Genomic DNA, 67648 nt, shown 5'->3' on the forward strand with positions numbered 1-67648 from the left:
TAATGGTGCAAAAAACATCAAATTTACCCATACATCAGACCACAAATAAGGCCAGACAACAACATTTAGGAACAGTCTGCGCTGCAGAGAACGCTGACAGAATCCAGACATTAAAATTAACAATATTTTTAAAATATATTTAACTTTTATTGAAATCAACTAAATGTATTAACTTATTAGAAAATGCATTAAATTTTCTCAAGTTAAACATAAGACATGAATAAAATGCATCATAAGACAAAATGCAAAAGCACAGGAATGCTCGTCTGTGTGTCGTGCGTAAGCATGTCTACATTTGTAGCCATTAGCGACAATGCTAAACGATAACCATCTTCTGAATCAGACGGAAAGGCTTTCCCAAAACCTTCTCAATTAAATGTGAACTACAAACTAGCCTATGAATCCAGTGGCCATTTGTTTAGCAAACTCTGCAATCACATGAGGGTTAGTTACAGAAACACTGCTAATGAAACAGTCTCTTGCTGGTATACACTTCCATTAAAAGAGTAACTACTCAAACAAAAACATTTTATATTTTTCCCCAGGCCTCAAAAGTAGTCTGTGGTTCAAGCAAGTGTTGTTTTTTCTATTAAACAAGTGATTGACAGTGAAAACCTGAAGCAACAAAACAGAGAGAACAGAATTTGGGGGGGAAATAAATGATAAATAAATTAAATTAACCACTCACTTAACCACTCAAAAAAAAAAAAGCTAATAGTCTGGTAAAGTTATGAACACTGCCATGTCACTTGAAATGTGTCTGCAACAGAGAATGTCTCTATAGATTCACATACAGGAGGATGTAACAGTACCCACATAGCTACTTTAGTGAGTAGGGTTACATGCACACAATAATGAGTATTGTGGATAGTCAGATTAAAAAGGTGACTCAGCAACCTTTCAATCTAATATTCATTATCTCCAGAATCAAACCAGTGTCTGTGTGTGAAAACGGCACATTTGTAAGTTGTAGGAAGAAAACAAAAAGTGCGTTAAAAATTAAGTCACTTTCAAACACAGATTTGCAGTGATATGGGGGGGAAAAATACCCTCTCTCATTGCAGGTTTTGAAAATCATTGTTTTTCTTACTTTTAACACCTGAAATATAATTAACATAATTTTTAAAAATCCATCTGTTGCACATTTTGGGGAATATTCAGAAGTGGAAACTTTCCATGGGAATATATGCAATTAATATTAAGATACCATTTAAATGTAGAGGTTTTTATATCATATGGAGACAGAACCCTTTTACCTTACCATAAGTAGACATAACTGCAAATTATTAAACCATTCCAATAGAAGAAAAAAAAACGATTTAGTTACGAACTGAACTTTAATGAAATGAGTTGACACTTCACATAGGAATGCTGATAAGGGAATAATGATCCCCAATGATCCATCGCATCTCCCAAAAACATTTTCAACATACATCTGTAAAATGATAGTCCAGAAACGAAAGCTTTGGTTGTGTTCCTCTCAGACTTCCATGTGTTCTTCCTGAACCTCCTCAATGTCCACCTCTTGAACATCAGACTCTGAGGCCTCATCTTTCAAACTAGTTGAGGAGGCTAGTTGTCAGGCTCAAAAAGCATCAAAATTGCCCGGATGGCCACCAATTTCTCAACCCTAGTATTGGTCAGACTGTTGCTTGCTTTGGTGTGTGTTCCCAAACAAGGACCAGTTGCGCTCTGAGGCGGCTGACATTGGTGGGATTTGAAGGATGATGGAGGCAAAAGAGGAAAGAGCCTCAGATCAACAAAGTCCTTGCCACCAGGTGGCTGATGAGATATGTTGGCACGAATCCCATATTGCATCTCCATCCCAAAGCCCTTGCTTGGAAGTGTACTTCCCCAGACGCTTTTTGATGTATTTCAGAACTGCAGTTTCCTCTGCTTGGAGCAACAGTGAACTGGGCAGGGCAGTACAGATTTCTTCTCTTATAACTGCAAGCAGAGTCTGAACATCAGACAGGATGGCATTGTCTCCCTCAATCCATGCAATGGCTACTGCTATAGGTTTCAAGAGTTTCAGGCTGCTTAACACTCTCTCCCAAAATACATTATCCAGGAGGATCCTCTTGATGGGGCTGTCCATATGGGCAGACTGTAATATGGCCATTTCTTGGAGAGACTCCTTCCCCTCAAAGAGACTGTCAAACATGATGACAACACAACCCAACGGGTGTTGCTGGGCAGCTTCAATGTTGTGCTCTTATTCTTCTCACTTTTCTTGGGGAGGTAGATTGCTGCTATAACTTGATGACCCTTCACATACTTAACCATTTCCCTGGCTCTCTTGTAGAGTGTATCCATTGCTTTCAGTGCCATGATGTCCTTGAGGATCAGATTCATGAGCAGCACAGCCAATGGGTGTAATGTGAGGGTAGGACTACTCCACTTTAGACCAAGCAGTCTTCATTTTCACAGCATTGTCCGTCACCAGTACAAATACCTTATGTGGTCCAAGGTCATTGATGACTGCCTTCAGCTCATCTGCAATGTAGCGACTGGTGTGTCTGTTGTCCCTTGTCTGTGCTCTTGTAGAATACTGGTTGAGGGGTGGAGATGATGTAGTTACTTATTCCTTGCCCATGAATATTCGACCACCCATCAGAGATGATTGCAATACAGTCTGCTTTCTCTATGATTTGCTTGACCTTGACTTGAACTCTTGGTAGATAAAGCATGTCTGGTTGGAGGGGTGTATGCTGGGCGAAAAACATTCAGAAATCTCTTCCAACACACATTGCCTGTGAGCATCAGAGGTGAACCAGTTGTATACATGGCTCAAGCAAGACATTCATCAGCATCTCTCTGACTACATTCCTCCATTGAGTCAAAAAAAACTTCTGATTCCAGGAGGACCCTGAGCTGTTGCTATCAATAAGGTGTCAGATTCATAATTTTCACCTCGAATAGAAGTAGAGGGACTTTTGTCAGAGCTTGTTTGTTGTAAGTGCTGAGGGAACTTTATGCACTTGGCCAGATGATTCTGCATCTATGTTGCATTCTTCACATATGATTTGGCACAGTATTAGCAAATGTACACAGATTTTCTCCTTCTACATTAGCTGCAGTGAAATGTCTCCACACATCAGATAGTGCCTGGGGCTTTTTCCTGTAAAGATTTGATTAAATCAAAATATATATAATTTAAAATGAAACATGTATGGAAACAGGTGAATTAACACTTAGTTAGCAGGCTCAACCAAGCTAAAAACCCACATGGTAGCAAAAACTGACTAGCAGAAATTGTTAACAAGTTGTAAATTATTTAAACACACTTTGTTGTAGGCTACTATTTACTAGTTAACAACAAATTATGTGTCAAAATGTATTCACCCCACCCAGTATTGTAATCAAAACTTACCAGAAAGCATGTAGTCCTTGGCTCAGACAGTGTAGTAGTGTGGGCTCAATAGAATCTCATTAGTGTGTAAGATCTTGAGAATCAGCTGCACATGTGATGGAAGAATGCACTGTGCATACAGAGGGTTGCAATTCCATTGAATTGGGGATAGTTTAACCAAAATAAGCCACATTACCTAGATTTCCTTATGTGTATCGTATCGCACAAAAAAAGTTCACTGTTACAAGCTAACTTTTTGACGAATTTAAGCAAAATTCCAGGGCTTAAATTCCCATGGAAAATTTCAGAAGAAATTCCAGGTAATTTAGTGGAAAGTTTCAGACAGTTTGCAAACCTAGATAGAGATGTGTTTTTTTGCATGAGCTGCGTCTCAATCCACCACATCCGCCAATATCGCCCTTCCGCATCTGCGGTGAAAGGCGGCAGAGCTACAGTGGTGTTTGTCAGACCATACACTTCCCGAAAATTGGTCTTCTCCCGAAAACATCTGTAGCATCCAAACGGTTTGACCTATTATGACCACTATTGAAACCAGAGACTCTCACAAAGGTGTTCTCCGCTTTGATCTAGGATGCCCACAAGCCTCGTATGAAGGTCCCTGGAACCAGTTTTTAAAAAATGAATGGAAGTATATGGAGATATTTCAGACACTAAACTAAGGGTTGAAATAAAAAAAAATACATTTTAGTTCCCTTATCTTTTTTTGGGACCCATACAGCTACTTTAGTGAGTAATTAGGGTTTGTGGATACTCATTAAAAAGGGCAACTCAGAAACTTTTCAACCTCATATTCATTATCTCCATCCATCATCAAACAAACCAGTGTCTACATAAGAAACAAATGTCACATTTCTAAGTTGCAGAAGAAAAAAAATAAGTTAACTGATATCAAAAGTTTAAACATTTTAAAAGCATTGATGTTCAAACAGATTCACAGTGATTTGGGAAGAAGGAAATACCATCCGTATGGCTAGAAACAAATGGCAGGTTTTGAAAATCATTGTTTTTCTTACATTTAAATCCTAACCTGCATTTTTTTAAAGAACTTTCTGATCTTTTTTTAACCACAGATGATAGAAACGTGCCCTTTTCACATATGTAGACAATTGGTTTGGTGCAGAGTTTCCCTTGAATATAATAGTTTAAAAAAAACATCTACATGCTTTCAAGAAATACTATTTCCCTAATAATCTTGTTTACATGGACACATTTAAAAGCAGGCTACCTGATGGGACGTAAAAGAAAATCGACAATCAAAATAAACATTCTACCACATTTTTGCAAAGCCTATTTGATTCGATTTAGGACAGACCTGTCAGAAACTTATGATATATTTTTTGACTGTCTTTTTTGCCATGTACAAATGAGTAATTCAATGTGTTTCTATGGGAAATAGCAGCAAAGGGTAAAGTACATTACCTAAATGTTAAGATTTTTTTTATTAAGTCGGTGATTGTATTAGCAAAAAGTGATTAAAAATATGAATTTCAGCAGGACCGCAGTTGTACAAGAAAAACAGAATCGTTTTCAGAATTGACATTTTCACAAGGATCGACTGATAGTAACTCAATAAGTAGGTCTACAATTAATAAGTTTACCCAATAAAAAATGATATTAAACCGATTATGCAATAGTCATGTAAACACCATACTCTGCTTATCTTATAGGTACACTAGGCAGAAAAATCAATGCCATTTCCTAGTTGCTAAAATTCAAATAGTTTACCTAATTTCAGTTTGTGAGAAAACAAATGTAAAGAATCATTGTACCATTTAAATCGCTGTTAAATATCTTTTCAATAACCAAAAATATTGTATTTTTCTGCTTTTTGAAGCTGGTGTACAAAACAGAAACTAAAAGATGCAAAAACAAAACTTAAGAATGGGAAGGTAGAACAAAGTACCTTTTCTTAGACTTGCTTGCAATGAGAATGACAGATCGATAAGTCACATTTCTACATGAATTTGCGCAGGTCCCCAAAAAGTTACATATTGCTGCTTTAATCTGCGTAAGGTCAAAATCAAGAGAGCATTCGCAGATTAAAACACCTGGATTTCTAAGCAATCTTTCAAAATGATTACGACACGTAATGACCTTAAAATCAACATACTGGTGCATTTTTTTATTTTACCTTTATTTAACTAGGCAAGTCAGTTAAGAACAAATTCTTATTTTCAATGACAGCCTAGGAATAGTGGGTTAACTGCCTGTTCAGGGGCAGAACGACAGATTTGTACCTTGTCAGCTTGGGGATTTGAACTTGCAACCTTCCGGTTACTAGTCCAACGCTCTAACCACTAGGCCACCCTGCCGCCCCATTTGATCTGCGCATGTGCTAGCACCAGCCGAGCAAGTCTCCCTCTTCAGCGTGAGAACTGTGTTCGGAACTGAATGCATGCATCTTAGAAGTAGCTTGCACATACAAACTTTATATGTACGAACTCCGAATCGAATACGCTTAGCAAAAATAACATGTTCGCTGTGGTGGAACGTTTATTTTGATTGCCAGGTTTCTGCTAGTGCCGAGCAAGTTACTTTTCGGTTTTCAAACAACTAATAACAGTTGCTTTGGGAAGCATCTACTTGAAAACACATGATCTAAGTGATTGATAGTTGATATTCAAAAGTATGCCTCATTTACTTTGAAGAACTACAAAATAGTGATTTTGTCAGATAGCATAGGCAGCAGTTCTATAGAGATGAGATGACTTGGAATGAAATAGTAGGGAATAAAACAAATATAATATACACAACTGAAAATGTTGAATTAAGTAAAGTAATGTGAATAAATAGTTAATAAGTAATAAGCAGTAATGGGCGGTCACTACCATCATGGGACTGTTATTACCCGTTTTATTCTGTCTTTTTACAGCATTCAACCCACATAATGCATTTGATGTTTTGAAAAAAATGATCGAACCGAAACCAAAAAGCACTAATCACTCAGCACTATGTTCTGCATTTATCAGATTACCATCAGGTAACCTGATTTCAGATGTGTTCATGTAAAAATTATAATTAGGTTCTTCTTGCAAAGTAAACGTTTTAATCTAACTATTATAATAAGACTATACAAAAGCATCGCTTTTGTGTGCATGTAACCAACCGCACTGAATGTTGTTGCTAGAAAATCCCGCGACCAGATATCAAAACTCAATTCAGCCTCGATAAGAGAAAGGAGTTGAGCGTTCCTCAACTAGCTGCATCACAGTCCCTGCTGTATTGGATGAATCGAGTTTGTGAGTAACGTTAGTTAACTAGCATTATGCAAACTTGCTAAAAAGCTATGTTCATACCTGATGTGGCATGTCACGTTTCTTTACTTTGCTGGGTAGGGTCTCCGGGACTGTTAAACTTGAAGCCAGGTCGAGAATTTTCCAAATGTTTGGTAGCTGGTGAACGTATTCTTCGTTCAATGGAAACTTTTCTGGTGTTAAACTGAAAGAAATGGCAATGGATCACACAAACTTTACGTACCCGTAACGGGCTAGCTATGACTAAAGACGATAAATCAAAACATTTATTATGCAGAACAAAATAGCTAACGTTAGGAGTATAACTCGCTAACAAGTAATATTGTAGCAAGATAGCTAGGTAGCCATATTAAGTAGCTCGTAAAGTATATAACAATAATATTCACCAACATTTCCAAATTAAACGCAGTAAAATTACATTAACTAACTACATTGTCAGCATGTTAAAATATTAACAAACTAGCTGGCTAAAATGCCGCGAGCTAGCCGCGCAGTTGCGAAGCGCCAGCAAAGCGTGCAGCGCTGCGCGAGCGAGCGAACCATTTTTTTCAGTCTCAAACGCATCAAAACACATATTACTAAAAGTCAGTGGATCATTATCAAATGTATTTAAAACGTTTGCATGTTATGAGGACCTAATTGTAAGCTTATTAGGAAAACAACTTACATTAATCCATACGGAGGCAAATCTTTAATCTACCCATAAATAGCTACGACCACCACTTCTGCGTTGTCCCGCCCCATAGCTCAGCAGAAAGGCATATCTGTAAGTATATCACCGCAAGCAACCAATCATAACAAACATGTAAGAATAATCTCTCTTTTTATTGGACAGGAGCATGACAGTCTCATATCTTTGGTCGAATAGAACTCCTCGGAATTTATTGAAGACGATGCCCCCCTGCCATGTAGGGGTGTGTCCTGACGTCATAGAAAACCAGCTAAGCGCTAAACAATTCGGCTGTTGTGAAGTTTGGAATTATGTATGTGTATTTGGGGATTTCTCATAATTACTGAAAGGAGAATTGGAGAATGTTGTTGTTTTTCTGCAGTGATCTATGATTATATCGCAAGAAAGAGACATTAACAATGTGGATACAAAAATGTAAAGTGTTTCTGGTTATGAATTATACATTGTCAAAGGCTGCATCAAAGCCTCTCTTCCTCTCTGCATTGAAAACGAATGCCAACTCCCGAAGAGGAGGGGGATCAAGAGGTTAGGGAAACTGATTTTGTATGCAGCCCAGTGTTGTTGTTGATATAGAGCTTAACTTGGGGCACATGCCTTTCTGGAGGTAGTCTGAAGGAATGACTGTCAGGCCTCTTTGTCTGTCAGTGATCATGTGTGAGGCTGCGAGCTGAGCTTGGGTAGGTTGGTTTCACTTACAAATAATAGAGAATTTCAGACCTTTAAACCAGAGCCACATCTTTGACCAGTAGGCTATTAGATTTGTTATAGCACCAAGTGGTTCCTCAAAGCCATATTGTGAACAGTAGGATACATGCTCACTCATCACTCATTGGAAAGTGGTGTTGTTGTAGAGTCACATGGGCCCCACTCGGATGGTTTCCTGCGACCTGGGTGTGTCTCTCAAATCGAACCTACCAGAACTGTCCTCACAAAGCACTCTGCAGATGGCGAGATGTGTGTAGTGTGGAGGAGGGGGCTCAGTGTGTAACAGTGACCGCATGAAGCTTTGTCTGCATACCTTGTGTGGGCGTATACATGTGTGTGAATGTGTAGGCAATTGTTAGTAGTTTAGTCTTTCAACATGCTCATACACACAGCATATGATGGAGTGTGTGAATCTGGCGTGAGCACCATTGTGCTATGTGTAGATGTAAATTAACATCTGGCAAGGTATGTGGGTCGCATGTGCAACAGAACAGGCATGTAATATTTTCGCTGTGCCTTTGTGCCTGCGTCTGCACGTGCAGGAATCTAGGCCATCCCTGTGGCTTTGTGTCTGAGGGGCGGATCAGTGTATGTGGGGGAAGTGAGGCATGGGGGTGTGTGGTGGTTCCTGGGTCAGGGGTGTGTCCACTGTGTAAACACAGTGCAACTGAGGAACAGGAGACACTCTCTCCTTCTCAAATTCCACCCCATGCTCACACCCCCTCCATACACTAGGCATCCTCTCTCCCGAATGCAGACTCCACTGGAACATAAACAAGCCACAAATTCTCTGGATTCACCTCCATTGGTGGAAATTCCCGTTTGCCCAGTGCTCTTGATGGTGAGTGAAATGTGTATTAAAGGATGATGCACAAAGGACGTTTGCAATTTTCAGTCCATCATGTTTACTGTTCTGCTTTTACTGTGTTCACCACAAGGGCACATATCCCAGACTGTCCTATTTAAAAAGCCCCAGAGCCACAGTGAGTCCAGCTGGAAAAGCAAATAAAAGCTCACTGACCAGGCCCATGACTCTATGAATGCTGTCTTGAACTTGAACTCATGGTGAATGTAGTAAGTTTAAAAGGAATTGAAATAGAGGCTCTATCCGCTATAAAAGTAATCATTTACCATTTAATTATCAATGATATGACATATTCATAAATCCTAACACTTATTGTGACCTCTTGCTGCATTATGCCTTATTTACAAAAGCTGACTTCATTTTATACAGGCCTGTAGGCGGCTTGGGTGAGTTCCCAGCCCACTTAACCCAAGGGAAATGTTTGATAGACAATTTCCACTTATTTGAGGAACATTAACAAGCAGCAGCTTTGTCTGAAAAGGATTCTCACCTATCTAACCCTTCCTCTGAGATAAAGTATAGAGAAAAACAATACAACACAAATCATCCTGGTAAGAAACACATAATCAACTATGTGAAAAAATACTGGTAACTGCCAAAATAAAGGAAAGACCAACATAAAGGGTCGGTTTTGCGGACACAGATTAAGCCTAACCATAGACTAAATTGCACTTTTAAACTGGGCTAACTGAAATGGCCTTAATCTAGATCTAAGTGAAGCCTTAAATGAAACCTGGCCAGAGGCAGGTTAAACTTCAGATGAATGGATGTTGGTCCCCAGGTTGACCTTGGCAATGGAGGAAAATTGATTGCCTGGACTTTTAATGATGATCACAGAGCACCATCAAGGCCAGGCAGAAAGGCAGTTATAGACAGGAGCAACCCTCTGAATGATTTTGATGAAATCAATTTGTGTGACAATTTCCGTATGTACAAAGAAAATGCTTGTTGACATAATTTATTTGCTTGAGCCAAGGCTTTCATCTGACTCTCTTAGGGGAAGGTTCATCTTCATGTAATAGGACCTTAGCAACAACGCTACAACCAAGCTCATATCGGCACCTGTGGTGTAGTGGAGCGCACGTTTGGTGTATGAAAGAGTTGTTTCCAGTGTCTCAGAAACACATTGCTCTTTCTACCAAGAAGATGCTGCATTGTCATAATTTCAACAGCAGTGCTTCACAATTACCCCAAACAGCATGGCTGCCCATATCCTCGCATTGAAGATGAGGATGGTTCCCATGGTTGAGGCAGAGAATGACAGAAATGGACTCGCCTGCAGAGATGCTTTTGCTATGCAGCACTTCTCCCAACAAAGACAGCTCAGGTGATTGAAACCAGTAATATCCAAAACATTTTTTATTCACAAATGGAAATACCGGGACCCCGAACTGGTGCTTATTTGATAAGAAGATTGGTACTACTGCTGCTTCATGTTTCTCTCCTCCTCATTCATAGACACCTCAACATGAAGGATGTGCATCTTCATGTCATGCTCTTCTTTTAAATACATTCGTTTGCGCTCATGAAATTCCATGGTCAGTTTTTCATACATGCTCAGCTTCTGTCTTTGTCTTCCAGCCCGAGTTAGTGACACAATCTTCCCTCCTGGCTGCTGCAGATGTAGTGATTTGCCCTTCATCCTGTCTTGTCCCCTACAATCTAAGGTGATCATCAGCCTCTAGAAAATGATGACATTGCTGCATTAGAGAACATTATTTCTTCTAGAGTTCCTTGCATGTTTTATTATGGGAGTGCAAGACATGACTTACAACATTACATATTCCCTGCAGTCCGGGGATGGCACATGTTGAATACATTTTTCCTACCAAATGAGGATTGGAATGGTCCCCAATCTGACCTGTCTGTGGTCTCCCTATGAGCAACAGCATTTGTCTTCTTTTAGTTGATTTTTATGTTTTTCCACAGGACCTTAGAAAGACAAGATAATATAGAAATTATTCGTCATGATATTGTATGATATTGTTTTGTTACATTTAAAAAATAATATAATTTTTTTTGTATTACTTTTTAGTGATATCTAATTGGTAGTTAGTCTTGTCCCATTGCTGCAACTCCCGTATGGACTCGGGAGAGGCAAAGGTCGAGAGCCATGCATCCTCCAAAACACAACCCCTCCAAGCCGCACTGCTTGCTTAACCCAGAAGCGCCAATGTTTCAGAAGAAACACAGTACAGCTGGCGACACAAAGTCACCCAGCCCGTCACTAGGAGTCGCTAGAGCACGATGGGACAAGAACATCCCGGGCAGTTAAACCCGCCCCTAACCCAGACAACACTGGGCCAATTGTGCGACACTTAATGGGTCTCCCAGTTGGCTGCGACACAGCCTGGGATCGAACCCGGGTCTGTAGTGACACCTATGGCACTGCACCACTCAGGAGTTTGTTACTGTCACAAATACATTTCGGCCCCACTGTGTTATTACGCAAGAAAACTAACATTTCAAAGTGATTTGTAAAAGTGAGGCAACAATAAATATAGCATTTTGTCTGAAGTTATTGTAGCATCCTTTTGTGATTTTTTAAAACTTTATTAGAGTTCAATTCATTACAAATGGTGGTCCAGGCATTCTTTTTCTTATTTTCTGTTGATGAATCATTCTGTTTGTTCTCGATAATTGGGTGATTTGACACAATTCACTTTGAGGGTTTTTTCAAAGTTTTATTTTACCTCCGACCATTGTTTGGTTTAGATGACTTGCTCCAATTCCAGTCAATAATCAAATCCGTATTTACAGTGATGGCCTACCAAGGATAAAAAGGCCTCCTGGGGAGGGGGGCTGGGATTAAAATAAAATAAACATGTAGGACAAAACACACATCACGACAAGACACCACAACACTACATAAAAGAGAGACCTAAGACAACAATACAACATGGCAGCAACACATGATAACACAGCATAGTAGCAACACAGCAAGACAACAACAAAGCAGCAACGCAACATGGTAGCAGCACAAACATGGTACAAACATTGTTAGGCACAGACAACAGCACAAAGGGCAGAAAAGTTAGAGACCACAAATACATCACGCAAAGCAGCCACAAGTGTCAGTAAGATTATGTATTAATGTCCCATCCCTGGTTTTAGAAGCATCCTTAGGTTAGCACACGGTCCACATTTTTTATCTAATTAGGCTTCACAAAAATTAACTGGGTAGACCTTATTTACCTTAGCCTGGGACTCCCTAGTCTAGAACTAATTAGTCTGAAGTTAAGCAAAGTCTCAGAAAGCCATTTTTTACATCTGGATTAATTTAAGTAGAATTAGCCTGGTTCTGATTTTAAATTAATCTCTGTCCAAGAAACCGCCCCCAAGTGTCTTAATGTGGCGTTGGGCCACCACGAGCCAGGACAGACTTCTGCATACATTTGAAAAGTATATGGAACTCTATTGGAGGGATGCGACACCATTCTTCCATTCTTCTTCCAAATTCACCAAATTCAATCATTTGGTGTTTTGTGGATGGTGTTGGAAAATGCTCAGGCGCCTCTCCAGAATCTCCCATAAGTGTTCAATTGGTTTAAGATCTGGTGACTGAGACTGCCAAGGCATATGGTTCATATCGTTGTCATGCTCATCAAACCATTCAGTGACCCCTTGTGCACTGTGGATGGGGGCATTGTCATCATATGGGGTTTGAGCCATTTTTATTCATGACCCTAAGCATGATGAGATATTAATTGCTAAGGAATTTCTCAGGGAACCACACCTATGTGGAAGCACCTGCTTTCAATGTACTTTGTATCCCTCAGTCACTCAAGTGATGCTGATCCATCACGACTGGTCTGCCGACGTAACCGCACGAGAGGGCTACAATAGACTTCTTCCGTCGCGACGTCCCTCTAAGACCCTTCTGCTAACCTGCTAGCCCCGGCACGCTAGCTGTCTGAATCGCCGTGTCTCCAGCCCGCCTAGCTACTCACGGGAACCCTATGATCATTTGGCTACGCATGCCTCTCCCTAATGTCAATATGCCTTGTCCATTGCTGTTTTGGTTAGTGATTATTGCCTTATTTCACTGTAGAGCCTCTAGCCCTGCTAAATACACCTTAGCTAACCCTTTAGTTCCACCTCCCACACATGCGGTGACCTCACCTGGTTTAAATTATGTTTCTAGAGACATCGTCATTCACTGCATAGGTTTACCTCCACTGTATTCACATTCTACCATCCCTTTGTCTGAAAATTATGCCTTGAATCTATTCTACCATGCCCAGAAACCTGCTCATTTTACTCTGTTCCAAGTGTACTAGACAACCAGTTCTTATAGCCTTTAGCCATACCCTTATCCTACGCCTCCTCTGTTCCTCTGGTGATGTAGAGGTTACTCCAGGCCCTGCGGTGCCTAGCTCCACTCCCATTCCCCAGGCGCTCTCATTTGCTGACTTCTATAACCGTAAAAGCCTTGATTTTATGCATGTTAACATTAGAAGCCTCCTCCATAAGTTTGTTTTATTCACTGCTTTAGCACACTCTGCCAACCCAGATGTCCTAGACGTGTCTGAATCCTGGCTAAGGAAGACCACCAAAAACCCTGAAATGTCCATCCCTAACTATAACATTTTCCGACAAAATAGAACTGCCAAAGGGGGTGGAGTTGCAATCTATTGCAGAGATCGCCTGCAGAGTTCTGTTGTACTATCCAGGTCAGTGCCCAAACAATTTGAGCTTCTACTTTTAAAAATCCACTTTTCCAGAAACAAGTCTCTCACCGTTGCTGCTTGCTATAGACCACCTTCTGCCCACAGCTGTGCCCCCTACACCATATGTGAATTGATTGCCCACCCATCTATTTTCAGAGCTTGTGCTGTTAGGTGAACTAACTGGGACATGCTTAACACCCCGGCCATCCTACAATCTAGGCTTGATGCCCTCAATCTCACACAAATTATCAATGAACCTACCAGGTACAACCACAAATCCGTAAACACGGGCACCCTCATAGATATCATCCTGACCAACCTGCCCTCAAAATACACCTCTGCTGTCTTCAACCAGGAACTCAGCGATCACTGCCTCATTGCCTGCGTCCGTAATGGGTCTGCGGTCATACGATCACCCGTCATCACTGTAAAACGCTCCCTAAAACACTTCAGCGAGCAGACCTTTCTAATCGACCTGGCCCGGTATCCTGGTATCCTGGAAGGATATTGACCTCCTTACGACAGTAGAGGATGCCTGGTTATTCTTTAAAAGTGCTTTCCTTACCATCTTAAATAAGCATGCCCCATAAAAAAAAACAGGAACAGATATAGCTCTTGGTCTACTCCAGACCTGACTGCCCTTGACCAGCACAAAAACATCCTGTGGCGTACTGCATTAGTATCAAATAGCCCCCGCGATATGCAACTTTTCAGGGAAGTCAGGAACCAATATACACAGGCAGTTAGGAAAGCAAAGGCTAGCTTTTTCAAACAGAAATTTGCATCCTGAAGCACAAACTCCAAAACGTTCTGGGACACTGTAAAGTCCATGGAGAATAAGATCACCTCCTCCCAGCTGCCCACTGCACTGAGGCTAGGAAACACTGTCACCCCCGATAAATCCACGATAATTGAGAATTTCAAAAAGCATTTTTCTACGGCTGGCCATGCTTTCCACCTGGCTACCCCTACCCTGGTCAACAGCCCTGCACCCCCCACAGCAACTTGCCCAAGCCTCCCCCATTTCTCCTTCACCCAAATCCAGACAGCTGATGTTCTGAAAGAGCTGCAAAATCTGGACCCCTACAAATCAGCTGGGCTAAAATTATCCGCTGAAATTGTTGCAACCCCTATTACTAGCCTATTCAACCTCTCTGCCGCGGTCATCCCCCTCTTCAAAGGGGGAGACACTCTAGACCCAAACCGCTACACTTACATACCTATATTTATCCTACCCTGCCTTTCTAAGGTCTTCGAAAGCCAAGTTTACAAACAGATCACCAACCATTTCAAATCCCACTGTACCTTCTTCGCCATGCAATCTGGTTTCCGAACTGGTCATGGGTGCACCTCAGCCACGCTCAAGGTCCTAAACGATATCATAACCGCCATCGATAAGAGACAATACTGTGCAGCTGTATTCATCGACCTGGCCAAGGCTTTCAACTCTGTCAATCACCACATTCTTATCGGCAGACTCAACAGCCTTGGTTTCTCAAATGATTGCCTCGCCTGGTTCACCAACTACTTCTCAGACAGAGTTCAGTGTGTCAAATCGGAGGGCCTGTTGTCCGGACCGCTGGCAGTCTCTATGGGGGTGCCACAGGGATCAATTCTCGGGCCGACTCTCTTCTCTGTATACATCAATGATGTCGCTCTTACTGCTGGTGATTCTCTGATCCACCTCTACGCAGACGACACCATTCTGTATACTTCCGGCCCTTCATTGGGCACTGTGTTAACTAACCTCCAGACGAGCTTCACTGCCATACAACTCTCCTTCCGTGGCCTCCAGCTGCTCTTAAATGCAAGTAAAACTAAATGCATGCTCTTCAACCAATTGCTGCCCACACCTGCCCGCCCGTCCAGCATCACTACTCTGGACGGTTCTGACTTAGAATATGTGGGCAACTACAAATACTTAGGTATCTGGTTAGACTCTAAACTCTCCTTCCAGACTCAAATTAACCACCTTCAATCCAAAATTAAATCTAGAATCCGCTTCCTATTTGGCAACAAAGCATCCTTCACTCATGCTGCCAAACTTACCCTCGTAAAACTGACTATCCTACTGATCCTTGACTTCGCCGATGTCATTTACAAAATAGCCTCCAACACTCTACTCAGCAAATTGGATGCAGTCTATCACAGTGCCATCCGTTTTGTCACCAAAGCCCCATATACTACTCACCACTGTGACCTGTATGCTCTCGTTGGCTGGCCCTCGCTTCATATTCATCTCCAAACCCACTGGCTAAAGGTCATCTATAAGTCTCTGCTAGGTAAAGCCCCGCCTTATCTCAGCTCACTGGTCACCATAGCAGCACCCACCCGTATCACGCACTCCAGCAGGTATATTTCACTGGTCACCCCCAAAGCCAATTCCTACTTTGGCCGCCTTGGAACGAACTGCAAAAATCACTGAAGCTGGAGACTCATATCTCCCTCACTAGCTTTAAGCACCAGCTGTCAGAGCAGCTCACAGATCACTGCACCTGTACATAGCCCATCTGTAAATAGCCCATCCAACTACCTCATCCCCATACTGTTATTTATTTATTTATTTTGCTCCTTTGCTCCCCAGTATCTGTACTTGCACATCCATCTTCTGCACATCTATCACTCCAGTGTTTATTTGCTCAATTATAATTATTTCGCCACTATGGCCTATTTATTACCTCCCTTATCCTACCTCATTTGCACACACTGTATATAGACTTAATCTATTGTATTATTGACTGTATGTTTGTTTATTCAACTCTGTGTTGTTGTTTGTGTAATTTCTTCCTCATGATGCCATCTATTTAGTGAAGTGCACCAGTCCCTCCTCCAGCAAAGCACCCCCACAACATGATGCTGCCAGCCCGTGCTCCATGGTTGGGATGGAGTTTTTCGGCTTGCAAGCCTCCCCCTTTTTCCTCCAAACATAACAATGGTCATTATGGCCAAACAGTTCTATTTTTGTTTCATCATACCAGAGGACATTTCTCCAAAAAGTATGATCTTTGTCCCCATGTGCAGTTGCACACCGTAGTCTGGCTTTATTATGGCGGTTTTGGAGCAGTGGCTTCTTCCTTGCTGAGCGGCCTTTCAGGTTATGTCGATATAGGACTCGTTTTTACTGTGGACATAGATGCTTTTGTACCTGTTTCCTCCAGCATCTTCACAAGGTCCTTTGCTGTTGTTCTGGGATTGATTTGTCCTTTTCGCACCAAAGTACGTTCATCTCTAGGAGACAGAACGCGTCTCCTTCCTGAGCGGTATGACAACTGCGTGGTCCCATGGTGTTTATACTTGCGTACTATTGTTTGTACAGATGAACGTGGTACCCTCAGGCTTTTGGAAAGCAAAGAGGCACTGAGTTTGAAGGTAGGCCTTGAAGTACATCTGCAGGTACACCTCCAATTGACACAAATTATGTCAATTAGCCTATCAGAAGCTTCTAAAGCCATGACATCATTTTCTGGAATTCACCAAGCTGTTTAAAGGCACAGTCAACTTAGTGTATGTAAACTTCTGACCCACTGGAAATGTGATACAGTAAATTATAAAGTGAAATAATCTGTCTGTAAACAATTGTTGGAAAAATGACTTGTGTCATGCACAAAGTAGATGTCCTAACCAACTTGCCAAAAGTATAGTTTGTTAACAAGAAGTTTGTGGAGTGGTTGAAAAACGAGTTTTAATGATTCCAACCTAAGTGTACGTAAACTTCCGACTTCAACTGTATATCCAGCCAGTCTCTCCATAAAGCCCATTTCATGAGTGTTGATTCATATGTTCTTCCAACTGTTAACCCACTACACATTGGGCCATATCAACAGAGAAACTGTAATATTCTGTCATTGTTTTGTAGAACAATGGAATGTAATATTGACGCAAAATACTACATGCAGGTTCCTTATTAACTGCAGTAAAATGATTGGTTGTGTGAAAGACATACAGAGAAGTGAGAGAGACGAAAAGAGGAGCAGCGGGAGGAAAGGAAAAGAGGAGAGAGAGAGGAGGTGGGACGACTCATAATGCACCAGAGAAAGAGGAAAACAACAACAATGTGTGTATTACTACAGAATCCATGCACAGCAGAAAGTGAAAAGGAAGGAGGCAGGTTGTACGGCTGTTTAACACCAGTAAACTGCAGTGTCATTGCTCATCAGCCCCAGATCAATGTCAAGTGTTGCACAACAACCGGCCCTGGGGAAAAAAACGTCCCCGACCCCCTTGCCCTGGCTGTTCCTCCACCTCTGCCCCACTTGGCTCTGTGTGGAGATAAGGGAGGGGTTGGACACACAGCACAGCACCATGCATGTGAGAACTTCCCCAGATCAGAGGTTAAGGAGCACATAGAACATGTGACCGTCCCTGGAAAAACGTATAGCGAAGAGAACAAAAGAGAGAGAGGAAATGAAAGAGACATGTCAATCATAGACCCGAGTGTGTAGGTGTTTTCTGTTTTGAATTGATTAGCGCTTCCCACTGGACACAGACATCCGTTCAACGTCTAGTTTAGATATACATTTAATTGAGATGTCAACTAACGTGAATTCAACAAAACATTTAACAATGTCATTGGATGAAGGTTAAAACAGTGGGTGAAAAATAGACAAACATTCCCAAAAAGGTCTTTACAGTGATGATTTTTTTTGCAAATCCAATCAATTTTCCATATTGATTTAACATCCATCAAATTGAATTTGTTTGTTGAAATGACGTGGAAACAACATTGATTCAACCAGTTTGTGCCCAGCGGGTTGTCACTTGGTTGTGGAGGTTGATATATACTCTGTTTGCACATGTTCCTATTGATATATGTTTGAAAATGTTAATTTACTTTGTTTGCACGTGTTCATATTAACATGCATTGGCAGCACATGCAGCACATGTTGATATACTGTAATTTTGTACTAGCTTTTTTCCATAGGAAAAAAAATACATTGATGAGTGAAAGATGAAATGAAGATATATATTTAAATATATCAGGATATAGTTAAATGTTAATAAATAAAGACTTACATTTATTTTATGCAGGATATTTGTTGCACATTGATTCTAGACGGTGTGCGTAACGACCAACTTTTAATATTTCCCAATCATTTGACCTTTGCCACACAGACTAATGGGTGTGTGGAAAGAAATGGGCATACATTATCTCATGGGGGTGCCCTGATTTGTTATGGGATTGCCCTGCCTGCTAGGGCACCCTTGTAACTCAAACCGCAGTTATGTCTTATTATCTTCTAAAAACAACAGGTGCATACTCTGTACATGTTCAAATGTTTAGTAAACCAAATACCTTTATCCCTTATAGTACAGAGTGAGATTTGTGACACAGAAACAATAAAGTGGGATATCATCACCCTGTCAGATGCACTTTCAGAAACATTGCAACAGCTGAGAAGAATGGTCTCTAGTTACCATGGCACCATAGCCTCTCATAACTGTGATCATGGAACATCTGAATATGTCCTGAATAGATGGTTTGATATAGCTCAGTTAAACAGAACAACGTTTAAAGTAGTTATCAAGGCTACAGGTGGAATAACACAAAGTTAGTATCCAAGCTAGATGCAGACCATTATGTTTGTTATTGTAGATGGTCGGCTCTTTGAACGGCCCTGATTTATGCAGATGAGATTATATGGCATAGTCAGCCATGTTCTACTTAGGGTTGACTTATGATGAGGCATCACAGTGTCGTGACGTTGTATTAGTTAATATGACGACTGTTGCTCATCAAATTATTAAAAGTTTCTAATTGTGTGATTAACTGAATCAAGCAATTATTAACTCATTAACCTGGGGCACCATGGGAAAACTAGTTTTTATTGAGTATCTATTTCCCAAATTAACTCAAAGAATATCAGAATATCGATTTTACAACAGCCGCTAATTAACCAGTTACCTCTACAATATCGTTCTGAACGTCGTATAGTCCGTGAATCTGCACGGACCCGGGTCTCACCAATGAGTTCATACCACACCAATCTTAGTTGAATATTTATTTACTAAAAAGCTAAAATGATGATAGATACACATTATAGGCTATTGATTAGAACTTAGTATAACGGGCCAACACACTATGGCGCAAGTTACCCAAAATGGGGATTTCAAAGAGAGAGAGGAAAAAGAAAGTACACAAGAGAAATATACATTTGGGTGAATTTGTCAGCTATGCTATTCTAACTTTAGCCTTGCTTCACACTGCCGCTCTTATGGGTCAGAATATAATGATGTAATTACGTGGGGAAGACCTCCGAGGATTCTCTGCGTAGACCGTTCAGGCTGCTCGATAACGCACTTCTCCAGCGCACCTCTGATCATCCTCCCGATGTCAGTGTCCTTTTGGCTTAGGAGTCTGTTCCCTCACTCTTTCTCTGGAAGGGGTCTTCTGAGGACAGACAGCTCTGTAGCTCAGAGCTCACAGCGTTGGAATGAAACAGTGTAGATACCACGATTCGATGGGAGATGGAGGCTAGGTGGTTCGACTTGAATTCATCCGCTTAGACACAGCTACTCATCCGTAGCTTGGGTAGAAAAAGGTTTGTCTTCAAACTTGCGCTGCATTTTGGGTTAGTTGACTTTTTAGACCTTGGCTGCAGCTTGGGTCACGTAGTCTTGTCTGTAAATTCTTTACTCACAGGTTTTATACCCTTGGGTCAGAAGTGGGCATAACCGCCTTTAGGGCAATACTCTGGGCGTACCAAGTTATGAGGGCAAAGTCTAGATTTGACTCAAATCCAATTTTAGACAACTAACTTCACATTTAATCTTTCCCAAATCATTCTCTTTGATTTGGATATTTTCCATACAACGTACAATGTATAAACATCAAACATATACTAGGAAAACTCTTCACGTTACAATGTTTCCGTAATAATGTAATCTATTTAACATTTAATAACAAAACAAAAATGACATACATTTTCATATTCCATCTATCGTCATCACCACCATTGTGGCTGACGGAAACCATTGTTTCAAATCCCTTTATTTCATGTTTAATGTTCTGAGGCTGGTTCTCCATAGTAACAGGACAAAGGAATTTGTCTGTGGCCTAAGATTTACCATGGGTGTGAGGGGTAATAAAAAAAACATCTTCAGACCCCTAGATCTCTCCTCCTCTGTTGGGGTTGAGAGATTATCTGTAGGGTTGTGGTCTCCTGTAACCTGACCTGATCAGGACAGTCATGATAACAGCATGTCATCCTGCTGGACCTTCAGACGTCACCTACTCCTCCCAACACTGTAGTCAGCTTCACATTTCTCCTGAGACTTCCTTCCTGCAGAGAAAGAGAGAATAGACAGAGGTGGGAAGGAAGAGTTGAGCTGCTACAGGAGGACTTTGGGTTGTACGTCTGAGCCTGTGTTTGGATCCAATTTAAAAAAGCAAACATAAACTGGCAACTCATGTCCAACTACCCCCTTAGCCAGGGTTATACTTAGAAAATTACACCCTTCCCTGCCAAACCCTGCCGACACTGCCCTTGAAAAATACAAGGGAAGACGAGACAGAGAGGTAAAATAAGAGGGCTCCCATCACATCTTGACCGAACACAAGTAAATAAAACAGCACTCTGCTGTCTTATTTACCCTGGTTGTTTACAGCGCAGTAGAGAGATGGCCTCTTTGCCAAACCAGTGATGCAATGTGGACTCGTCCAATCTTTAAATGGCGGTTCGTAAAATAAGTAAACAGGCCTTGTGAAACTCTCCAGGCAACGCTATTAGCTTCTTGCCCGAGATGAGTAAATGTTTGACTAACTGTGTGTCCATCGTTGCTATTTATGTCACAGGGGCCCTTTGGAGGTGGCCTCCTTATGACTGCGACCTACCAGAGTTCTGGCATAATTTGCAGTGCCCAAGTAGTAGGTCTTATGTAACAGACGTCACAGATTAGCTGTCCCTTTCCCTCCCCCTGGAGGCCACTGGCCTTTCTTTTTCCCTGTGTCTATGTCTATCTTTCTCATCTTCTGACAACCTCCCCTTTACACTTATTGCTACTGTAGCAATGTTTTGTGATAGTTATTACTACATTTACACACGCTGTATATAGATTTTTTCCATTGTGTTGTTAACTGTACGTTTGGTTCTCCCATGTGAACTCTGTGTTGTTGTTTTTGTCGAACTGCTCTGCTTTATCTTGGCCAGGTCACAGTTTTAAATGAGAACGCTTTCTCAACTAGCCTACCTGGTTAAATAAATAGTTGAGTTCCTTGGTAGACATATCTGTCAAACATGATCGGTTGTCTCGTTGTCTCGTTCTTTCTTGTACTACACCTTTGATTCTCAATAGTGACGGGTCTGTCTCTTGTTACAATTCACTATTTACAGACTAGATGAAACAAGAGCCAAATTCACAATGGCCACTTACTCAAAGGATGAGATTACAATGTCAACAAAAACAAACAATAAATCCAGCTGAATCAGATACCATATTATCTCCACCTCTGATAGTAAGAAGCAAGAATGTGCTCACAGGCCTATGAAGTCCTCCAGATACAGTATACATCGGCTATCACGCCCTGACCTTAGAGAGCTTTTTATGTCTCTATTTTGGTTTGGTCAGGGTGTGATTTGGCTGGGTATTCTATGTTCATTTATCTATGTTTTGTATTTCTTTGTTTTGGCCGGGTCTGGTTCTCAATCAGGGACAGCTGTCTATTGTTGTCTCTGATTGGGAACCATACTTAAGTAGCCTTTTCCCACCTGTGTTTTGTGGGTAGTTGTTTTCTGTTTAGTGTTCTGCACCTGACAGGACTGTTTCGGTTTCGTTTCTCACTTTGTTATTTTGTTCTAGTGTTCAGTGTTAATAAAACTCATGAACACTTACCACGCTGCACTTTGGTCTGATCCTTCCTCATCAGAAGACCATTACAGAACTACCCACCACAAGTGGACCAAGCAGTGTGGTATGGAGGAGCAGAGGGTTCAGGATTCGTGGACTTGGGAGGAGATACTGGATGGAAAGGGACCCTGGAGACAGGCTGGGGAATATCTCTGTCCGAAAGAGGAACAGGAGGCAGCTAAAGATGAGAGGCGGCGATATGAGGCAAGTCAGCGAAACAGGCATTAGAGGCAGCCCCAAAAATGTTTTGGAGCGGGGGGCACACGGGGAGATTGGCGGAGTCAGGCTATAGACCTGAGCTAACTCCCCGTGCTTACCGGAAGCAGCGTGGAACTGGTCAGGCACCGTGTTATGCGGTAAAGCGCACGGTGTCTCCAGTGCACGCTCATAGCCCGGTGCGTCCGGTGCTTCGTTTCGGCCCAGGGTATCCTGCGCCGGCTCTGCGCACTGTGTCTCCAGTGCGCTGGGACTGCTCAGTGCGTCCTATGCCTGCGCTCTGCCCGTACCGGGCTAAAGTGGGCATTCAGCCAAGTGGAGAGGTGCAATTGTCAAGCACTAGATCTCCAGTGCTCTCCCACAGCCCGGTTCGGCCTGTGCCTGCACTATGGAGGTGCTGGGCTAAAGTGGGCATTCAGTCTGGAAGAATGGTGCAAAGGCTGCGTACCAGATCTCCAGTGCTCCCCCATAGACCGGTTCATCCTGTGCCTCCTCTAAGGACCAGGCCTCCTGTAGGTCTCCTGCTGTCTCTGCGTCTCCTCTCTCCTATGACGGTCTCCGGTCCGGAGCCTCCAGAGTCGCCCTCAAGTCCGGGGCCCGCAATGAGGGTGCCCAGTCCGGGGCCCGCATTGAGGGTGCCCAGTCCGGGGCCCGCAGCGAGGGTGCCCTATCCGGGGCCGGCAATGAGGGTCCCCAGTCCGTGGTCGGCAGCGAGGGTCCCCGCACTAGAGGCGTTCTATGTTCATTTTTCTATGTTTTGTATTTCTTTGTTTTAGCTGGGTATGGTTCTCAATCAGGGACAGCTGTCTATTGTTGTCTCTGATTGGGAACCATACTTAGGTAGCCTTTTCCCACCTGTGTTTTGTGGGTAGTTGTTTTCTGTTTAGTGTTCTGCACCTGACAGGACTGTTTCGGTTTTTTCGTTTCTCACTTTGTTATTTTGTTCTAGTGTTCAGTGTTAATAAAAATCATGAACACTTATCACGCTGCGCTTTGGTACGATCCTTCCTCATCAGATGACCGTTAGATCGGCATGACCGATTCACCCATGATGAAAATAGATATGCATCCTCACACCCCGCTGGCCACATAGGCATGGTACATTTGACAAGAGCACTATTGAGACTCTGCAGCACAAATACTCCTCATTCATTCCTGAAGCCCGGCTTGCAATAAATCTCTAAAGCTGTTGTGTTTGCTCTCGACCTGACTTGACACAGCTAACATTCTAAGTCCACAAACTGTTCCCTGTACCAAAATCACACAAAAAGGATTGTTTTGTTTGCTCTATTGAGGTGTGTCCAGAGAGATAGATAGAGAGGGAGGGAGGAGTGAGGGGGAATGAGAAAAAGTCCATCCACAATTTGAATATGAACCCTTTATGTAGCTCCATCCCAATTTGAGATTCTCTGGAGAGAGAATGGCTTTTTCTAAGGACATTTTTACTCGCTGGCAGTTCACTGACGTGTGATTAATCTATAGTAAGTGTATGTCTAAGTACATTCAATACATATAGAAGTCTTCATTACAAATAATGGTATACATTGGGAATAGACCTGAAGGTTTCTGACAGAAAGCCATTCATCCTGCAAATGTAAACATTGTGTTTCTGTAGCTGCGTTTAGACAGGAAATATTTGGTCTTTTGATCAACCAGATCAGCTCTAAAAAAGAGCTGATGTGAAAAGACCTGATGTGATTGGTCAAAATACAAATTAGTGGAGAAAATATCAGAATTGGTCTTCCTGTCTAAACGCAGCCTATGTTGTCTGCTTATGGTCCATTGTGGAATTGGTTTGCCCTTGACTGAATGTCTTATTGTGAGTCTGAGGGCTTTGTAAGAGCCATGGGATTCCAAGATGTCGGCTGTGGAGGCAGGTCAAGACAGCTCTGTTCTGGTTAATCAAATGGATGAGAGGAGACCGTACCAATACAAACTTAACATGTCCAGCATCCCGGGGACGGGTTGGAAATGCAGATTAGCAAAGGGTCTAGTAGGAGGTGCCAATTAGGCAAAAAATTTTGATTAACACTCATCGGGGTCTTAGCTCAAATCAGATTAAGGATTGTCTCAGATACATTCTGTCCCCCTCACATTCTGAAATTGCATTTTTGTCCCCCCCAGTTTTATCATTGAAATGTGAGGATCTCCCAAGTAGCGCAGTGGTCTAAGGCACTGCATCGCAGTGCTAGAGGCGTCACTACAAATCTGGGTTTGATCCTGGGCTGTGTCCCAGTCGGCCGCGACCGGGAGACACATGAGGCGGTGCACAATTGGCCCAGCGTCGTCTGGGTTAGGGGAGGGTCTGGCATGCCTGGATGTTCTTGTCCCATCGTGCTGTTGCAACACCTGTGGCGGGCCAGGCGCATGCAAGCTGACACGGTCGCCAGTTGGATATTGTTTCCTCTGACAAATTTGTGCGGCTAGCTTCTGGGTTAAGCAAGCAGTGTGTCAAGAAGTAGTGCGGCTTGACACGGTTGTTTTTCGGAGGACACGTACAGGAGTTGCAGCGATGCGACAAGACTGTAACTACCAATTGGACACCATGAAATTGTGAAGGAAAAGGGGTAAAACATTTTTATAAAATAAAATAAAAAATATGTTCGAATGTGATACAAAAGGAGATAACGGTGTGCTTTAGGACCATGCAGATGCCACCGAGTGGTCGGGTAGGTTGTTTGGAGTGTTTATCCTACAGGATTTTTTTATTTTTATAAGAAATAGTTATGTCCCCCCCACTTCTTAAAACAAATTTGCGCCCCTGCCTCTGATGCACAGGAGATAGTAAAGAACTACACATTGAAGACTGTAGATGTCCCCTGTAAAGATTAAAATTGACAGGGACATGCAGTAATTGATTTCTGGCCACATGTTGCTACTGCCACGGCTGCGTTTACATAGGCAGCCCATTTCTGATATTTTTCCACTTATTTGACTTTTGACCATTCACATTTGACTTTTGACCATTCACATCAGATCTTTTCACATCAGATGTTTTTCAGCGCTGATCTCATTGGTCAAAATAATCATTTGTGGGGAAAAAAGATAAGAATTGGGCTGCCTGCGTAAATGTAGCCCTTGTGGTTGACCTTAATGGTGAATTATGAAGAGGTCAAATGCATTTGGGTGGTATGGACACGCACACCAAACGCACACTAGTGTAGGAGGATTGTCATGACGGTGTACATGGTAAGCCTTCGGCGATCAAGGTAATGTATGCTCATCTTCTAGTCTCGGTCTAATTTTTCCATAAGACTAAATGATCCTCTTCTAATTTATGTGGATGGAGTGACATAAGATTATGCTATTATAACCCTCTAAACTGACAAAACTGTTAGTGTTTTCTAGTATGACACAAGACAGAGATGAAGATCATCATATCAAAACAAGAACATGCCGGATGGACGCTGAGTAAATCTGTAGGCTCTAGCTCTCTCTGGTGGTAGTAACCTAGACTCAGACTTATATTTATAGTCATAGCGAAACCAGCTGCTATGATTGAGATATTTCTAAACAAGACACTTACTATAACACCAACCGGATTATCTAGGGCAGGGTTTCCCAAACTCGGTCCTCGCAATCCCAAGGGGAGCACGTTTTAGTTTTTGCTCTAGCACCACACAACTGATTCAATGAATCAACTTATCATCAAGCTTTGATCATTTGATTCAGCTGGGTAGTGTTAGGACAAAAAGCAAAATGTGCACCCCTTGAGGTCCTGAGGACAGAGTTTGGGAAACGCTGATCCAGGGCATCATAGATTTTGAAAGGGTTCTGTGTACCTATTTTCTTAATGCTGACTGATGAGCATCCAGACAATATTTTCAGTTGGGGTCCCATAAAAGCTGAAGCATGGGCCCTATGATAAGCTGCCCTAGCCTGGTTGACCAGACAGATAGTGATCCAATTGCAGCAAGAGCCTATCTGTCTGGTCAACCCAGCTAATCTAAAGCTACCCAAATGGGACTCATCAAATGTTGTCCTTGAGTACTGGTCAATCCCATGGTAACCTAGCATAGCATGCATAAAAAGACACCTGAGCGGAGTCCCCATATCAGTTTTTTAATTTTTTTTAGTTTGAAAGTACTGAAACATCCGCTTTTATCCAACCCTGCAGAGAGTGATCCCATGGTGATGGTGGTGTAAGGGCAGGTTTGCAGGTTGTGATACCTATTATGGTCATGACAAAAACATTGAGTGAGGTGCCTTGTTTTCCATTGTCTCTCCGACGGCCAGAGAGTGTGTGCACTCATAAACATGTTGGGGCTCAACAACCTGTGAAATGGCGTGTTCTCTGAATTTGTTTGACTAGTCTTCCATTGCTAACATTCACTTCAAAGCTGATATAATATTTATATTATCAATGGCAACACTTGCCAGATATAGCAGCAATGGCACTTAGGTGTGTTGTAAAGGGACAGCACTTACCATCACTGGAAGGCCTATTCTGAAAAGTTCTTGGTGTCTATGTTTTGCAATGGCCTAAAGGTGTGGCCTGCTACATTGCCATAGAGAGGGACTAGGATGATGAATAATGGATTCAATCACTTTCACGCCTCACTTCAAACATGGAGCTTTGGGTTTCCAGCATTTATGTCAATGCACTGGTTATGCCTGGCCTGCAGAAACCATTATTCATTTATTATAGACATGTCTGCACTGGCGTCATGATATTCATATTTTCTATAGAAACAGGCTAACAATATTTTAGTTCAGACTCATTTTAATTTGTATAGCAACTCTATTGTGCATCTATTCACATTTGCAGTGCAAATTTAGCATGGAAGAGCTAAACTAGCTATCTAGGTTGTTCGCATGCGCATTCATAATCTTTGATATGGTTTACTACTATTTAGCCAGCAGATCCGACCCCCTTGCTTACAGCTGCACTAGGGTCAAACAGCATTCCTGTGTAGATTAAGAGACCTCAGAGCCGGCGAGAGATATGTCTTGGAAAACGTACCTCAATCCAGGGATGAGAAAGGCATGGAACTCCAAATTGTCCCATTATCCCAACTGTTACACCAAGAAGATTAAACGACTGTCCGACCCGAGTGCAGCTGTAACCAAGCGGGTTCTGATGGCTAAACGCTGTTGAGCTACTACACATCATTGCTTTGAACTTAATACTACTCAGGTGAATCAAAATGTCAAACAGTAGAGTAGGTTTGTTCTGAATACAGGAAATAGAATGTTGCTGTGACCATCTTTTATAAACTTAAATTCAGCTGCCATGTTGTCATCCATTCCTAGTGTGTAATGGATAGAACTTTGGACTCTGAATCCAGTGATCCGAGTTCAAATCTCAGTAGGACCTTATAATGTCACCCAGAGTTCTGATATTACCGGTGGTGGGTCGAAGCATCTTATCTGCTCTAGATCAGTCCCTAGTCAACAGATCAAACCCGCTTGCTTACAGCTGCATTAGGGTTGGACAAGCTTCCTGTGTAGATTAAGACACCATAGAGCTAGAGTGGGTTATGTCTCGGGAAAAGTACCTCAATCCAGGGATGAGAAATGCATTGTACTTTTGAATTGTCCCATTATTCCAATTGTTACACCAAGAAGATTCAATGACAGCACATTTGTTCAATCTTCTCAGTGCAACAGTTTGGATAATGAGACAATTCAGAGTACAATGCATTTCTCATCCCTGGATTGAGGTATGTTTTCCGAGACATATCTTGCGCTGGCTCCACACGTCTTAAAGGCGCTGCATGGTCTATCCATTGTCTGCATTAGACGTGCAGCATTTACAATGATACGACTTCTGCAGAAGTCAGGACATTCATACTTATTGCGTTTCGAGGAGCAGCACAGAGATGTTAGCAGAACTGTTGTGAAGGAAGTTGCCAAGGAAGTGAGTTTGTGTTTATACAGGACCTCCCGCCCCAATCTACTGTCAACCAACCTATACTGAGCCCTCCTCATTGTTACAACTTTTCGGAGGCCCACAGCAATGCGGTACGGGGCTCAATTTGGCCTCTGCGTGCCTCCGGAGGCTCAGGAATTGTGTCACACCCTCCATACGGAGTCTACGACCACATTTCTGGATTAAGCATAAATTGTCTCATAATCTACACAGGAAGCCTGTCCGACACTAGTAAAGCTTTAAGCAGTGGGTCAGATCTGCTGGCTAGTCGGTCCCTGGTGAAGGAGGAGCTGGTTTCTACATATTGTGTATATTTATTTATACTGAACACATTTCCGTGTCCAGCGACTGTGAAGCCAACCCCAAGAGGACAGAACCTCTTGATGAGGTTGCTAGGTGTTTGATTAATGACACATTTCCCCAAAATGGTGTGCACTGTTCTTCAAAAGCTTTTTGGGTAGTGAAACTTAGTAAAATAAATATACAGTACCAGTCAAACGTTTGGACACACCTACACATTCTTTATTTTTACTATTTTCTACATTGTAAAATAATACTGAAGACATCAAAACTATGAAATAACACATATGGAATCATGTAGCAACTAAAAAAGTGTTAAACAAATCAAAATATATTTTATATTTCAGATTCTTCAAAGTAGCCACCGTTTACCTTGATGACAGCTTTGCACACTCTTGGCATTCTCTCAACCAGCTTCATGAGCTAGTCACCTGGAATGCATTTCAATTAATTAATTTGTGGAATTTATTTCCATAATGCATTTGAGCTAATCTGTTGTGTTGTGACAAGGTAGTGGTATACAGAAGATAGCCCTATTTGTTTAAAGACCAAGTCCATATTAGGGCAAGACCAGCTCAAATAAGCAAAGAGAAACAACAGTCCATCATTACTTTAAGACATGAAGGTGGGTCAATACAGAACAATTAAAGAACTTTGAAAGTTTCTTTCAAGTGCTATGATGAAACTGGCTCTCATGAGGACCGCCACAGGAAAGGAAGACCCAGAGATACCTCTGCTGCAGAGGACAAGTTAATAAGAGTTAACTGCACCTCAGATTGCAGCACAAATAAATGCTTCACAGAGTTCAAGTAACAGACACACCTCAACATCAACTGTTCAGAGGAGATTGCGTGGATCAGGCCTTCATGGTCGAATTGCTGCAAAGAAACCACTACTAAAGAACACCAATAATAAGAAGAGAATTTCTTGGGCCAAGAAACACAAGTAATGGACATTAAACCGGTGGAAATCTGTCCTTTTGGTCTTATGAGTCCAAATTTGAGATTTTTTCTTCCAACCTCTGTCTTTGTGAGACACATAGTAGGTGAATGGATGATCTCCGCATGTGTGGTTCCCACCGTGAATCATGGAGGAGGGATGGGAGGTGTAATGGTGTGGGGGTGTTTTGCTGGTGACATTGTTTAGAATTCATTTATGTAGAATTCAAGGCACACTGAAGCAGCATGGCTACCACAGCATTCTGCAGCTATACACCATCCCATCTGGTTTGTGCTTAGTCCCACTATCATTTGTTTTTCAACAGGACAATGACCCAACACACCTCCAGGCTGTGTAAAAGCTATTTTATTTTTTATTTTACCCCCTTTTCCGTACGGGCTCAGGAGAGACGAAGGTCGAAAGCCATGCGTCCTCCGAAACACAAGCATGCACTGCTTCTTAACACAGTGTGCATCCAAACCGGAAGCCAGCCACACCAATGTGTCGGAGGAAACACCGTGCACCTGGCCAACTTAGTTAGCGCGCACTGCCTCCGGCCCACCACAGGAGTCGCTGGTGCGCGATGAAACAAGGATATCCCTTCCGGCCAAACCCTCCCTAACCCGGACAACGCTAGGCCAATTGTGCGTCACCCCACGGACCTCCCGGTCGCTGCCGGCTGCGACAGAGCCTGGGCGCGAACCCAGAGTCTCCGGTGGCACAGCTAGCGCTGCGATGCACTGCCCTAGACCACTGCGCCACCCGGGAGGCCGTGTAAAAGTTATTTGACCAAGAAGGAGAGTGATGGAGTGCTGCATCAGATAAACTGGCCTCTACAGTCACCTGACCTCAAACCAATTGAGATGGTTTGGGATGAGCTGGACTGCAGAATGAAGGAAAAGCAGCCAACAAGTGCTCAGCATATGTGGCAACTCCTTCAAGACTGTTGGAAAATCATTCCAGGTGAAGCTGGTTGAGAGAATGCCAGTGTGTGCAAAGCTGTCAAGGGTGGCTACTTAGAATCTCAAAAATATTTAGATTTCTTTAACACTTTTTTTGGTTACTACATGATTCCAAATGTGTTATTTCATAGTTTTGATGTCTTCACTACTAATGTAGAAAATAGTAAAAAGAAAAAAGAAACGCTTGATGAGTAGGTGTGTCCAAACTTGACTGGTACTCTATATATTCACCTAATTTTAGCTTAGTAAAACACATCTCAAGAGGTTAAATGGAAAAATAAATTATAGTAAGTGCCTACTAAGTGCCAAATAAAGTAACAGGGTTGACCATTTCATTTTAAATCAGCCATAAATCCTGTTGTGACAGGGGGATGGAAGTTTGCTTTGTGTAACAGGAAGGGACAATTGAATGCAAGCTTCACCCAAACATGTTATTGTTAAAACATTTTTAACCTGTCTATCTATGCATAACAGGGATGGCGTGTTCTGCTCGACCCGTTCAGTTTTCCACCAGAAAACACTAGAAAATGTCCAAATAGAGTAGAAACAGCTAACCTGCTTTTACACTCTGATTCCACTGTTACAGTATATGTTCAATTTTTCTTTTGAAATTAATAGTTTAACCATGTTAAAATGAGAGTTTAGTTCACTGTTCATTTGAAGGCAGTCAGTTGTACAACTGATTAGGTTGTCCCCCTTTCCTTTCACTTAATAGGGTTGACCTTACCATGAGGGACAGACATTTCATGTGATTAGATGAATCACATGAAATAAATAATCTTCAAAAATAACTAGGGCTTTACAATGATGGTGAAACGTTGGGATTAAGTGGGTTAAAATCTTCCTCAAAGTCAGAGGGAGCACAGAGGGACATGTCAAAATGCTGAATTTTGGCACTTCAGCAAGTCTTTATTTATATTTTAAAAATCAGATGCATTGAATTTTCTACATTAAAGTGCACTTCATAAAATAATAACAGGCTTTTGGTGTTTTATTAGGATTTCCATTAGCTGTTGCAAAAGCAGCAGCTACTCTTCCTGGGGTCCACATAAAACATGAAACAAGACATAATATAGAACATTAATAGACAAGAACAGCTCAAGGACGGAAATAAATTCAAAAGGCACATGTAGCCTACATATCAATACATACACACAAACTATCTGGGTCAAATAGGGGAGAGCTGTTGTGCCTTGAGGTGTTGCTTTTTCAGGTTTGCTGTTCACTTGAGCAATATGAGATGGAACGGAGTTCCATGCAATAAGGGCTCTATTTAATCATCTTTACATCAATCGCATCTTCCAGTTAGAATACCCAGCTTGGGTCTTGTCTGCTTTAACATTGGACCCAACACAGAACTTTCAACATGGGAAATGTTTTGTTTTTTTGCATCTGCAGCAACCAAGTATTCCAGCCACTCTCTTCCTATGACCAGTTGTTATTACTTTACATTTTTTAGACAGAAAACCTGTGGCTAGGGTATTTCAGTATTTCTGTTGCCTATCTCCGCTGTATTAGCACAATGGACCGTGCCCTACACAATAAAGCAAGGTGGTTTTGGTAGTGCATATAGGCTACAAGATAGATACACTGTTTGTAATAGATGAATTATCCTATGTGAATGCAGTCGTACACATAGCTGTCTTACCAAAAGAATGCAAACTAAATGCCGAAAGTAGTAGCCTAGTTATTCATGCATGCAAACAAAAATACTGAATATCAGTTTGGCTTAGAAAACGGACACAACCATGAATAAGAACAAATTAATGCAAACAGAACAAAACAGCGATACCAAGTAGGCCCTAGTAAACAACACAATCTATATTTAGGCTAGTTACATTAAAACCCTAGTGACTCCCCATCCCGCATGCGGGAGCATAATCATCGCCTGACACTAATTAGCATAAGGCAACGGACATAAATATCCCTAGAAAATATTCCTATTCATGAAAATCACAAATGAAAAATATTGAGACACAGCTTAGCCTTTTGTTAATCACCCTGTCATCTCAGATTTTCAAAATATGCTTTACAGCCAAAGCTAGACAAGCATTTGTGTAAGTTTATCAATAGCCTAGCATAGCATTTTGTCCAGCTAGCAGCAGGTAACTTGGTCAAGGAAATCAGAAAAGCAATCAAATTAAATCGTTTACCTTTGATGAGCTTCGGATGTTTTCACTCACGAGACTCCCAGTTAGATAGCAAATGTTCCTTTTTTCCAAAAATATTATTTTTGTATGCGAAATAGCTCCGTTTGTTCTTCATGTTTGGCTGAGAAATTGCCTGGAAATTGCAGTCACGAAAACGGCAAAGAATATTCCAAATTAGCTCCATAATATCGACAGAAACATGGCAAACGTTATTTATAATCAATCCTCAAGTTGTTTTTCAAATATCTTTTCGATAATATATCCATCGGGACAATTCGTTTTTCAGTAGGACCGATTGGAGTAATGGCTACCTCTGTATTTTACGCGAGAATCTCTCTGGCAGCATCAGGTGACCACTTGCGCAATGTAGCCGCTTACGGGTATTCTTCAACATAAATGCGTAAAACTATGTCACAATGCTGTAGACACCTTCGGGAATACGGAGAAAGAGTAATCTGGTTGATAGCCCATTCACTGCTCAATAGGGACTCATTGGAATGTAGAGCTTTCAAAACATGGGGCACTTCCAGGTTGGATTTTTCTCAGGCTTTCGCCTGCAACATCAGTTCTGTTATACTCACAGACAATATTTTTACAGTTTTGGAAACTTTAGAGTGTTTTCTATCCTAAGCTGTCAATTATATGCATATTCTCATATCTTGTCCTGACAAAATATCCCGTTTACTACGGGAACGTTTTTTTCCCAAAAATGAAAATACTGCCCCCTAGTCACAACAGGATATAATTAACAGTAAAAGAATGAGGATGCCGAGCTCCAGGTAGCTCCGCTTGCAGAGCCTACCCACCCTTCCACAAGCGCCGCCACGATAATAGCTCCACAGCCCCCTCCACCTCCGACTGTTCCTGATTCTCTTGGAACAGAGAATCCAGCCCAGGTTAGCTTAGAATCCTACTCTAGCTGCAGATTTTCTGTCCAAAAACATTAATTTAATAACAATTGGTCATAGGAAGAGAGTAGCTGCAATGCTCGATTGCTGCAGATGCAACATTTTGTTTCCAATGTCGACGGTTCTGTGTTTTGTCCAATGCTTATGCAGACAAGGCCTTCACCCAAGCTGTATGTATTCATATATAGTATTAATTTATGTGTCAATATTGTCCCTGAGTTTCTAGCAGATACCATATGGTTCAAGAGAAAATAGCCTAATTAATTTGAAACTGTCTAATTGTCACACCCTGACCTTAGAGAGCCTTTTTATGTCTCTATTTGGTTTGGTCAGGGTGTGATTTGGGTGGGCATTCTATGTGTTGTATTTCTTTGTGTTTGGCCGAGTGTGGTTCCCAATCAGAGGCAGCTGTCTATCGTTGTCTCTGATTGGGAATCATACTTAGGTAGCCTTTTAACACCTATGTTGTGGGATCTTGTCCTTGTATTGTTGCTGTTGAGTCCTATAAGGCTGTACGTTTTGTTGGTTCTCTCTTTCTTGTTTTTCTGGTTATCATTAAAGAATATGATTAACCTACCCCACGCTGCATTTTGGTCTAATTCCACCAACGACGATCATTACACTAATCAACAATAACATTAACATTCAATTAACTCTGCAACTTTTCCAACTATTTACTTTCTTCACTACTGCCACCAGTTTGAATCGAAAACATTGACAACAAATACATTTGTTGACATAATAAAATAAATAAAACAATTATATATTTTTTCTTTTATTTCACTTTATTTAACCAGGTAGGCTAGTTGAGAACAAGTTCTCATTTACAACTGCGACCTGACCAAGATAAAGCAAAGCAGTGCGACACAAACAACAACACAGAGTTACACATGGAATAAACAAACACAGTCAATAATACAATAGAAAAAGTCTATGTACAGTGTGTGCAAATAAGGGAGGTAAGGCAATAAATAGGTCATAGTGGCAAAATTATTACAATTTAGCAATAAAACACTGGAGTGATATATGTGCAGAAGATGAATGTGCAAGTAGAGATACTGGGGTGCAAAGGAGCAAAATAAATAAATAACAGTATGGGGATGAGGTAGTTGGATGGGCTATATACAGATGGGCTATGTACAGGTGCAGTGATCTGTGAGCTGCTCTGACAGCTGGTGCTTAAATTTAGTGAAGGAGAATTGAGTCTCCAGCTTCAGTGATTTTTGCAGTTCATTCCAGTCATTGGCAGCAGAGAACTGGAGGAAAGGCAGCCAAAGGAGGAATTGGCTTTGGGGGTGACCAGTGAAATATACCTGCTGGAGCGCGTTCTACGAGTGGGTGCTCCTATGGTGACCAGTGAGTTGAGATAAGGCGGGGCTTTACCTAGCAGAGACTTATAGATGACCTGGAGCCAGTGGGTTTGGCGACGAATATGAAGCAAGGGCCAGCCAACGAGTGCATACAGGTCGCAGGGGTGGGTAGTATATGGGGCTTTGGTGTAAAAAAAAATATATATATACACATACACTGCCCTTCAAAAGTTGGGGTCACTGAGAAATTTCCTTGTTTTTGAAAGAAAAGCAACAAAAAATTTGGTCCATTAAAATAACATCAAATTGATCAGAAATACAGTGTAGTCATTCATGATGTAAATGACTATTGTAGCTGGAAACGGCTGATTTAAAAAAAGGGATATCTACATAGGCATACAGAGGCCCATTATCAGCAACCATCACTCCTGTGTTCCAATGGCACATTGTGTTAGCTAATCCAAGTTTATCATTTTAAGAGGCTAATCATTAGAAAACTATTTTGCAATTGTTAGCACAGCTGAAAACTGTAGTGATGATTAAATAAGCAATAAAACTGGCCTTCTTTAGACTAGTTGAGTATCTAGAGCATCAGCATTTGTGGGTTCGATTACAGGCTCAAAATGGCCAGAAACAAATAACTTTCTTCTGAAACTTGTTAGTCTATTCTTGTTCTGAGAAATGATTATTCCTTGTGAGAAATTGCCAAGAAACTGAAGGTCTCGTACAACGCTGTGTACTACTCCCTTCACAGAACAGCGCAAACTGGCTCTAACCAGAATAGAAAGAGGAGGGGTGGGCACAACTAAGCAAGAGGTCAAGTACATTAGTGTCTAGTTTGAGAAAGAGACGCCTCACAAGTCCTCAACTGGCAGCTTCATTAAATAGTACCCGCAAAACACCAGCCTCAACTTCAACAGTGAAGAGGCTGGCCTTCTACGCAGAGGGGCAAAGAAAAAGCCATATCTCAGACTGGCCAATAAAAAGAAAAGATTAAGATGGGCAATAGAATACAGACACTGAACAGAGGAACTCTGCTTAGAAGGCCAGCATCCCGGAGTCGCCTCTTCACTGTTGACGTTGAGACTGGTGTTTTGCGGGTACTATTTAATGCTTTTACATATGATAAGGCCACACAGTAGGCCAAACATGAAGAGAAACCTGTGATCATTTGAAGTACCCGAAAAGGACACTAGATGTCTTGTGATAGATTACATAAAATCCTTGAAAGAGACCACAATTCTGGTAGTTTACTGGTAAACTTCAAAGGTTTGCAACCTTAGCCACCGTAATTACAATGTTTTTCAATTGGTCGTTCACTACAGTACCATTTATGTTGAATTCAATGTTGCACACCGTTCTGTCGTTCTGAGCGCAACACAGGTGAGAGGAGAGCATACACTTCTTACAGAAAAATGCTTGTGCTTGAAAGTTGCACTTTCATTGACTTCTATCTGCAATAAATAGTAACATCACCCAACTAAAGACCTGTTGGGAAAGCGAATTAGGCATATATATGTGGACGCCTCATGAACCTGTGCCAATGGCGTAGCATAGTGATTCGCCATTAGGCCTACATTTAATTTAGGCCAACATTATTTATTAGGTTCATGTGATCACGTATACACTTAAGGCTTCTCACAATAATAAAAAAATTCAATCTAGTTAAACTAGGCCACCGAGCAGTAACACCATCAGCCCATAAAAGGTAACTTTCATTTCCAGCAAGACAGGATTGAAACAGGCCCTGTCCACCGGCACGATGAAAAGAGTCTGGAAAAAATACCACCACCCTTTTTTGATTTTAATGGTTTGCAATAAATTCCCTCTTCCGATTTGTAAGAGTGAGTAGAGTGAGTGAGTGAGTAGAGTTAGTAGTGAGTAGAGTTAGTAGTGAGTAGAGTGAGTGAGTGAAAGTGAGTAGAGTGAGTGAAGAGTGAGTAGAGTGAGTGAGTAGAGTGAGAGTGAGTAGTGAGTGAGTAGAATGAGTGAGTAGAGTGAGTGAGTAGAGTAGAGTGAGAGTAGAGTGAGTAGAGTGAGTGAGTAAGTAGTGAGTGAGTAAGTAGTGAGTAGAGTGAGTAGAGAGAGAGTGAGTAAGTAGTGAGTAGAGTGCGTAGTGAGTAGTGATAGTAGTGAGTGAGTAGAGTGAGTGAGTGAGTAGTTAGTAGTGAGTAGAGTTAGTAGTGAGTGAAGTGAGTGAGAGTAGAGTGAGTAGAGTAGAGTGAGTGAGTAGAGTAGAGTGAGTGAGTGAGTGAGTGAGTGAGTGAGTGAGTGAGTGAGTGAGTGAGAGTGAGTGAGCAGAGTGAGTAGAGTGAGTGAGTTTAACAAAAGCTTTTCACTCCTGGTGGTCTTTCTTTTAATACCTCTGCCTTTGAAGAGATCACATTCTGAGTGAGTCACATCTACATTACAAAAAAGTTATACTTAAATAGAAAATAACAAGCAATAACCACAATTATAAAAGTTTATTTTAATACCATTGTTACACAATTAAATAGGTTTATAAAGTAGTGTATTCAGTTAGGCATTTATTCTGAAGTCAAAGTGGAATGTTTTTCATAAACTGCAGCATTTCAAATTCTCCCCACTACACACATATGCATGCATGTATAAATAGTTAAACTGCAGCTCAGTGCTATAATACATGTATCCTTAGATTTTTCATATGGTGAAAAGCAACTCAATAAACAAGACTTGTAAAACCGTAAGAAAATAACACTGGATAAAAAAAAGTGACTTTTGGGTGTTGTCAGACATAGGGCACATCACTGAATCATAGGTTCTCCCATTAGAGGGTCAAAGCACACAGACACACTATTCCTCATTGTGTTGTATGCCTTATTCACTGTCAGTCATCTTCCTTGCCTCTGAGAACTCAACATTCAGCAGTCAGAACTATGCCAAGTAATTTCATGGTTCTAAAAAGGCAAGCTTATGCAACACAATTAAATAATAAGTTCCACATCATTAAAGTGACATCAAAAAGACAGATCCTAATTTTAACAATATAAAAGGAGTGTCAGAGTTTAATAAACTCATCAAATATAAGAGTGCTTATATACTGTACAAATGGTACAATAGGCCTACAGAAAACTATTATATCAGACACTAATTCGCATTGAAGGCCAAGATCAAACATTACCAGAGATAGCCATCTTCATTGGGTCCTTGTATCACTGGATTTGTTCCATAAGGCCAACATGAGCAACAGTGAGAAGCTACAGTGAAATGTATATACATTTGGGGCGAATACTTGTCTGCAAGGTTTCAACTGGACCCTGTAAATGGATCATTCATTATCAAATGTGTGTGTCTTTGCTGTGTTGTGTGTTTGTGCTTGCATGTGTATCTTGTACACATTTGTGCGTATATTCTTACAGTGTGTGTGTGTGTGTGTGTGATCCTCTTTTTCTGCTCTGACCAATTGTCTGTGGCCACGCTGTGAGCTAAGTGAGCCTGTTTGTGACCAGCATAATGTGATGACACCTATGGGAAGGGACAATGCAATGCTCTCAGATGTCAGTGGTCTCTAGGATCCTGGGCGTGTCCATCTCCCTATTGGTGCAGCGCTTGCCGTTGCTCTGTCCATTGGCTCGGTAGTGCACACTGCCACCTGGCTTAATGATGGTGTCCTCCTCAGAAGCAGTGAGCTCCAGGCTGACTGTAGCGCGACTCGTCTCGGTCACAGAGGAGTTGGTGTTGTAGTGGGAGTAGGAATCTGTCCATTTCCACACCAGCTTGGTCTGGGCCCATTTCCTTCTAAGACATGCCTGCACCTGTGGAACCAAAGACAGAGTGGTTTAAGAGCAACATACATGCAAGCTTGAACCTTATCAGTAAATACCGGCAAGCAAATATATATAGAATTCCTGAATGACAATGATTCTACTTCTAAATGAAAAGATAGACTGAGGGTAATCATCAGCTATTTAAGAAATACTGGCACTTACCTCTGCATTGCAAAAGCAGAATATAATTGCGACCAGGAGTCCCTATACAGGAATAATTATTCAGTGAATATTCCTCCAGATTAAACATTCTGTAATGGCCTTATATCGCTTGTGGATATTGGGTGTTGAAAGGTTATCAGATTTGCTTTTAATAAAAAAACACCCATACCTGGAAATGTGTGAAGATGTTCATGGTGAACTCATAGATGGCCCTGGCCTTATGTCCCTCTGGCCTCCAAGGAACCAGGATGAACTGGGCTCCCAGCAGAGGTATCAGGATTAGAGTGGCTCGCACAGCCTTCATATAGGCATTGGACTGCGCACTGTGGGTCACCTGCAGCTTGGTGATCAGCACACGCACTATGTTGAGTAGGAAGAACAGGTTCACCTGGATACAGCCAGAGGGAAGCAGAGGAGGAGGGATGGAGTTTGAGCACACTGTCCACTTTGGTTTCTATTTTTGTTAGATATTTTTGTTTTGGTAGTGCAGACTCACCAGCAGGGCAGCTTGGAAAGGACCATGGATGATGTAGAGCAGGTGTGTGTCGGAACTGATCCAGCATCTGGGAGACAAGGAGAGACGAGGCTAAAGTCAACTGAGACAGTCAAATAAGATCCTGAGCTTTACTGGGACATAAGTATTGTAACTGACAGGATGCAGCATACTAATGCAGCGTGCAGTGCACTGTCAACCTCTGCTACTATTGTTCACAGTAGCATATTATTCAGAGGGAGGAGTTGACACATTACCTGTCATCATAGAAGACCCCGCGGGCCACAGCATGTGTAATGGCAGGAATCATGGGGAAGCCTGGGAGAGAGACAGAGGAGTCCATGGCTGCAGTTCAAACGCAAAGTAGACAGCCCTAAACCCTCAGCCCTTGAATGACGTTTTACATCGTCACATCAGAGTGTACCTTAAATGTCCCTTGCCCAAGCGAGGGAGAGAGAGGCAATGTCCTTGGTGAAAATCTTGAAGTTGAGCTTAAAAACAACCAACCTAAAGCTATTAATGTAGCTAGCAAGCTAACGTAACTAGCTAGCACTCCTGTCAGGTAGCTAGCTACAGTTACCCATAGCTGGCTAGCTAGGTTTATAGTTTGGTAATTTATTCCAAATCATTTTCACAATTCCCAAAAAATGTTTATGAAGCTAGCTACATTTTATAGTCTCATGGTGAGGAGCCTAAGCCAATTTGAGCGTTATTCCCATTTGCCAATGCTAAAATCAAATAAAATTATATTTGTCACATGCCCGAATACAACAGGTATACGGCAGTTGCCATACCAGGCAGTGACGCAACTAGTCCGGATGCTATCAATGGTGCAGCTGTAGAATTTGAGGATAGGAGGACCCATGCCAAATTTTTTCAGTCTTCTGGCATTGTCATGCCCTCTACACGACTGTCTTGGAGTGTTTGGACCATGATAGTTTGTTGGTGATGTGGACACCAAGTAACTTGAAGCTCTCAACCTGCTCCACTACAGCCCTGTCGATGTCGTCCATGATCATCTCCTTTGTCTTGATCACATTGAGGGAGAGGTTGTTATCCTGGCACCACACTGCCAGGTCTCTGACCTCCTCCCTATAGGCTGTCTCGTCGTTGTTGGTGATCAGGACTACCACTGTTGTGTCGTCGGCGAACTTAATGATGGTGTTGGAGTTGTGCTTGGCCATGGAGTCATGGGTGAACAGGGAGTACAGGAGGGGACTGAGTACGCACCCCTGAGGGGCCCCCATGTTGAGGATCAGCGTGTCAGATTTGTTGTTGCCTACCCTAACCACCTGGGGCCGGCCCGTCAGGAAGCCCAGGATCCAGTTGCAGAGGGAGGTGTTTAGTCCCAGGGTCCTTAGCTTAGTGATGAGCTTTGAGTGTACTATGAATAGCATTCTCACGTAGGTGTTCCTTTTGTCCAGGTGGGAAAGGGCAGTGCAATAGAGATTGCGTCATCTGTGGAGCTGTTGGGGCGGTATGCAAATTGGAGTGGGTCTAGGGTTTCTGGGATAATGTCGATGTGAGCCATGTGAGCCATGACCAGCCTTTCAAAGCACTTCAAGGCTACTGAAGTGAGTGCTACGGGTCGCTACAGGTCACAATATCATCTGTATATACACTGCTCAAAAAAATAAAGGGAACACTAAAATAACACATCCTAGATCTGAATGAATGAAATATTCTTATTAAATACTTTTTTCTTTACATAGTTGAATGTGCTGACAACAAAATCACACAAAAATTATCAATGGAAATCAAATGTATCAACCCATGGAGGTCTGGATTTGGAGTCACACTCAAAATTAAAGTGGAAAACCACACTACAGGCTGATCCAACTTTGATGTAATGTCCTTAAAACAAGTCAAAATGAGGCTCAGTAGTGTGTGTGGCCTCCACGTGCCTGTATGACCTCCGTACAACACCTGGGCATGCTCCTGATGAGGTGGCGGATGGTCTCCTGAGGGATCTCCTCCCAGACCTGGACTAAAGCATCCACCAACTCGTGGACAGTCTGTGGTGGATGGAGCGAGACATGATGTCCCAGATGTGCTCAATTGGATTCAGGTCTGGGGAACGGGCGGGCCAGTCCATAGCATCAATGCCTTCCTCTTGCAGGAACTGCTGACACACTCCAGCCACATGAGGTCTAGCATTGTCTTGATTTAGGAGGAACCCAGGGTCAACCGCACCAGCATATGGTCTCACAAGGGGTCTGAGGATCTCATCTCGGTACTTAATGGCAGTCAGGCTACCTCTGGCAAGCACATGGAGGGCTGTGCGGCCCCCCAAAGAAATGCCACCCCACACCATGACTGATCCACCACCAAACCGGTCATGCTGGGGGATGTTGCAGGCAGCAGAACGTTCTCCACGGCGTCTCCAGACTGTCACGTCTGTCACATGTGCTCAGTGTGAACCTGCTTTCATCTGTGAAGAGCACAGGGCACCAGTGGCGATTTGCCAATCTTGGTGTTCTCTGGCAAATGCCAAACGTCCTGCACAGTGTTGGGCTGTAAGCACAACCCCCACCTGTGGACGTCGGGCCCTCATACCACCCTCATGGAATCTGTTTCTGACCGTCTCTGGTTTTGACGGGGATTCTCCCAAGGGAAAGTGGCAAGCGCAAGGGCTGAGGAGGTAAAATGAAAGTGTTTGGACTGCAGCCCAAGACTGTCATGAGCTTCCATAAGGCCTTCTTAGATGACACAATGCATAATATAGAGATATGAAACCATAGAAGAAATTTTCAACATTGTGCTAGGGGAACAGGATGCTGAAACAACAATGAATTTCAGATAGCGGAGCAGAACATACAGCAGTGTGACAAAGATGCAGTCAGTCACTCACCCCAACCAAGGACATAATACCAGCCCAGCTGCTGCTCTCCCACAAACACAGAAACGACGATGAGAGTGTGCAAGTAGATCCCCTCACACAGCATCCAGAAGTAGTTGGAGCCAAATGTATACTGGTTCAGGACTGTCAGGATCTTGCATCCAATCTGAGAACAGCACAGGGACAACTTTCTGAAGTTGTCACTCATTGCCACACATTGTGGAGTGTAGCACCTCAAAATTGCATCTTCACCAACTTCATGAGTTCAACCAGTAGCCATTCATGTTCAGAGTAATCCTCCTGATGGCAGAGGTGTACATTACTTACAGGGTAGCTGGCCCCCAGCTGCTGGTTTTTGGCTACAGCAGAGATCCAGATGACGGTGCAGATGGAGTTGAAGATAAAGGACAGGAACATGTTCTTATGGAGGGAGATCCTCTGGCAGCTCAGACTCCTAATGGGAGGATTAGAACAGAGGGACACAACTCAAGAAACAAGTGGTGTGGTATGGTAATTACTTTTATTTGTAAAAAAAAAAAAAAAATGTGTAGGTCATAGGATAACTTTCTTATTTTCCACTTTTCCACTTCATGGTGTAGCACTAGTAGTCAAATGTTGTGAATTCAAGTTGGCAATGTAGGAAGAACCAAATACCTCTGTTTTAGAATAGAGGGCTCAGTGTGTAGTTAGAACCAAATACTTCTGTTTTAGAATAGAGAGCTCAGTGTGTAGTTAGAACCAAATACTTCTGTTTTAGAATAGAGAGCACGGTATGCAGGAAGAGCAACACCAACAGAATCACTTTGATTCAAGGATGTAAAGTGAAAAAGTACACTAATGTGACAGTCTACTGTTGTGCTCTGAATATCTGCCTCAATGGGTCCATGGAGGAAACCATGAATGACTTACTTGAAGTAGGAGAAGATGCAGAGTGAGATGATGAGGGATACTACAGACAATCCATGTCCCACAATGGCCAAGTAGTACAAGCTGAAAGCAAACTGGGCAAGAAGGGAATGAGGATACAAGAGGAAGCATTATTTCACTTCTTTAACTAAGTGGACACAATAGAGATGTTGACAACAACAATCACTAAATGGACTCTAATAAAAATGGTTTAGCCACTGTCAGAATTGATAAACTACTTGGCTTAGAAGTATACCATCAGTTTATCCTTGGTGTACATCTGACACTGGGTGTAATTGGACCAAATACGGTTGCTCTCAGGGTGACGAAACCACTGTCCATCCAAGTTGCACACTTTGGTCGCTTTCTCTGTTTGAATGGACACAGGGAGAATATGGATGTCACAAAACATTTCAGGTAGGGCATCATCAGTACAGATCAAGTCAGTTGAATTGTGATTGAATGAGATGTGTGGCTGACTGGCTGGCTCACCTGAGGGGTCAAAGTCCTGGAAGTAATCAGGGCAGAGCTGCATGGCCGTGCCAGGGGCAGAGTCACTCCAACATAGCCACCCGTCCCATGTGCGGTTACAGAATGTGCCTGTAGGGGGCAAAGAGGGGGGAGCAGCTGTTTGCAGTGTATTATAGTAATGCAACCATTTCATGTTTCAAAAAGTTTAGGTTCATTGCATTAGTGAACTCTGAACTGTGTATTATATCATGAACATATATAGGTAGAGTGACATCTGGTATTAGTGATCAAAGAACAGTTCTAATAACCTAGGTATAAATCTTTCACACTCATTTTAAAATACTGTGTTGGGTCGTTTTCTAAGACAAACTGAAAACAACAGTCTATTATTTTCTGTGAATGTGACGCAAAAGCCAACAGAGAAACGAAAAACAGATGGAACCCAACACCTAAAATATCCCTTCAAAATGATTGATATAAAACATTGAACATTGTATCAATACTGTACATTAAAACAGCTGAGAGAAACAGCTACATATGCAAACACACATATCACTTTAAATACATTCCTAGTAAACAATACAAGGAAGTCTGTGTCCAGGTTGTTGCATGTAGGGAAATAGAGCGCAAAATAGCATTTCAAAGGCTGTTATTTACTGAGCTCCAGTAACGGGGGCAGCTTGGAGACAAAGAACACTTCCCTCCTTTCAGACCTGAGGGTAGTCACTTCCCTTCTCCCTATTTCTCTCCTGACCTACACTACTCCTCCACTCTTATTATGATGAGTGTGTCTGTCGCTGCATGTCAGTGGCGGTCAGTGCCATTTATTTTGATTATTAGACTGTATTTAACCAAGAGAACCCATTGAGACCAGGGTCTCATTTCCAATGGTGCCCTGAGAACAACAGTGAGCAACAATTCAAGCATGATCACGACAAAATTACAGTTAAAACATGTAAAATAAACTATGTTTCGTTCAAAAGGACAGTAGAAACAAATAAACTCAGCAAAAAAAGAAATGTCCCTTGTTCAGGGCCCTGTCTTTCAAAGATAATTCATTAAAAAAAATGTTTAAAACTTCAGATCTTCATTGTAAAGGGTTTAAACACTGTTTCCCATGCTTGTTCAATTAACCATAAACAATTAATGAACATGCACCTGTGGAACGGTCGTTAAGACACTAACAGCTTACACACGGTAGGCAATTAAGGTCACAGTTATGAAAACTTAGGACACTAAAGAGGCCGTTCTACTGACTCTGAAAAACACCAAAAGAAAGATGCCCATAGTCAGTGCTCATCTGCGTGAACGTGCCTTAGGTATGCTGCAAGGGGGCATGAGGACTACAGATGTGGCCAGGGCAATACATTGCAATGTCCGTACTGTGAGACGCCTAAGACAGCGCTACAGGGAGACAGGACGGAAAGCTGTGGCAGACCACGTGCAACAACACCTGCACAGGATCGGTACATCTGAACATCACACCTGTGGGACAGGTACAGGATGGCAACAACAACTGCCCGAGTTACACCAGGAAGCACAATCCCGCCATCAGTGCTCAGACTGTCCGCGAGAGGCTGGATTGAGGGCTTGTAGGCCTGTTGTAGGTCCTGGCAAGTCCTGACCAGACATCACTGGCAACAACGTCGCCTATGAGCACAAACCCACCTTTGCTGGACCAGACAGGACTGGCAAAAAGTGCTCTTCACTGACGAGTCGCGGTTTTGTCTCACCAGGGGTGGTGGTCGGATTCGCATTTATCATCGATTAAATGAGCGCTACACCGAGGCCTGTACTCTGGAGCGGGATCGATTTGGAGGTAGCGGGTTCGTCATGGTCTGGGTCAGTGTGTCACAGCATCATCGGACTGAGCTTGTCATTGTAGGCAATCTCAACGCTATGCATTACAGGGAAGACATCCTTCTCCCTCATGTGGTACCCTTCCTGTAGGCTCATCCTTACATGACCCTCCAGCATGACAATGCCACCAGCCATACTGCTTGTTCTGTGCATGATGTCCTGCAAGACAGAAATGTCAGTGTTCTGCCATTGCCAGTGAAGAGCCTGGATCTCAATTCCATTGAGCACGTCTGGGACCTGTTGGATCGGAAGGTGAGGGCTAGGGCCATTCCCCCCAGAAATGTGCGGGAACTTGCAGGTGCCTTGGTGGAAGAGAGGGGTAACACCTCACAGCAAGAACTGGCAAATCTGGTGCAGTCCATGAGGAGGAGATGCACTGCAGTACTTAATGCAGCTGGTGGCCACACCAGATACTGACTGTTACTTTTGATTTTAACCCCCCCCCCCCTTTGTTTAGGGACACATTATTCCATTTCTGTTAGTCACACGTCTCTGGAACTTGTTCAGTTTACGTCTCAGTTGTTGAATTTTATGTTCAAACAAATATTTACACGTTAAGTTTGCTGAAAATTAACACAGTTGACAGTGAGAGGATGTTTCTTTTTTGCTGAGTTTATATACAGTCAATCAAAACAAGTACAGATTTCATTGGTCAGATTTTTTTTAATCAGAGCCCTGAATTCACCTTTTGGGACCAAATAATTTAGTTTTAGAGTGACCTGTAGGTCATTCCAGGACAGAGACGCATAGTAACTGAAAGCAGTCTTCCCTAACTCAAAGGAGACACTGGAACCTTTAGTACCAACCAGCCTTGAGAGCGAGTTTTATAGTTACTAGATTTCCAATTTAGAAGTGAGGTAATAAGGGAGTTCCTGGAGAAGTGCTTTATATACGAATAATAGATAATGTTGGGGTCTTCTGTTAGTCAGAGACTCCGAGCCAACAGAAATATATAAGAGACATGATGCGTACGAAATTCTCACCAGTGATAAAACGCAAGGCTGAGTGGTAGACTGAATCCAGAGGTTTTAACAGGCTGCCGGGTGCATGTAGATTGTGTCGCCATAGTCAATTACAGGGAGGAGTGTCTTCCTCCTATTTTCAAAAGTGAGACAGGATTTATTTCTATACTCGCAACTTTGTCAGCTTATCAATGTGTTTTTTAAAAGGCTGGCTTATCGTCAATCAAATACCTAGATAATTATAATGGGGGCCTAGCTCAATTTGGACTCCTTTTAATGTACATATATATGCAGGTCTTTAGGATACATTTTATGAGACCTGGAGAAAAATATAAACTTTGTTTTATCAACATTTTAGCACTAATTTAAGATTGAATTTAATCAAAGCCCAGCTGAAAGTTGTGAATGGCCTGCTACACTGAGGGGATGGGAATAAGTAACTGTCATCCACAGAGATGTAAGCCCCAGTTGTTGTTGGGGGACAAACCAAAATTATGAATGTAAATGGGGAACAGTAAGGGCCTAGTACTGAGCCTTGTAGCACTCCTTTGGTTATGTTAAGAAAATTAGACTTAACTCCATCAGATATACACCGACTTCTGTCGTGCAGGTCATTTTTTAACCAGCCGCATGTCTCTTGGATAGCAGGAGTGCATGATAAACTATATCGGATACTTTCGACAGATCAATAAAAAGGGCAGCGCGCAGTACTCTTTCCTGTCTGGTGTGTTTATGTAATTTAAGACTGGAGAAGCAGGGAGATGGTGCTGCGACCTGGCCTAAAGCCTGACTGGTGAGCATTCAGAATACATTTTCTAAAAAGGGCCGCATTTGAGAATTTACCAAAAGTTCTAATATTGTCGCTAGACGTGAACGTTTTGAGGTCTGACAATAATTATTAAGATCGCAGGGATCACCACCTTTGTGGAGCGGGAGAACAAAAAGGGCCAATTTCCACACTTTAGGAATAATACCCAAGAGAATAGCTAGATTAAAAACATGTCAAGGGCTCCAGAATCAGGCATTTTTATTTTACCTTTATTTAACTAGGCAAGTCATTAAGAACAAATTCTTATTTTCAATGACGGCCTAGGAACAGTGGGTTAACTGCCTGTTCAGGGGCAGAATGACAGACTTGTACCTTGTCAGTTCGGGGATTTGAACTTGCAAGCTTCCGGTTGCTAGTCCACCACTCTAACCAGCGCTAGTCCACCGCTCTAACCATTAGGCTACCCTACCGCCCCAGGGCATGTCTGTCCCAGTGGATTTTTTTTACATAAATAAAATAGGATTACTAGGAAAGTTCTGGACGCTAACGGATTACTTTCATACCATAACTGCTACACAGGGTTGGGAAGGGTTGCATTCTTTATTTATTTAACAAGGCAAGTCAGTTAAGATCAAATTCTTGTTTACAATGGCGGCCTACCAAAAGGCAAAAGACCTCCTGCGGGGAAGGGGACTGGGATTAAAAATAATTATAATCATTTCTAAATGTAATCCGTTAGTTACTAGATACCAGTCCAAAATTGTCATCAGTAACATAACTTTTGGATTACCCAAACTCAGTAATGTGATTACTCAGTTACTTTTAATGAATCTTAGGGGAAAGTAAAAAGGATTCATCAAACGCATTTAGTGTGTCATCACATTGGTCTCTCACTTGTGGTTAGACTCACTCAGGTGGAACAAATTTAAACTTGTGCCTTTTTTCAATGCTGAATTGAATGTTATTGAGAGAACAAAGGTATCATAAGGTACTTTTCCTTTTTCGCTAACATCCTTTCTGAATTTAAAAGTAATCTAGGTTTTTCAAAAGTATCTGCAATCTGATTACAATATTTTTATGGGTAAAGTAACTGATTACAGTTAGTTTCTTTTTAATAACTGATGACATGCAATCAGTTACTCCCCAACCCTACCTCTACACAACCTACATCGTTGTCACCATATTAGCTAACATCATAGTCAACAGCGGAACTAACGCGTTAGTAAACCTACAACCCAATCCATGTGTACAATCACGCAGTACAGTGTACAGCAAGCAGTTCAGCAGTTACACCGTTGGGGCCCAGGGCAAATTAATTAATAAAAAATTGCCACTGCATTGCAGTGTTGGATAGCCTTTGCCAGCTAGCTAACATTTTAATAGAATTCCTCTCTGTTTAAGTCAGGTTGTTGAGTAGGCTAAATTTGCTGCATTAGCTAGCTAAGTAAGTGAAAGGTAAACTAAAAAGAACAAAAAAATGTAACTAGCTCTCTCTCTGCTGCTTTTCCTTAAATTTTGAATAAAGGAATTTGTTCAAAACTGTTCAACTATTGTCTTTCTCTCTCTTTGAGTCAACTACTCACCACACGTTATGCCCTGCAGTGCTAGCTAGTTGCAGCTTATGCTTTCAGTACTGGAAGAATTATCTGATCTTTTGATTGGATGGACAACATGTCAGTTCATGCTGCAAGAGCTCTGATAGATGATGGCCTCCAACCTGGAAGTAATCATAATTGCTGTGTAAGTCTATGGAAGGGGGTGAGAACAATGAGCCTACTAGGTTAAGTATTGAAGTCAATGTGCCCAGATGAGGATGGAAGCTAGCTGTCCTCCAGCTACACCATGGTGCTACCCTACAGAGTGCTGTTGAGGCTACTGTAGACCTTCATTGCAAAACAGTGTGTTTTAATCAGCTATTTGGTGACTTGTGAATATATTTGTATTATAGTTTTTATTAGAGCCTTCACAGGTGCATGTGTGTGAGGGGGTGCATGTGTATAGTGCCTCACCATCTTCATTGTGTGGTGGGTCATGGAGAATCTTTAGGTAGCACTCAAACTGAGCTGAGAGGATCTGGCTGCGGGTCACTGTGGTTGACACAGGGTTGATAGGTACCTCTTCTGATTCCAGCACATCTTCACAGTGGCACACCTATTGGATATGTTTAAGGGCCCCTTTTCAGTTTCTAATATGACAAAGACATCACACACACACAGAGTAGTCGAGCTCTCTCACCTCAACTCCCAGGAGTAGCACCGGAAGCCATAGTGCTAGGATCCTCCACATGGTTCTATATGGGACAAAGAGAGGTGTTGCCAGTGAGCATCAGTGAACTATGGCGAGAGGAATCACAAGCATGGAAATAATATAGAAGAGTGAGTGGCTGTATTTCTAACTTTGCGATATACTTCATGTGGTTTGGTTCACAGTGGGGATCAATTGCAGCAACAGCTCTCTTTTGAATGGACCACTCAACAATAATTGGCCATACTATGAAGAAACAACAAAAAATACTTGTTTGTTCATGATTCTACTGTCTGTCTTTGCACTCGCTGAACACGCAGCGCAGTGTGTACAAATGTCTCAGAACAGGATGTCCACTCTCAATAGGAGGTCACAGCACCACAGTCGTTCCACTCAAGGTCAGGGAACATGCATATTTACAATACCAAGCAGGATGTTTATTTGATTATGGTTGAAATTTGAAACTGGAAAAAACGTGAAGTATAACACTAGTGTCCCATCATGAAATCCACTAACCCAGTTTAAAGCACAGTAAACTTCCTGTTAAAACAGGAACATAAGTATAGTGATTTTTTGTTGTTGTATGAGACGTGCAAATGATGAGTGTAAAACATGAGCAAAGGGAGAGAAAGACAGGAGGAAAAGAGAGATGATAGAATATGGAACACTGTGGAGCTTTGGGTGAAGACCAAGGACAATCCACAGAGGCTTATGGTTGGCCCAGAAATACACTCTTTAAAAAAAAGTGCTATCTAGAACCATAAAGGGTTCTTCGGCTGTCTCCATTGGAGAACTATTTTTGATTGTACGTAGAACCCTTTTGGGTTCCATGTAGAACCCTTTCTATAGGGAAAGCCAAATAACCCTTTTTCTAAGTGTGTATATACAGTGCATTCGGAAACTATTCAGACTCCTCAACTTTCCACATTTTGTTACGTTACAGCCTTATTCTAAAATGTATTGTTTTTCATCAATCTACACAAAATACCCCATAATGACAAAGCAAAAAAACAACCTTATTCAGACTATTTGATAGGAGATTCAAAATTGAGCTCAGGTGCATCCTGTTTCCATTGATCATCCTCGAGATATTTCTACAAATTGATTGGAGTTCACCTGTGGTAAATTCAATTGATTGGACATGATTTGGAAAGGCACACCATATAAGGTCCCACAGTTGAGAGTGCATGTCAGAGCAAAAACCAAGCCATGAGGTCAAAGGATTTGTCCTAGAGCTCCGAGACAGGTTTGTGTCGAGGCACAGATTTGGGGAAGGGTACTAAACATTTTCTGCAGCATTGAAAGTCCCCAAGAACACAGTGGCCTCCATCATTCTTAAATGGAAGAAGTTTGTAACCACCAAGACTCTTCCTAGAGCTGGCCGCCCGGCCAAACTAAGCAATCGGGGGAGAAGGGCCTTGGTCAGGGAGGTGACCAAGAACCTGATGGTCACTCCAGAGTTCCTCGGTGGAGATGGGAGAACTTTCAGAAGGACAACCATCTCTGCAGTACTCCACCAATCAGGCCTTGATGGTAGAGTGGCCGGATGGAAACAAGTCCTCAGTAAAAGGCACAACAGCCCATTTGGAGTTTGCCAAGGGGCACCAAAAGAACATGAGAAACAAGATTATCTGGTCTGATGAACCCAAGATTGAACTCTTTGGCCTGAATGCCAAGCATCATGTCTGAAGGAAACCTGGCACCATCCCTACAGTGAAGCATGGTGATGGCAGCATCATGCTGTGGGGATGTTTTTCAGCGGCAGGTACTAGGAGACTAGTCAGGATCGACAGAAAGATGAAAAGAGCAAAGTACAGAGAGAGATCCTTAACGAAATCCTGATCCCGAGCGCTTAGGACCTCAGACTGGGGTCAAGGTTCCCCTTCCAACAGGACAATGAGCACACAGCCAAGACAACGCAGGAGTGGCTTTGGGACAAGTCTCTGAATGTCCTTGAGTGGCCCAGCCAGTGCCCGGTCATGAACCCGATCGAACATCCTCTGGAGAGACATGAAAATAGCTGTGCAGCGACGCTCCCAACCAACTTGAGGCTGTGAACGGCTGCCAAAAGGTACTTCAACAAAGTACTGAGTAAAGGGTCTAAATACTTCATGTTTTTTATTTGTAATACATTTGCAAAAAAAACCTCATTATGGTGTATTGTGTGTAGATTGGTGAGGGGTGAAAAAAACAATTAAATCAATTTTAGAATAAGGCTGTAACGTAATAAAATGTGGAAAAAGTCAAAGGGTCTGAATACTTTCCGAATGCACTGTCGGGTCCTCTGTCGGCTTGTCACCTGACCAAAGTCCCATAGGGAGACACAGGGACATGGTGTCACACGTGTTCAATAGTGTTCTCATCCAAGACTATACAACACCCTTTCACAATCAAGCCACATTCCCAATCCCTTTACATCTGTAAAACTACTATTTGCCTCCTATGCCAAGGAAAACAAACTGTAATGAGAACTGTAATAACAGTCTGGTTGTTATCATAAACGGAGTAGTAATGAGCAGAATATTACATTCTGAGGACACCAATTCATCAGATGAGAGAGAGAGAGAGACTGCTAGGCCAGCGGGGAAGAATGTCCAACAGAAAATGTTTCCATGGAGGGACATATTTTCCATGGAGGGACTATTTTCAGGTTGTTCTCCATCATCTAGGGTTGTGTTTCCATGGAGGGACCTAGATCAGTCTATCATGTGAGTGACACCCTTCACTTTCTCCTTTTATGAAGGATAAAGGTCATCAGCAAACATCATGATCACACAACCCTAGATGATGGAGAACAACCTGAAAATAGTCCCTCCAACTGCCCTTTTGATGCACAATAGCTCTAGCATAGTGGTCAGTAGATTTTCTGCCAACAACAGTTTTTTTCCAAGAGGAACACTTTTGGGTCCCAGCTAGAAGCCTTTCTACAGAGGGTTCTACATGTAACCCAAAAGGGTTCTCCTATGGGGATAGCCAAAGAACCCATTTACACATCCCGTGCAGCTCAGTTGGTAGAGCATGGTGTGTGCAATGCCAGGGTTCTGGGTTTGATTCCCACAGTGGACCAGTATGAAAAAGGGATGGAAATGGATGCACTCACTAAGTTGCTCTGGATAAGAGCATCTGCTAAATGACTCAAATGTAAATGTCAGGGAATGTTCTGCCAACTACAGTTTTAAGTACGAAATACAATGCTTAGTTGAGTAAATCTAGTTAAAGTGTTAACACCACTGTAGTTTGTCTGTGAACAAAGCTGATAGTGTCATTGAATACAAGTGTCTAACAAGTCTGGGATTTGTTTTCCTTTTCAATTTCATTTGGCACCATGCTTTGCCACATTTAATTACCCCAATTAACAAGTATTGATTCCATCACATACAGTGTTTGCTATCAAAGCATTTGAATTCCTGTAGACCAGACAAATAGGCCTAATTAGGCTATGAAAAATATCAAGACCAAGAAAGAAACTGCAAAAGAAAGCCTTAATCAAGCTGTTTCATTTGTTGCCAGAAACAAAGCCATGACTCATGAGCTACAACAGCTTTGGGTAGAGACCCATTTGTCTATTGTTATTGTACTGTTCTATGTGTTTGTTGCTTTGATGTAGAGAATCGTAAAACAAAAGATAGAGGCCATGCTGTGATTGTGAACACCCTTGACTTGTATAAGGACGAGAAAGACATTGCCAGAGGCCACTGCCTCCTATCATTACCCTGACATGGAGGGGAAGAGTAGTCTGTTTGGATATGTGTCTGTGGCCAACACTAGTGGTCCCATACTCTGAGTCCTAATCTAGGTTCAACAGAACTTCAGCTCAAAACAAAACACACCAGAGATGGCATTAAGAAACTCACATCCCTGGTCCAGCATCCTAGGTAATCAACATATTTAAAGATCAAATTGGTACTTATATTAATAGTTGATGCAAACTTTTGATTTACACTATTTACATTGATTTATTCACTGGTTTGCACACTGACATATTTACAGGTATGACTATTTAAAAGTTCTAATTACTGCTAGAAACTGTCCCTTTACAACCACTCAGGAGGCTCTTCATAAGCACTCAAATAATTCATTAATTCCAGTCCAAGTCTTTTAAGTCTGACTCACAGGAATGTATTCTGTGTTCAAAGCTTTCAAAGCACTTCTACTTGTTTTGATTATCTTCTTGGGTTACATATAGCACATGTGGACTTCCATAGATAAATGAAAATGTCCATTTACGCTTTCATAAATGTCTCCATGTACCATGGAGTGTATGGGTAGGTTCAGACAAGCCTTTCTCTTGTTCCCTCCTCCTTACATTATTTTCTACCAAAGAGTCCTGCCACTGGAAAAATACAGATGTGGCTGCAGTGTGTCTTCCCACATGAAAAAAATACTAGTTTTCTATAGTAAAATGTAGTATACAATAGAACACACTGTAGTAATCAAGTCAAATCAAACTGTAATGGTTGCATACACATATTTAGCAGATGTTATTGGGGGTGTAGCAATGCTTATAATGTAGCAAAATGCTTGTAAAAACTAGTATCCCTCAATCATACTTACTATAGAATGTTATAGAATAATATAGTAAATACTACAGTATTATCAGCAAAAACACACACTGTAGCAAATAAAAGTAATGTTTTTTCACTATAGTAAAAACTACAGTATTTAATTTGCATATACCCTGCCCATTCCCCTCCTTTTTGTATTGCAACACCAAGTGTTGACCATATATTGTGTTCCCTACAGGTGCACACGCAGCGCTTCTGCTCTGTTCGGACCCCAGTTTTACCTATCTACAAGTTATGGAAAATGTGCGCTTTTCTCCAGTATGTTTCCTGAGGGAGAAAGCCTCCATTTATGTAAAATATAATAAAACAAAAACACTATAGTAAACACTGCAGTAATGTCCACAAAAACACTACAGTAAAAAAATACAGTATACTAGTCTGCAAAAACAACAGTAAATACTACAGCCTGCAAAAACACCACATTAATTATAAACAAGTATATTTACTACAGTATTTAGTTGAGTTAACTGTAAATACTACATTAAATACTACAGTATTTCAGTGTAGTGTTTTTGCAGACTAAAGTCCACAAAAACACTACGGGAAATATAGTTTTTATACCATAGTATTTTTTTTATGTGGGTCGCACCGTATATTGAACAACTTGAGTATTTCCGACAGCAGCAAGAGGAGCTGTTTATATTGTGTTGGACTTTTACGAGGGAACTCGAAGTGGATGGAGGGGAAGCAACACATTTCCCACGATTTCCATAGGACTCTAAAGTGGCTGACGCGTTTGTGAAATGGATTGCCATGAAAATGGCATTTTCAACCCAGATCCTGAAACCTTTTTGTGTTATGATGTGCAGAATCATCCCAAGGCTCAACTACCCCCATCATATGGCAAGAAGACCCCTTCTTTATGATTTGTCTATCCTGGCTGTCTTTGACCGGACAATACAATATCATCTTATGGTGTGATTCTAAAACCAAGGTCTCAGGTTTCTCGTGTTTTTTTGTCTCCACAAAGCACCATCCATCCTAACCCTAAGCTGTTTACCGTTTTATTTCACCATTTAAAAAAAACTTTCATCCAGTCAGTTTTATAAATTCCTCTGAGACATCAGACCTTAATGACGTCTGGGCTCTAAATTTCCACCCACGCGTTAGAAGCATCTGTAACCCATTTGACTAGGAGAGATGCTAATCGTGCATTCCATGTTTTTATGAAAAATATTTGGATTTCCCAGCTCCTTTTTGATGACCCCATGACGCCCGAGAGCAATTAATCTATTTCTGTCCGTTAGGGGTTACATTCTAATGGTGGCACTCTGGTGCCAATTAGTTGTTTCTTGCCACATGACGTTGGTAGTTTTGGTATTTTATTAGGATCCCCATTAGCTGTTGCAAAAGCAGCACCTACTCTTCCTGGGTCCACACAAAACATAATACAAAACATTAATAGACAAGAACAGCTCAAGGACAGAACTACATAAAAAAAGGTTTAATGGCACACAGCCTAGATATCAATACATACACAAACTATCTAGGTCAAATGGGGGAGAGGCGTTGTGCCGTGAGGTGTTGCTTCATCTGCTTTTTAAAACCAGGTTTGCTGTTTATTTGAGCAATATGAGATGGAACGGAGTTCCATGCAATAATGGTAAACCATTTGTTGAGCTTAGGGACGACCTCTACACAACTTCCCCTTCTCTTTTGCTAATTGTAGGTCAGGCAGTCATAGCTCAATGACTGTTACTCACTGGGGAGAGGCCTGTTTACTTGTATTTCAAAGGGGCTGCGGAGAGCCTCTCCAAATCCCAGGAAGGATAAAGTATGAGGAGGCCTCTCTTCCTTAGTTGTCCTGGCACGTCCGTCCCCCTCTCCCAACAGCCACAGGTTAAAAATACGCCATTGTTACACCTACACAAAGGCAGAGGGTTTTAAAAGGAAGAAAATGTTGAACTTTCAACATTAGTTGTTGGTGTCAGTAATACTATTATTATTATTTTTTTTTACATTTAACTGCCTGAAAATGATTCCCGAAATGTTTTATTATAACTAAAACAGTTCTGTCAATTAAAATGTATTCGTCATATACAGTGAATACAACGGATATAGACATTACCGTAAAATGCTTGCTTACGAGCCCTTACCAATGATGCAGAGTAAAAAAATATTTTCAGCTTCCAAGAATTGTATACATAGTCTTGCGACCATGGGGGTGTGCCTTATCACACTGAAACATGAGGTGATGGCGGCAGATGAAAGGCATGACAATGGGCCTCAGGATCTCATCACGGCACCTCTGTGCATTCAAATTGACATAAATAAAATGCAATTGTGTTCGTTGTCCGTAGCTTATGCCTGCCCATACCATAATCCCACCGCCACTCTGTTCACAATGTTGACATCAGCAAACTTCTCGCCCACACGACGCCATCTGCCCGGTACAGTCAAGTTTCAAATATACATGCCTGTAAACTTACTAACAAAATGTACCATGATGATCAAGCTGCTAGACACCCTGAATGTATCATACTTACCAATAATACAAGAATCAATACATGACCTCTATCCATGTAGCTGTACTAAAATGTATGCACTGCTAAACATACTGTAGCTGCAACTGACTCCAAGTGGACCTCCAGCTGTCTTCCAATATCCTCCCTGTGAAAGTCTCCCCAATCCCAGATGGGGATGTCCCTAATACTATCATACCACCTCTGTACCCATAACACACGTTTAGTGTCTTAATGCACACCTTCAACCACCGATTGGCATGGCCAAAGTAAAGAATTTGTACTGTCCCATGAAACCTGTTTCAATGCTACCACCCCTCAAGCACCCAGCCAAAACCCTGTAAGCCTATGGCATGACCATGAGAAGTGCATCCTCTTTTGGAATGAATGGAAAAAGAAAAAAGAACAGCGAGAGAACAATAACTGCAATAGCACTGAGGACAGTAAGACCTGAAGATACCGAGATAACAGCAAAGTGTGGAACATAAAACTAATGATATCTAATTATATCATCTTCCCAATATTATACCAATATTCACTTGTGAGCTTTACCTTAACAGCATTGTATGCTGTATTTGAGGTAGATTCTGTATGTACATGAAGGCAGGGTAAAGTCACTAGGTGTCAGGATAGATAAGAGTTGTGTGTGTGTGTTTGTCTTGTGTCTGTACGCATGTGTGTGCGTATGTACTGTATGTGAATTTGTGTTGGTTTTGTGTGAGAGTGGCAGTGTAGTGTGCGTGGAGTGAGTGTGTATACAATTAGTGTACAAAACATTAAGAACACCTTCCTAATATTGAATTCCACCCACCCTTTTGCCCCAAGAACAGCCTCAATTCATCAGGACATGGACGCTACAAGGTGTCCAAAGCGATGCTGGCCCATGTTGACTCCAATGCTTCCCACAGTTGTGTCAAGTTGGCTGCATGTCCTTTGGTGGACCATTCTTGACACACACGGGAATCTGTTTAGTGTGGAAAGCCCAGCAGTGTGGCAGTTCTTGACACAAACCAGTCCGCCTGGCACCTACTGCCATACCATACATGTTTTGTCTTGCCCATTCACCCTCTGAAAGGCACACATACACAATCCAGGTCTCGATTGTCTCAAGGCTTAAAAATCTGTATTTAACCTGTCTCCTCACCTTCATTTACACTGATTGAAATGTATTTAACAAGTGACATCAATAAGGGATCATAGCTTTCACCAGAGTTCCCGCTGGTCAGTCTGTCATGGAAAGAGGAGGTGTTCTTAATGTTTTCTACACTCAGTGTATATAGTCTTGTGATTGTGCATAGTCAGTGCAAGATAGGGTCAGTGCATACTGTACATAATGTGTAAACCTACCTCAACTACTGTATGGACCACAGTGCAAAGTCTTATCTGACAAATGGTAGAGTATTTCATGGAAAAGATTCTTTACTTTTACTGACTGATTCCATAAATCACTGTTTTGTTTTCTAGGGATTTTCAAAAAGCTGTCTATTTGTGAGTGATTATGGACTTGCTTATTTTCCCATAGCTGGATCCAAAAATAGTTTTCCAAGCTTGGAGACATGCCACACTTTTTCCTGGAGGCAAAGAGCGAAAGAGCGATAGAGAGAAAGAAATACAGCACAGACTGTCCAGAACAGCACCTCAACACACTGTCCCAACTCCCATAACTTATCACTGTGATGCCAGCAGGACTGGGAGGATGCACCCCCCCCCATTTCATGTTACATAGGTAACATGATACCCTGGCCCCCATTTCCTTTCACTACCCCAAAAAAAGCAGAGGTTAGTTAGGTACAGTGTCTTGGCATGATTGCAAAAGGGTTTTGGACTAAAGTAGAAGGCACACAAAACCTATTTATACCACTCAACAGCTGCCTGGCAGGTCCAGCATGTTCTGGGGCAAAGACATGTTGGGGGGCGGGGACTTCTGAACAGCACCATTAAAAGCAATAGTTCACCCAAATAAAAAAATGACACATTGGTTTCCTTAACCTGTAAGCAGTCTATAGACAAGACATGACCACAATCATGCTTTGGTTTAGTTTCCAGTGGCGGAAAAAGTACCCAATTGTCATAGTTGAATAAAAGTAAAGATTCCTTCATAGAAAATGAGTCAAGTAAAAGTGAAAGTCACAGAGTAAAATAATACTTAAGTCTAAAAGTATTTGCTTTGAAATATAATTCAAAGGAAAAATCCACCCACACACTATATTTTGGTATTTGTTTCATTAGTCCATTGTTGATATAGTCCCAAAAGGTTTTGAATATAAGCAATCAAGTTTAAGATATAACTTTCAAAATACATAAATACAGCTGGTATGAATGCATCATATTGTCTGTGTTTATGCATTTTGAAAGATATACATCTTGAAAAATGGATTGCTTACATGCAATTAAAATATATATATACTTAAGTAAATGTTATAAATCATTTCAAATGTATTATATTAAGCAAACAAGACAGCACAATTTCTTGTTTAACATTTCTCAGATAGCCAGGGCCACATTCCAACACTCAGATGTCATCTACAAATAAAGCATTTGTGTTTAGTGAGTCTTCCAAATCAGAGGCACTAGGGGTGACCACGTGAATTGGACCATTTTCTTGTCCTGCTAAGCAATCGAAATGTGAAGAATGCTTTTGGGTGTCAGAGAAAATGTACAAGAGTAAAAAGTACTTATTTTCTTTATGAATGTAATGACCTAAATGTAGAAGTAATCAAAAATATAAATAGTAAAGTAGAGATAACCAAAAAAAAAACGACTTAAGTAGTTCTTCAAAGTATTTCCCTGGTCTGTTTCCACATGCTAACATTTTAGCATTTGTGGCACAAGCCCCATTCAAGTCATGGTCATTTTTCACAGATCATGTTCAAACCATCCTAAAGTATCTAAAATTGATTTGTGAAGCTCAACGAAGTCACTTGTAGATGTTTTAAATATGATGCACGAAAATGTATAATATTTGTCCCATTACTTGAATGGAATTTGTGCCACAAATTATAAAACATTAGCATGTGGAAACCGTGACAGGGAAACTAAACCAAAGCATGGACGGCAGTCATGAAAGGAAACCCAAATACAATTTTGTAATTTGGGCGAACTTTCCCTTTAAAACCAGTAAAACAATATGCATAAATGGAACAGATCTGGAAACACCTCAAGTTACTTATTGCCAGCATTTGATGTGATCCCCTATTCATAATTTGAGTGAGATAAAACAGTCACATGTAGTTATGAAGGCACAACTGTCAAGGAAATTAATTTCATTTCACGTATATTACTTGTTCTTAAAGGGCTAATTTGTTGCAATAACCACGTAAATCCACACGCACGCGCACAAACACGTACACATAATTAGATTTTGCAACTTTAAATTAATGCACTCCAATTCCCAAACAAGGCAACCAACTAACTGGTCTGGGCCAGTTCACTCAACATGTTTGGGTGGAGTTATCCGTGCATTAATACCCAAATGTGCCAATATAACCAAATATGTTTTAATTGTTTTTACTAATTGACATTTTGTTTAAAAACAAAACAAAAAAAATGTACTTAAAAGGACACTAAGTTCTTGAAGTTTCGCTGGGCATACATACATTAAGCTACTGATAGGCTACGCGCGTAGCCTGTCTATGATTTGAAATCTTGAGACAATCACAGTAACATAGATGTCACATTCCGTAACTGGTTAAAAAAATATATAAAAAACGATTTATGTTACAAGCAAAAACATTTAAATCTAACATGGACATACTCTTGGAAAATATGCAAAAATACCTTCAGAATTTGTTGGATGCTCTAACTACTTTCCAAATCTTCCCACCTTCACATGTTCCAGTATAAATGTGTCAGGCACTGCGTCCAGCCCGCACCAACGCATTGAATTGATAACCGCAGACATTGAGGGCGGTCCATCTCACGGGCATGAGGCTCTTGGGGATTTTGTTATCAACATTAAAGGTGCAATATACAAAATCACACCACCATTTCCTGGTTGCTAAAATTCGAAAAGGTCTACTAATTTCAATTTATGTGACAAACAAGCAATGTAGATATTCATTGTACCATCTCAACCTATGTGAAATATATTTTCAATAAACATAAATATTTATTTTCTGCTTTTTGAAGCTGGTGTACAAAACCGAAAGTAAAAGAAGCAAATACGAAACTTCAGAACTGAAAGCATAGTGCACAAAGAACAGATATACCACTTCTTAGACTTGCTTTCAATGAGAATGACAGATCTATAACTCATATTTCTATGTGAACTCTGTTGTAGCCCAAAAAGTAAGAGTTTTTGTGACAGCTTTACATTTCATTTCTGAGCTTAATTGGTTATTTCCATGATTGATTCAGTGTTTCAATTGTTGAAGTCATGCTCAGACATATTTTATAGTCACTCTTATGTGATGTAGTCAACCAACTACGCCTTCCACTGCCCATGACTGTTGACATTAACAGCAGGTCAGCTGTCTGAGGCTTTTAGACTATAGCAAGCTGCTGCTTCACTCACATTAAATAGAAAATGCCTGAATTAATTGGCTGAAGAGTGTGTGATTTTTTGTTGATGTTTCAATTTAATGAAGTCACAGTTACATTTATAAACATAGACCTTGCACGGTCAAAAAAAAAGGAAACTCTGCACAACCCGAATTTTGGTAACTCACTCAATTTCTCATGATCTAACATTCTAGTTAATATTCAAGAGTACTGAGCACAGACATAAGGATTTCACCCTCTGACATAGAGAAGACATTACACGTAGACACTCAGTAGCTACTGAGTAATGCTGCCCTCTGATGTCTATTTAGGGCTCCCATTTTCTCAATTTATTTTTTTGCTGAATATATTTTGTTCAGTCTTTTGCATGAAGGTTACCAGATCAACAAAATTATACAAATTATGATGAACAAGTAAAAGTAATCATGTCATTAAGCCTACATTAAGAAATGTAGGACATAAGAAATGTAGGACATAAGGTTACACATCCTTTATATGTACATGACTCGGGAAACCATGCCGTTAATTAGTCTACAGATTAAATAAATGATGATGAACTTCACAGAGTTGTGAAAATGCATGGTCATGTTGATGCTCCTTACAATAAATATCGAGGGTGTTATTCTGGTGACATGATGATCTCGACGGCCTTTTGACAAATAAAAATATTCTAGCTTTTATCCATAATAATCTCATCATGTAGAACCTATCAGCACTGTATCCGCGAGCTGTTGGCGAGAGTGCATGTGCAAAAACCAGAGCAGGCACATTTGCTATTTAAAGCAGCAGTTTTTGTGACAAACTACGGTAGAGTTGAAAATAAGATGGAAACATGAAAATGTAAGCGGAAAAAAAATACATTTTATGTGCACTATGTCATCATGCACTGACTGTTATCTGCAACAAGTCCGTTTGAGGGAAACACTGGTGGGAAAATGCATATATTTTCTTTATGGTGATATTCGCATGAAAATCTGTCACCAATTGGATGGAAACCTAGCTAGTGTGTTACATTTTTAGCTATAATGTTTTATCTGTATCCTTTTCCAGCAGTGGGGGCTGGCTTCATCACACATATAAATAGATATAGAACTCATCTTTATATCTGTGCCATTATAGCATATGTGACAGCATCGGTAGCGCCATAGCGATGTAGGTAGAGTTGGGAGAGATGCTGTTAAAGTTAAGAAGACAACAACTAAGCATGACACATTGGGTAAATCTACAAAGACATAAGGTTACACATCCTACAAAAATGGTACTCTTGGAGTGCTGGGAATATGAACGAAATCTGAATACCAGTTTTGGGTGGATAGGCAATGGCATGGCGAGAGGTTAAGGAAGAAGTTTAGCTCCTCTGTGGTTCTTCCTGCTATCCCACCTTGGTTGCTCCCGCTGCCAGTGATAGATGTAGGGTTGCTTGAGAGGGTAAGAGATGTTGAGGAAGGAGTAGATTCAGTTGTAAGTGACCATTTAAGAACACAGTACTATGCTTTGTTGAATATATTCACATATGGATCTAAGGACCATAAAACAGGGAGGACAGGTGCAGATTTTGGTGTTCCTGAGTTTAAGGTCACAGTGATAAAAAGAGCAACAGATAATTTATCTGTTTACCCAATGAAGTTGCTGGCCATACTCTTGGCTGCAGAGTGGGCGGAGGAGGTGAGGCCAGACAGGGTAGTCATCTGCTCTGTTACCTGTGCAGCACTGAGGAACTTCAATTAATTTGTGTCTTGGAGCAGACAAGATGTATTGTATGAGGTTTTGCATTGCTTGTATCGTGTGAGACAGATGGGGGTATGTGTGATGTTCCTCTGGGTACCAGTTCACATGGGAGTAGAGGGGAATGAGGAGGTGGATGTTCTCGCAAAGCAGGCTCCTAAACATTCTAATGTTGAGATCGAACTGTCAATCAGTAAAGCAGAAGCCAAATGGCAAGAGTTGTGGAAAAGGGAGGGAAAGACATCTGTATAAGATCCAGGAAAAGGTGGGGGCAGGAAGGGCTGAGACTGACTGGGACCCACAAGGCTCAATAGTACATTGAAATTGGTGGAAAAACATTCGACTGGGAGGTGGGATCATTGTCAGAAGGAGATGGAGACGGTGGAACAATTTCTACTTTAGTGCCAGCAATATAGGAGGGAAAGGGAGCGATTTGTTGATAGATTTAAGGAGAAATGGGGTTGAAATGCCAAGATCAAGTGAAGTGAACTGCTGGAGATATCTTCAGTGGATGTACTATTTCATTATGTATTTGAATTTGGGGTAGGATTCAGACCTTTCCTGTCACTGGTCCACACTCCAGTCCAGTAAGTGGTAGTAATGCACCTTAAAGTTGGTTGACAACCGCCATAAAATATCCACAGCACTGTTGAGGCTATAACCCATAGGAATCCCAAACCAGGTGACTACTTTGACAACTTTATAATGGCAGAAGCATGTTGGAAGCCCACAATGACACTGCCCATGCTAAAACCACAGTTTCTAAACCCAAAGAAACAACATTCCGAAACTTCAGGGAACACTTGCAAAACAGACCAAACAGACTAGGCTGGGGTTTGAGAAGTCAATGAGAGATGTGAAAAATACTTATTTGGTCATTTTCTCAAATGTAATGGCACAAACTAATTAGATTCGAACCGATGTCTTCAAGGGATACTTTCGGATTTTGGCAACAAGGCCCTTTATCTACTACCCCAGAATCAGATCAACATGTGGATAACATCTGTGCCCATTTAGTAAAAGTAATATGGCAATATATTAATATTACTTATGTTTTACGAACATTACATATGGAAAGTATTCAGACCCCTTGACTTTTTCTACATTATGTTAAGTTATAGCCTTACTCTAAAATTGATGAAATAGTTCCCCCCTCAATCTACACACAATACCCCATAATAACAAAGCAAAAACAGGTTTAGAAATGTTGCACATTTATTACATATAAAAAACTGAACATTTTACATCATTATTCAGACCCTTTAGTCGGTACTTTTCTGAAGCACCTTTGGTAGTGATTACAGCATAGAGTCTTTTGGAGTATGACGCTACAAGCTTGGCTCACCTGAAATGGCGTCAGAGAGGATGGCTAATGTTTTATGAGCTCCTAACCAACTTATTTTGTGGCTAGAGATAACTCTTTCAAGGAGCAGAACTCTAACCCGCAAGCTTATAAGAAGCCTACCAGATACTTCTATGCTCGCTTTGAGGCAAGTAACACTGGAACATGCATGAGAGAGTCCGCTGTTCCGGACGACTGTGTGATCACGCTCTCCGCAGCCAATGTGAGTAAGACCTTTAAACAGGTCAAAATTCACAAGGCCGCAGGGCCAGACGGATTACTATGACGTGTACTCCGAGCATGCGCTGACCAACTGGCAAGACTCTTCACTGAAATTTTTAACCTCTGTCTGTCTGAATCTGCAATACAAACATGTTTCAAGCAGACGACCATAGTCCCTGTGCCCAAGAACACTAAGGTAACCTGCCTAAATGACTACTGACCCGTAGCACTCACGTCTGTAGCCATGAAGTGCTTTGAAAGGCTGGTCATGGCACACATCAACACCATTATCCCAGAAACCCTAGACCTACTCCAATTTGCATACCGCTCTAACAGATCCACAGATGATGCAATCTCTATTGCACTTCACAACACCCTTTCCCACCTGGACAAAAGGAACACCTACAGTTGAAGTCGGAAGTTCACATACACTTAGGTTGATATCATTAAAACTCATTTTTCAACCACTCCACAAATTTCTTGTTAACAAACTATAGTTTTGGCATGTCGGTTAGGACACCTACTTTGTGCATGACACAAGTCATTGTTCCAACAATTGTTTACAGACAGATTATTTCACTTATAATTCATTGTATCACAATTCCAGTGGGTCAGAAGTTTACATACACTAAGTTGACTGTGCCTTTAAACAGCTTGGAAAATTCCAGAAAATGATGTCATGGCTTTAGAAGCTTATGATAGGCTAATTGACATCATTTGTGTCAATTGGAGGTGTGCCTGTGGATGTATTTCAAGGCCTACCTTCAAAACATTTGCTTGACATCATGGGTAAATCAAAAGAAATCAGCCAAGACCTCAGAAAAAAAATTGTAGACCTTCACAAGTCTGGTTCATCCTTGGGAGCAATTTCCAATCGCCTGAAGGTACCATGTTCATCTGTACAAACAAAAGTACGCAAGTATAAACACCATGGGACCACGCAGCCGTCATTCCGCTCAGGAAGGAGACGCATTCTGTCTCCTAGAGATGAACGTACTTTGGTGCGAAAAGTGCAAATCAATCCCAGAGCAACAACAAAGAACCTTTTTAAGATGCTCGAGGAAACAGGTACAAAAGTATCTATGTCCACAATAAAACGAGTCCTATATCGACACAAGCTGAAAGGCCACTCAGCAAGGAAGAAGCCACTGCTCCAAAACCGCCATGAAAAAGCCAGACTACAGTTTGCAACTGCACATGGGGACAAAGATCGTACTTTTTGGAGAAATGTCCTCTGGTCTGATGAAACAAAAACAGAACTGTTTGGCCATAATGACCATCGTTATGTTAGGAGGAAAAGGGGGGAGGATTGCAAGCCGAAGAACACCATCCCAACCGTGAAACACGGGGGTGGCAGCATCATGTTGTGGGGGTGCTTTGCTGCAGGAGGGACTGGTGCACTTCACTAAATAGATGGCTTTATGAGGGTGGGAAATTATGTGGATATATTGAAGCAACATCTCAAGACATCAGTCAGGAAGTTAAAACTTGGTCGCATATGGGTCTTCCAAATGGACAATGACCCCAAGCATACTTCCAAAGTTGTGGAAAAATATATTAAGGACAACAAAGTCAAGGTATTGGAGTGACCATCACAAAGCCCTGACCTCAATCCCATAGAAAATGTGTGGGCAGAACTGAAAAAGCATGTGCAAGCAAGGAGCCCTACAAATCTGACTCAGTTACACCAGCTCTGTCAGGAGGAATGGGCCAAAATTCACCCAACTTATTGTGGGAAGCTTGTGGAAGGCTACCCGAAAAGGGTTTGACCCAAGTTAAACTATTTTACGGCAAGCGTTCACTCTACTGTTATTCTGACATTTCACATTCTTAAAATAAAGTGGTGATCCTACCTGACCTAAGACAGAATTTTTACTAGGATTAAATGTCAGGAATTGTGAAAACTGAGTTTGAATGTATTTGGATAAGGTCTGTGTAAACTTCCGACTTCAACTGTATGTGAGAATGCTATTCATTGACTACAGCTCAGCATTCAGCACCATAGTGCCCTCAAAGCTCATCAATAAGCTAAGGACCCTGGGACTAAACACCTTCCTCTGCAACTGGATCCCGGCCTCCCTGACTGGCTGCCCCAGGTGGTAAGGGTAGGTAACAACACATCTGCCACGATTATCCTCAACATAGGGGCCCCTCAGGGGTGCGTGCTCAATCCCCTCTTGTACTCCCTTTTCACGCATGACTGTGCGGCCAGGCACAACTCCAACATCACCATTAAGTTTGCCGATGACACAACGTAAGGCCTGATGACTTTCAACGAGGAGACAGCCTATAGGGAGGAGGTCAGAGTCCTGGCTGTGTGGTGCCAGGACAACAACCTCTCCCTCAATGTGATCAAGACAAAGGAGATGATCTTGAACTATTGGAAAAAGAGGACTGCGCACGCCTCCATTCTCATCGACGGGGCTGTAGTGGAGCATGTTGAGAGCTCCAAGTTCCTTGGTGTCCACATCACCAACAAACTAACATGGTCCAAGCACACCAAGAAAGTCGTGAAGAGGGCACAAAAAATATATTCCCCCTCACGAGACTGAAAAGATTTGGGTCCTCAGAACCTCACAAGGTTCTACAGCTGCACCATCAAGAGCATTCTGACTGGTTGCATCACTGCCTGGTATGGCAACTGCTCGGCCTCTGACCGCAAGGCACTACAGAGGGTATTGCTTACGGCCCAGTACGTCACTGGGGCCAAGCTTCCTGCCATGCTGGACCTCCACACCAGGTGTTATCAGAGGAAGGCCCTAAAAATTGTCAAAGACTCCAGCCACCCTAGTCATAGACTGTTCTCTCTGCTACCTCATGGCAAGAGGTACCGGAGTGCCATGTCTAGGTCCAAGAGGCTCCTAAACAGCTTCTACCCAATCCATAAGACTCCTGAACATCTAATCAAATGTATACCCAGACGATTGATGGCAGCATTCGTGTGGAACTGAAGGCGCGAACCACTGCTTTTAATCAGGGCAAGGTGTCTGGTAACATGACTGAATACAAACAGTGCAGCTATTCCCTCCGCAAGGCTATCAAACAAGCTAAGCGCCAGTACAGAGACAAAGTAGAATCTCAATTCAACGGCTCAGACACAAGAGGCATGTGGCAGGGTCTACAGTCAATCACGGACTACAGGAAGAAACCCAGCCCAGTCACGGACCAGGATGTCTTGCTCCCAGGCAGACTAAATAACTTTTTTGCCCGCTTTGAGGACAATACAGTGCCACTGACACGGCCTGCAACGAAAACATGCGGTCTCTCCTTCACTGCAGC

The 67648-nt window shown here is 41.7% G+C and overlaps 2 protein-coding genes across 3 annotated transcripts in view; both read right to left on the minus strand.

Moving 5' to 3' along the window:
* Window positions 1-7442, minus strand: part of LOC112244981 (vitamin D3 receptor A) — an 86284-nt gene extending 78842 nt beyond the window's left edge. Inside the window, exons 1-2 of the mRNA XM_024412899.2 lie at window positions 7295-7442; window positions 6670-6811 (exon numbers count right to left, since the gene is read on the minus strand). The gene's annotated coding sequence lies outside the window, so the exon portion shown is untranslated. The remainder of the gene's footprint in view (window positions 1-6669; window positions 6812-7294) is intronic.
* Window positions 7443-37509: 30067 nt separating this feature from the next.
* On the minus strand, window positions 37510-60510 carry LOC112244978 (calcitonin gene-related peptide type 1 receptor). Of its 2 annotated transcripts, XM_024412892.2 has the most exons (13): window positions 60358-60510; window positions 49545-49599; window positions 49319-49460; window positions 43740-43847; window positions 43504-43616; window positions 43251-43342; window positions 42669-42795; window positions 42354-42507; window positions 39760-39820; window positions 39506-39572; window positions 39179-39397; window positions 39010-39051; window positions 37510-38835 (listed from the first exon to the last, which is right to left on the minus strand). In XM_024412892.2, exons 2-13 carry the CDS (start codon window positions 49593-49595, stop codon window positions 38572-38574), a joined length of 1440 nt encoding a protein of 479 aa, XP_024268660.1. In that variant the 5' UTR covers window positions 49596-49599; window positions 60358-60510; the 3' UTR covers window positions 37510-38571. The 2 variants fall into 2 exon arrangements, with proteins under 2 accessions (XP_024268660.1, XP_024268661.1); XM_024412893.2 differs by lacking the exon at window positions 49319-49460 and having other exon boundaries at window positions 60358-60477.
* Between the last annotated feature and the right edge of the window lie 7138 nt (window positions 60511-67648).

This window comes from Oncorhynchus tshawytscha, linkage group LG16, assembly GCF_018296145.1.
Source record: "Oncorhynchus tshawytscha isolate Ot180627B linkage group LG16, Otsh_v2.0, whole genome shotgun sequence".
In the NCBI taxonomy this organism is placed as follows: domain Eukaryota; kingdom Metazoa; phylum Chordata; class Actinopteri; order Salmoniformes; family Salmonidae; genus Oncorhynchus; species Oncorhynchus tshawytscha.

Bases quoted from the DNA above. Each gene is read 5' to 3' on its own strand.
- LOC112244978 (XM_024412892.2), bottom strand. From the start codon at position 49,595: ATGTGGAGGATCCTAGCACTATGGCTTCCGGTGCTACTCCTGGGAGTT. The intron at 49,461-49,544 runs GTGAGAGAGCTC...CATATCCAATAG, and splicing joins TGCTACTCCTGGGAGTTGAG to GTGTGCCACTGTGAAGATGT. The intron at 39,052-39,178 runs GTATGGGTGTTT...ATTCCTGTATAG, and splicing joins ACATCTTCACACATTTCCAG to GGACTCCTGGTCGCAATTAT.